Genomic DNA, 69521 nt, shown 5'->3' on the forward strand with positions numbered 1-69521 from the left:
AGTCGTTTAATAGCGGTCTAACTGATGACTAGTCTATTCTTGGGCTATGGTTAGGCGTCTATTAGATTTTCACTGGCAGCCCAAAATCAGCCTTGTTTTAGACTAGACCAATATTGCCTGTCTATTAGACGTATATATATATATATATATATATATGTAGTCGTTTAATAGCAGTCTAACTGATGACTAGTCTATTCTTGGGCTATGGTTAGATGTCTATTAGATTTTCACTGGCAGCCCAAAATCAGCCTTGTTTTAGCCTAGACCCATATTGCCTGTCTATTAGACGTATATATATGTAGTCGTTTAATAGCGGTCTAACTGATGACTAGTCTATTCTTGGGCTATGGTTAGGCGTCTGTTAGATTTTCACTGGCAGCCCAAAATCAGCCTTGTTTTAGCCTAGACCCATATTGCCTGTCTATTAGACGTATATATATGTAGTCGTTTAATAGCGGTCTAACTGATGACTAGTCTATTCTTGGGCTATGGTTAGGCGTCTATTAGATTTTCACTGGCAGCCCAAAATCAGCCTTGTTTTAGACTAGACCAATATTGCCTGTCTATTAGACGTATATATGTAGTCGTTTAATAGCGGCTAACTGATGACTAGTCTATTCTTGGGCTATGGTTAGACGTCTATTAGATTTTCACTGGCATCCCAAAATCAGCCTTGTTTTAGCCTAGACCCATATTGCCTGTCTGTTAGACGTATATATATGTTGTCGTTTAATATTGGTCTAACTGATGACTAGTCTATTCTTGGGCTATGGTTAGACGTCTATTAGATTTTCACTGGCAGCCCAAAATCAGCCTTGTTTTAACCTAGACCCATATTGCCTGTCTGTTAGACGTATATATATGTAGTCGTTTAATAGCGGTCTAACTGATGACTAGTCTATTCTTGGGCTATGGTTAGACGTCTATTAGACGTATAAATATAGTCTTCAATAGCTGTCTGATTGTCTATTCTTGGGCTATGGTTATACGTCTATTAGACGTATATATGTAGTCATTCAATAGCTGTCTATTCTTGGGCTATGTTTAGACGTCTATTAGATTTTCACTGACAGCCCAAAATTAGCCTCGATTTAGCCTAGACGTCTGGGCTCTGTTTAGACGGCTATAAGACAGGACTAGATCAAACGGACTGACACTGTACAGACAGGAAGAGGAGAATAAATAGGGGGAGAATAATTAAACGGCGTGTGAAACAGGTGAGGAAGAGGATAATGAGAGAGACAAACAGCTGAAGGGGAGAGAGTGACATAGACAACGCACGTGGAGTGTTGACAACAAAAACAAACACAGACAGAAAAAAACCCGACAGAGCCAGGATCTCGACAAACTGACTTCATTTGTGTTTCAGATTTGCCTGCTGAAGAGAAAAATGTGAAGATGAACTCAGTGAAGGAGGGAGAATATATCATGTTAGATTCTGGCCTAATAGTGGACAAATTTGATTTAATGATGTGGTATTTTAATGGCGATCTCCTTGCTTATGTCACTGGAGGTCCAGAAATTTGGAAATCTCGTTCGAGATTCAGTGACAGAATGCAGCTGGATTTTCAGACTGGATCTCTCAACATCACAAAAATTAAAGCCACAGACTCTGGACTCTAACTAGAGATCACCAACAGCAGCAGCATCAAGCCTTTCCTGAGCATCTACAGAAGCACAGTCAAGATATTTCATGTTACAGTCAGTGGTCAGTCGTCATTTAGCGATGTTCTTTCTTTCTTTCTTCTTTCTTTCTTTCTTTCTTTCTTTCTTTCTTTCTTTCTTTCTTTTTCTTTGCAAGAAATTGGTACTTTTTCCAGCAAAGATGTGTTACATTGACAAAAAGTGATATTTATATTGTTAGAAAAAAATTCTACTTAAACTAAATGCTGTTCTTTTGAACTTTTTATGCATAAGATAATTCTGAAAGCATCACAGGTTCTCCAAAACTATTAAGCATTTCAGCTGTTTCCAATATTGATAATAAATCAGCATATTAGAATGATAAAGAGACAGAGTGCAAAGAGACACAGAGTCTAAGAAAGTTTAAGAAACTATACAAGAAGACTCAAAAATAGCTCACATGATATGAATATTACATGACTTTTGTTAAATAAAAGGGGAAAAAAAATCTTCTAAATCTTGTACATCTAGAAAATTTACAACAATGCCTAACATATAATATATATTATATATAACGCCTCCTTAGGATGAATCGCTTGTATTCTCCAATTGTAAGTCGCTTTGGATAAATGTGTCTGCTAAATGAATAAATGTAAATGTATCTTAAACAAGCATGAGAAAATAATATAAAAATTAACATGAAAAATTAAATAAGTTACTTAAAGGAACACTCCGCTTTTTTTGGAAATAGGCTCATTCTCCAACTCCCCCCGAGTTAATAAGTTGATATTTACCATTTTGAAATCCATTCAGCCGTTCTCCTGTTCTGGCGATATCACTTTTAGCATAGCTTAGCTTAGATCATTGAATCCTATTAGACCAATAGCATCGCGTTCAAAAATGACCAACGAGTTTCCATATTTGTTGTATTTAAAACTTGACTCTTCTGTAGTTATATTGTGTACTAAGACCAGTGGAAATGCAAAGCTGCGAGTTTCTAGGCTGATAAGATTAGGAGCTACACTTCCATTCCGGCGTAATAGTCAAGGAAGTTTGCTGCCATAATATGGCCGAAGCAGGCAGAGTATTATCAGAAATGAGTTCCCAGCTAGTTTAGCATTTGCACATGTGCTGCGTGGTATTACTGCTCCTGCAGGGGGAGTTGGAGAATGAGCCTATTTCCAAAAATAGTGGAGTGTTCCTTTAAGTTAAGCATATTGTTCAGACATTATCTTTAAAGATTCATCAGATGTCATTTACCTTAAAACTGATGATTGAAGTAGAAAGGTCTAAATATCATTTAAGAAGGTAAAACTGATGATATGTTTCTTTCTAGATAGACTAATGACTGTCTGTCTTTAGGTGTTTCAGATTCAGGTTTGTTTTCATCTGCTGTGCTGTTGCTGTTGTTCTGCTGGTTGGAGTTGCTCTAATTTACTGTCACTGAAGAACACATGTGGATGAGCAAATTAAAATGTAAGTTTTACATAGAGCTGATACGATGAGGAGAATATGATATTTCCTTTTTTAATTTTAAGATTTAAAAATGTATTTATTTATTTCCCATTGAGATGTCCAGGTAACAGCTAAAACACCATTACCTCACTGGTCCAACTGTAGTAATTTTATGATTGATAAACAACTAATAATATTCAGATTTTAGAATCTGAGGTCAAAGTTGAATAAATCAGGGTTGGAGCTAAACTCTGCAGGACAGTGGCCCTTCAGGACAGAGTTTGACAAACCTTTGAATGAAGAAATTAATATCTTTTGGTACTCTTAGCTACCAACCTTTTTGTTAATGTTATTCATATTAAAACAGTTTTTGGCTAAGATAAATTGTGATATAATCTAAACTATGACGTGATTTAAACCATACTGCATTATAGTAAGAGCTGTTTGTTAAAATATTGAGTGTGGTAAAATATCAAGAACAGCTCTCAATATAATTCAGTATAGTTTACATCACCACCACCACAAATGAGTGTCCAAAATTACAATGAAAATATATCAACTCCCTTTAATAAATTTAAATTATAAAATTAATAAAAACTTTTTCATGGTTTGTTCTGTTTTCCTAAATCTGGCATTCAAAATATTTTTTGTCTTTTTAATGTTGAGAGAGACCTTCGACCCGACTACCGCCTTTCAAGAAAATCAATGGATGGATTGATGGATATTCTGCACAGGCACCAGGACCACGGCTGGGGATCTTATTTGGAAGTCCTAATATTTGTGTATTGGATTGCAAATGGCATGCCTTATAGAGTCACTGCCCGGGCGTCCACAGTGTGCCGTGTGGTGCACAGAGTTGCTCAGAAAATTATGGACATTGCAGGTAAAGTGATTTGCTATCCACATCATGATGAACTTGAAGAAGTTGGCCTGCAATTTGGACGCCTTGCTCGGCATACAGCATTTGACAAGGCTGTAGGGGCAATAGATGGATGCCATATTCGTATCAAGCCTCCAAATCGTAACAGAGAGGACTATTTTAATTACAAACAATTCTATTCTATCCAAATGCAAGCCATCTGTGACTCTCAGGGACGTTTCCTCAACATCTTTGTTGGTTTTCCTGGCTCTGTACATGATACCCGTGTACTAAAAAACAGCCCACTTTATGTTAATGCTGAGTACCCCCACCTGGCTTTTTTCTTCTTGGTGATGGCGGATATCCCTGCATACAGTCCCCCATAACTATCATCACACCCTACAAACTGACACTTCAAGGAAGGGTCGAGGAACGCTTCAATCACAGCCATTCACGTGTGCGTTCAAATATTGAACGAGCCTTTGGTACGATGAAGGCACGCTGGAGGGCAACACTCTTCAAAGCCTCAGAAGTAAAGGTTGGCTTCTGCACAGAGGTGGTCACTGCCTGTGCATTCTTACATAATGTCTGCCTTACCCATGGTGATGTCCTGGAACCAGAGCCAGCTTATGATGCCTTACCACAACCACCAACAGCAGATTCTGGACAGGAGACAAGTGGCAACTAGCTCCGGGCGAGACTCACTGCACATGTATCAGCACCCCTTAATGTTCAAGGGCACCTTTTAGAACATGACTACATAGTTTAATTCAAAGTACCTCATACCTCAACACACACATTGTTGTCATGAGTGTAGAAAGTTAAAACCTTAAAGGTTGTATCAGCGATTTCAGGCCCAAACATAAATGATCACATTCATCTAATCTTTCCTAACGATCTGCTAGCTGCCCGCCCCATAAGCAGGCCGTCAAAAAAACGCGTCTCTGTAGGCAGCCTAGGCTCTGAGATCTGCACACAAAACCAATTGCTTTCACCACCACTCAATACCCAAACAAATAGTGTTCCAACCAATCATGTTGTGAGGTTTTGTGCTCGTGCACAGCTGCCTATGACGGCTGCACGCGAATACCTCACAACACCAGCCCCTGTCGGTGATTGGTTGGAAGCCTGTTGGAGAATTTATTTCAACCTCAACCTCACTGACAGGTGTCTGGGCTCTCTACGCTACTGTGTCCAGATGAGAATAGATAGACTGGCCTGACTGAGGGTCTCTGGCCAATAGCTACAAGGATTCTGGGTAATAGCCTATAGCAAAGTGAGCTCTGATGCGCTCTTGCGAAAGGCGTGCATTAAGTGCGCAGATGATCACCCCTGGAAAACACCATTAGAGGATCGGGGCACCCTATACAGCCTTGCACCCCTTAGCGAGAACGTGCATTGAGGGGCACAAGGGTGGAAGTGCGTATATTGGGACAGGGCCCTTGTCTTGCGACCATAGGCAACGCGATGCAGACTCAATTTTGCCGCTAATTTAACTCCGCCCACGCTGGCTGGCCCAGTCGATCCTGCACTGAAGGACAGCAGCAATGGAACGGCGCGTGAATGTTTTTAATTTTTTCAGGCTAACATTTCGAAAATGTATGCGAAAGTAACACGCTCTTTCAGTGGCGCTGTTTCACCAACTACGACAAATACGGACGATACTACAGCAGATGTCATGCGAATAACGTGTAGCTGAGCATTTGTGTTGTTAAATGTAGTTTCGAAGCTAAAATGAGCAGGCATTTTTTAATTTTCCGTTTGTTTGGAATCAAGATCAGTTGAACACAAAATACTCAAAATATGCTTTAGTAAATGTCATTCATATAAAAGTTAGTTTGAATGAATTTAAAGTCTTTGCTATCTGGAAGTACCCACCAGTTTTTCAAACTCTTACACGGCGGTAACTTTTTAAACGCTGACCGTGGCTAGCTGTATCATTCAGATTGAATTCAGTGGACTGTGCACTTTATTGAATATGAATATGAAATGAATGCAGCATGGTAAAAAATCGCAATGTAAGCGCTTCTCCCCCTTTCATGTACTACTGTAAATGTACACTGTGTATTTTTTTAATAAGTACACAGAATTTGATGTTCCATCGTCACTATTCTTAATGTTATACGTTTTATAATTTTTTTTTAGCATTAACTTGCAATTAAAAAGCGCTGTGTTCGCTTCCTGCATGCCTTTGCTGGCCTGCATTTCTATTATGCATCTATAAGTGCATATGTTAGTCTTATAAGTAAAAGTTATTTATGTAATCCTTGTGTTCTCATGAAACATAGGCCTACATCTTGAGGCCTGTACTGATCGTTGATTATGAATATTGCATCTATCCTTGACAGTTACACTCCTAAGTAGTAATATGCTAAGTCAAAATAAATAATATACATTTACTTTCTATAAATTCAGCTAAAATCACATGGCAAAAATCACGGTTAAACTTGCCTGCTCAGCTTCCAGATCTTTGTATCAGTGGAACATAGGCTCTAGTTTCTGAATAAAATTCAAAGTATTAAAACATGTTTTTTTTTGGTTTCAGGTCATGTGGAAAGTCTGGAGATCTACAGCAGATAAGCACTGGCAATTCAGGTTAGGAACTTTTGTTATTATTATTATTATTAATAATAATAATAATAATAATAATAAATAGTATGCAATCATCATAAATATTTTCATTCCATACGATAATACAACAAACTCTGTATTTTCCTTTCATGCAGCTGTTTTCGCTTTTTCTTTCATTCTTTCTTTTTTAAACGGTTCTTTTTGAGTATAATTTTCAGTTCCTATGTGGCAAGGGGTGAATAAATTAACTCCAAAAGTGATCTGCACAAGAAAAAAAAAAAGAAAAAAAAAAAACATTTTGGAAGGATAGGGTTAGTGAAACTGGTTAATTTTAACCTTTGTGTAGGGCTGGTTATCGATTTTGATACTTTTTTAAGCACTGACCGAATTGCCTCGAAACCATTACGTGTCAAAAAATTGTTTGAAGTATTAAATATCTTGAATTTAATACTTCAACGTCAGTGAAACAGAATAAGCTTGCAGAATGCTTGATGTGCCCAAATAAAGTGCTGGTAATTGGCTATGTCAAGGCATCAAGGGGGTTAAGAGTTAAAAAATTCAGGAACCAGTATCGAAAGTCAAGGTATTGTTATTGATATTGAACGTTTTTGAATGTTTACATTAATTTTTGTGTTAACTGGGACCATTAAAACATGTCATTTGGACCTAGAGTTAAAAATAGAGTCATTCAGAATCATGGCTTTTCGTATTACTGCTATTGTAATGACACGCATATCTCCTTTTCATTCCAGCTAGGTGTTCTGATGCTTGCTGCTCGCACTTCTGCCTCCTGGACAACAATGCCTTGCTGGATGTTGAATGACCATCAACTCAACAAAGACAAGAAGCAAGCCAGACCTGCTGATGTTTTCAGCCAGCCCAATTGTATTACATTTTTGTAGGGAAGTTTAGGCTATATGTGCTGATCAGGAGATTGTGCTCGCCCCAGGGTGTCAGTAAAAACACGGCACATGATTCAGAAAAGTCTGTTTTACTGTTGTAGGTGTGTGGTCTGAAATATACAAATAAATTACATATTACAATAATATAATTACAGCATACATTATTTTATACAACAGATACAATCCTTAGTGAACTGCGATACCCAAATTGTCCGTTAAATGGCGCATTTGGCATGTAACACTACGAATTCTCTGTGTCCATTATGAAGTGTTGAGTCATCATCTGATAACAGGATTACGGGGAAAATATTATAATTCAGTATGTACACACTAATTAACTAGACCTTGTTACACCAATGCAATGATACATGCGAAATACAGCAAATAAGTAACTTGATATGTCTATTATATTTATGGTTCAAGCCATCATATGTGTAAAGTATAGTATGATTTTTTCTTTCAGACAAACACAACTGGAGTTATATCAATAAACATCCTGGCTCCTCCAGGTTTTATGCAGTGAATGGCTGCCATGAGTTTTCTCTCAAAAAAGTGCACCCTTCCATCATAAAAGTACTCAACTTGGCTCCGGTGGGTTAATAAAGGCCTTCTGAAGCAAAACATATCTTACACCTTACAAAGAAAAAATAACTAACATTCAGGTCAAACAGCCATACAGATTTGCCTTAAGCATAACTCGTAGGATGTAGCTTAGTATGTCATGACATAGCATTTTGCCGAGAGCAATTTTTTATTTATTTGTTTGTACATTGTAAAGTGCAAAACATGATTTGCTTTAGAAGTCCTTTATTACACCCCGGGAGTCAGTCAATCAATCAATAAATCAAGGCTGGGTGATATGGCCTAAAAATAAAATCCTAGATTTGATTTAGATTTAAATCAAACCCCAACACCCCCCACACACTGATTTAATTACTGAATCATATCATTCATTTGATTCATTTGAACGGATGGTTCATTCAGGAATAAAGTGAGTGACTGTCTTTATGAATGGGAAATTGAATAATTTCACTAGATTCTTTTAAAAACACACGTTCATTCATTAACCAAACACCGCTGTGTTTGAATGGAGATGAGTTTGAATAACTTATTTTTATTAAACTGTTGTATTAAATCAATATCTCATTTACAAATTCCCTTAAAATATTTCAAGAGTTCGCCCTTACATCTAATCTGCTTGAGCGAGCAATAAGCATATTTTGGCGTTCTGTACTGGGGAAGGGTTCCGGGACCGGAATACAGGCCGGACCCAGATAACTCCCCAAAATAAGCTGTTATGCATCAGACAGCCGTCATGAAGCGAAAATTTTTGGTTGCCCCCCCCAAAATATGCGTAAAATTTTATGAAAAGAAAAAGGAAGAGCACAATTTTTTTTTTTTTTTTTTTTTAATATTCGATCCGATGTGTCCAATGTGGCCCCCCGCTGCGACCAAAGGGAGCCGCGACTCTGCTGCACCGGGAGGGAGAGCCCACCCGTCGTCGAGTACGCAGCGCAACTCAAACGATGGATAAAGGGCTCACACTGCGAACGAAGGGAGCGACGACTCTGCTGCACCGGAAGGGGGGGGGGGGACTTCTCGCGCCAGCAAATTCCGAATAAGTGCCATGACTCTGGGTGGATAGGCATCGATTTGAAAGCAGAAGCGATGTCTACTTTAGCCAGCCATGCGCCACTACCTACATTTTTTATGATGGTTATCACTTGCTCTATATCATGTCAGCGCAGAGAATACTCTTCGTGAGTTATGAGACTGTTTATGCTAGAAAACGGGGAATTATGTGGAGCTGATAGATCGATTATCAAACGTTTTTTCCCAAGAATTTCCTCGTAGCCACTCCAATAGGGCTGATGCGAAAAATTGCGAAGGGGGAAGTATCAAAAGGACCAATCACAAAAACAGACTCGACTTCCTTTTTGATTAGATGGTCTACTGTATCAGGCTCAGCGAGCGCGGACTGGAGATTGTTACAGATAATGGTCTGGGAGAGTGGACATGAGTTTTTAGGGTTGAACCAGTGTTTGAGGCCGGAAGTAGATAGTGGGTGAAGTTTGAGTCTGGGTGATGGAAAAGCTTGGAGGAAAGACGAGAGATCTCGGCTTAGTTACTTAGTTCAGAAGTCGGCTTAGATGGAGCGGAACGAGGTACGTTGCTGGACGATTTAATTGGTGATGCTCTGGGCAGGGTATTATGCCGGGATTGATTTGGGGGCATGTGAGGGTTGAGTGAGCTACTGACCTGCAAACGGCGCAAGAAATATTTCGTCAGCTGAAAAACACTCGATTATGGAGATCGGGATCTAATGCACCCCAATAGGGGCACTGATTCCATTGTGCAATGCGCACGGCGCATTCGGCTGAAAACAATTTGTGATACATAAGGAAATTAGATCCCCCGTAAGACAGCGTGAGTTCTGCGATGATCGTAAGATAATCATTAAGTTCGCGCCGTCTATGGGGAAAAGCGGTGCAAACTATTTCTGTGTAACGGCCGAATGCGATGGTAAATTCGGAAAATGAGAGTATGCGGGATGTATTGGAAGCTGGATTTTTCAGAGTTACAGAAAAATCTCCGCAATCTATTTGCCGATGCATTTCTGAAGGAGGGAGTAATGAAAGAAGAGATGAGAGATCAACATCCGCACCTGCCAGGATCTGGGATTTGATGTAATTAGGTACGGGTGGTGGTTCCAGTACGGTGGCGTTTGATGGAATAGCTAACAGGACTGCTGTGAATAAAGAGTACTGAGATTTTGCTTGGAGAGAAGGGTTGGAAGAAAGAGAAGAAGCCGTAACCGTTTGCGGAGGCAGCCTCATGCACAGAATAGCCTCCGGTGCTTGGGGAAGCACGTAAGTGGAGGGAAAAGAGGGAGGAGGCAAGTAAGAATGCAATGTTGGCTGATAGTGCTCTGATCGGCCAACTGCGGTGGCAGCTGGCGGCCACTGATATGGAAAATGAGCAGAGGAAGAGTGATAGATAGGCAACTGAGCTTGAGCGGCTAGCGGAGGCAGCCTCACGCTAGCGTCAGCTGCCTGAGATGGAAAGAAGGGAGTAGGAAGGATAGGGTTTAGTTGTACCACTCCTGCGGGCAAAGTTGCTTGTAGTGCGGTGGCTGAAGGTGCCGCAGTGATTGGATGAGAAGAGGACGGAGGCGGTGCGGAGAGAAGAGCGTCTGAGTGTGGAGCGCGGCCCATGCTTGCTGACGGTTTGCTGCGTCTCGTCGTCCGAGGAGAGCTAGAATTTGACCTAGAAGAAAGAGAAGTGGAGTCATGATGATGCTTTGTCTTGCGGGATTTTACTACCTTCTTGGAGGAGGGTGAGGCGGTTTTTCCCATCGTGGCATAAAGATTGTGGAGTTGAGCTTTGCTCATTTTTCGGAAGAACTTAATTTCTGCATTCGCCAATGCTTGTCTTAACCCCGCAACTGTCCATTTCCCGATGGGAGGGATAGAAGGTGAAGCCGAGGTGTATGAAGACGTTGGTGACTGTGGTCTCGATGGTGGAGGTGAACGGCGTCTTCGTGGCTCAAGTGTGTGGGGAGACGGCTTCGTGGGCCTCCGCCCACGCACCGAGGCCTGGGGCTCAGCTGAGGAGCGAGGCCGCAGAGGAAGTACATTGGAGCCGGCAGAAACAGGTGTCTTCGTGTTGGTGGTTTGTGGTGGAGTGTCCTGCTCGTTGTCGGATGACGAAACTTAGGTATCGGACATTTTGGCTTTCAGAGGAGCTTGATGCCAAGAAACTGTCGAATTTTAAAAGCTGTCACGCAGTCTCATAAAGATCTATTATAATAAACGAAGCTCATACTGCACAGTCAGTCTCTTATTTACACTCTCTCTACACTATTTGTTTATGAAAGGATTCGTGAGATACAGTATGTCCCTGATATATTAGTCAAAGTTGCAAAAAACATGTAGGCTAGAAACCTTTGAAGTTCCCTGATGTATGCTGATCGGGTCAGTCGAACATGATGCTCCTATTTTTTCATATAGTTGCACGTTTGTTTGTTTTTTTGTTTTTTGGCCCTCGAAAGGCTGGTATTCGCACCATTGCGAAATTGGTTGAGAAGTTGAGAGAGGCCTAAAAGAAAATACATATTTTCTCTATGGCATAAAATTCATGTTTTAATGTCATTCAAATTTATGTTTTAATGTAATTAAAATTCAATGTTACACTGCTACATTATACAATTAAAAGTAATTGTAGCCCTACATAACTTAGAGACTAATAAAAACTGCCCCCCTTTCAAATGTTGAATTTTGCCCAATCTGGAAATAGGCTAATGATGGTTCCTATGACCGTTTAATTGGATTACTTTATTGAGAGTAAAATTACTTGTTAAATTCAGGTTCGCCAACAGGGGGGCACCTACGCTTTGCGCTAGTTATCAGTTGTAGAATGAGAAATAGTACTCAATACATATGTGCTCTTTGCTTAACGGGCGCCGCTCGCAATTTTGGGCCCTATGACAAAATATCAGGTTGGGCCCCCCCACCACACCAAAGCAAATCTGTGGGGGCCCCTAAAGGGCATGGTCCCTTAGAATTGTTGGTTAAAATTTCGTTCATGAAAGAAAGTCAGTTCGTTAGCACATTTCATAGAAGATTAAAACTGATTAAAAGGAGTATTAAAACATCTTCAGACAGTAATCCCTGATGGAGTTATGTGAAAATACACTGAATAATTATTCTCGTAATTGTTTATAGAGTTTATATTACTCACTGTATTGAGAGTAAAGGAGGCTGTGATGCTTAAATTATGTTATTGTAATACTTTTCCATTACGCTATGTGAGAGTGGGCACGGCAATCTACATGTTTCAAAACCTGTAGGGCCTGAACAATTATATTTTATTCCATCAATTCAACATAAAAATATTAAAAACAGTCCTGATCTATTAGAAGAAAACGTGTTAGTGTCCCAAGTGATTAACCAAAAAGTATGATCCTAATGTTAAGCCTGTGGCTGATCTATTTGCAGGCATGTCTTGAACTTGATATGAATCACAAGTGGATCTGGTACTTTAAACAGTTTAATATAAACATCTAATGCTGAGAGGCGCATATTCCACAGGATCCTCCTCCATGTGATTCTCCTCCACATGAGTTTCCTCTTTAACTTTCTGCAAAAATATCACAAAGCACAGGGTGAGCTCAATAACACTTTTTTTTCCATCACCAACCTATTTTTTTCTGTTCCAGTCTGATCTCATGGCAATTCGTACATAATTGAGGAGGTGAGGTTGAACGAATTTGTACAATTTTGGCTAAATTGTACATATTTAACGAGTTCCCCAATTCATATGAATTTGTATGAATGGCGTACACCTAACCCCGCCCCTAAACCTACCTGTCACTGAAATCATATTTAGCCACCTTACATACGAATAGTTGGTTGTCCAAGAAGGAAATAAAACGGCACTTTAAGTGTAGGGTCTAGTTTAAGCCTTCACTTTGAAATTATATGCATAATTTGCATAATTTGTATAAGTATATGTATATGTTTAAATATTTTTTATTTATCACGCAGTTAATGTTCTATTTAATGTATTTGATAGGAAATGAACAGCAACACATTAAGGTTCTGAAAGTGCTGTAATTGTTTGTGTGATCCCTTTGCTGATAAAAGGTTGTAAACAGACCCAAATTACCACTGCTGCATCGTTGCATTGTTTTCAGTTGCCAAATATGTTAATGTAATAAATGTATAAAATCGGTCACAGTCATTATCCCTGCACAATCTCACATCTGGCATCTTATTAACTTACTGCCATGCATTGTGTGCAAAATATTAGTTTGCCCTCCTCATGTTTTGTCAGTTTTCTCCACTGCTAAAGAAACTCTTAAGCCTCTTAAAAGACATTGTCCGTACTCCTAACAATTTTGGACCTTAACCCTCCTGTTATCCTTGGGGTCAATTTGACCCCATTCAATGTTTAACTTATGTACATATATAATTGACTTTTTTTTTTTTGCTTCAGATTGAATGACTTTTCCTAATTTAATGGGGAAAACTTGGTAAACATAAAATTAACATGATATTATTTTTTCAATGCCCTGTACACATTTTGTCACATCGGTGTTCTTTGGGGTCAATTTGACCCCAGGGTCTTTTAGCTGTATAAAACATAAGAAATATAAAAAATGTTATACCACTGTTATTCTTAACAAAAAAGCAAACATGAGCTACTGCGTGCATCCACAGCAGAATGCAAACAAACAAAGCTTCTTTAAAGCTGACATCTCAGTACGCAATCTCATAAAGCTCTTATAACACAATTGATATTATGCACAATTAGCCTTTCATGAATGTCTACACTTTGTGTGTTGTAATTCCTAAGCACGCAATATTCAGCACTGTGCAAAACTTTTGAGCAGTGAGTGGATTTTAACTTAAACACCACTGATTGGCGATGCGTTCCAGAAATCAGCAGATGGCTACATTCCTCACGCTGCAAACAAGCTTTAAATCGAAACTGCCTATTCTCACGCTTACTAATCATATTTATGTTGTTCTTGCAGCTTTTCTGCAATAGGTGAATAACAATTTTTTTGTTTTTAGATATTTTATGTTTAGATATTTCTATTTTGCGGGAGTCCCGCGAATCATTTTATTTTCCCGCATCCCGCACACACACGAGTCTCTACCCGCCCGCACCCGCACTTGCCCATCAAGTTTTGTCCCACGCCGCACTCTGTTGTGTTGGGTCCCGCAGGTCCCGCGGTACTCCCGCGGGACAGCAGGTCTCTACCCTACGGGCCCAGTTATTTAAATTGAAGATGAACTAGTTGGATTTTTTTAGGAGTAAATGTTAAAATTAAATATTATTATTTTTTATTATTATTTATTTATTTATTTTTTATAATAAAGGGAAAGATTTGGGAAGGTTATTTTGGAGATTTAGAAGGGTTTCTACTGAGCCCCTAAAAGGTCATATTGGTGGAAAAAAATGTAGGGGTGGGTGGAAAAAAATTGGGGTGGTAAAAAAAGAATCAGGGTGGGTAGAAAAAAATCTGGGTGGTGGAAAAAAAAAATTGCTGTGGGTAGAAAAAAAATTGGGGTGGTGGAAAAAAAAAAAAAAAATATATATATATATGGAAGCAGCTGGTTTTAGCTGGTCTCCCAGTTTGGTTTTAGTTGGTGTCCCAGCCTGGGAAAGTGGTTAAACCCCCCCGGTTGACCTTCTAAAACCAGCCAACCAGCCTAGGCATGTTTTTGCTGTTTTTTTTTTAGCGGGGGGTACGCGAGGACTAGAATTGAGAACCGCTGCATTAAACGATGATGGCTTTTCTAAATATATGTAATGGTGCTATGGTGTCTTGTATGTGATCTGTCTAATGGAACAATAAGACAATGTGACTCACAGAGACACACTAAAAATAAATTACCTTACCATTTTAGGTGCATCCTGTTTGTAGAAAGCAGGCTCTGCGTAAGTGACCTCTTCATCACCATTCTCATCTGTTTCACCAAAATTAGCAAATGCATAAACAAGAACATAACACAACTAGATCGGTTTCTTTGCAATGTCTTATTAATGCACTTGCCTTCTTGGTTTGTTTTTCTTTGTATCCTGTAAATCCAAAAGGTCCCAGTTACAGCTACAATTAACAGAGATCCAACAGATATCAGCACTATTAGAGAGACTGAGGCTGGGAGATGAGAAAGAGTGTAAAGGAGAGACATTAATGTAAGTTAATGTGAAGATGAACACTTTTATCAACACTGTTGTACCTGAACATGTGTGACAGAGTTTGCTGATGTCCAGATGTTGAGTCTGGTTGCTGATGGGATTGTTGAGCACACAGCTGTAGGTGTTTTTATCCTGATATTCCACCTCCAGAGGTAGAGAGAGACTGATGCTGAGATCAGACACACTGATGCTGGACAATAAACTGTTTCCTTTGTACCAGGAGAGAGTCACCCGATCCACATTCACCACCGAACACAACAACGAACAATTCTGCTTTGATGAAGAAGAACAAGCTAAAGTGTTACTGCTGATTACAGGAACAGGCAGATGAGCTGAAAACATGAGAGAATAAACAGAAATAAGTGTGAATCTAAACAATTATCTAATTCAGTGTGTTGAGTAAGTGTTTAGTTTGATGACAGACAATGTGTCTGATCTCAAAAGATATAATGAAATAGTTGATAAAAAAAGAATATGTGAATGTTTAAACAAATGTTCTCTACTCACCATAGACAGAAACACTGAATGTCTTCAATATAAATTTTTCTAGCCATATCTGTAGTTTATAGAGTCCAGCATGTTCACTTCTGGTGTTTGTGATTGTCAGAGATCCAGTTTGATTGTCCAGCTTCAGTCTGTCTCTGAATCGCCCATCAGGAACATCATCATATGTGGTGAAGATTTGGTTTTTCTTTTTAATTTTAGCTATCACAGAGTTTTCAGATTCAAATACCCACACTATGCTGTCATTTTCAGGTATTTGAGTCACACTGGTGGGTAGAAGCACAGAATCTCCCTCCATCACCGATACTGACTGTATTTCATTTGTTTTGGCCCCAAACATACCTGAAAAGCATACAGGAACCGATAAAAGCTCCCTATGGTTTCTAAAGCCTGAGATCAGCTCTAGATTAATTGTTTAAATATGAACCAAATATCATGCAAAGCAGCAGCAAAGACACAAAAGCGTTGAGTGAACGGTGAGATGGAAAGACAGATAAGCTTCTTTGAAATGAGACACTGAGATGAGTAGATAAAACAAGCTCACAGAATTTTACTTCTCAAACCTTTTGTCCAGTTATTTTTTTTACGAAATGTGTAGTCATCATTACTGCATTTTTTTTAAATATATATTTAAAAATATTTAAAATATGCCCAGGATTTGAAAGTGGTTCTCTTTAAGTTTTGGCTTTCTAAGCAAGAGAAATTTAGTTACAATAGACGGTCTGAAAATATTTTTTTAAACACTGTTATTTGACACCTGAAAATAATGCAATGTGAGCTGTAGCATCTGCTTTTTTTGCTCTGAAACTGAAAGAAAATGCACTATAAAAATGCTTTTATAACTTACCCATCAGAGTCCACCAGCACAAACAGAACAAAACAAACATATGATACATTTTTAAATGGTAAAGTGAAAAGTCTGATCTAAAACAATTGTCTGCTGCTGTCTGCTGAAAACGTTCAACCTTTTAATATGGTGTGCGAATCCTCCCCCAACAGAGTTTGACACCCATATGCTTTGTTCATATGCTTTGATTGTGTTATGAATAAAGTGTGTACAGGAATATATATATGAATGTTTATATGAACTGTTCATAATGGTGGGAAATGGATGGGTTCATTTTTTATAATTTACTTTTTTTCTTTATTTTTTTTTACTCATTTAATTTTTAAGGTGTACTCTCCTACTTTTAAATGCATGAAAATAAAAGAAAATTGTGTTAAATAAAGCTATCCGTTGTTATTATTATTATTATTATTATTTTAATGGCTGTATTTATTCAGTTTATTCAGTTGTTGAGTATGGAAGAACCAAAGTAAAAAAGTTTAAAGTGTGTGCATCTCACATAACTAGCCTTACTAAAGTTAAGCTTCTGCGTCAAACTGAAAGCTGTTGTGGTCGGTTTTCTTCGGAAATGTGGTTTGATGTGCTGGGTGGACAAACAGTTTGTGCATGAGACAACTGGTATTTAGAGCATGAAGTTTGTGGGTGAAGGGGCTCTCAGTTGTGCTCAGACACTTTAATCTACAAAAAACATTGCACCATGTTGAGAAAGTGTTGCTGACTATAAGATAAATAATAGAAGCACAACGATAATATTTAAGTCATATTTAATACTTTTAATATCAAATAATTTAATACTGTGTCCACAACATGAGAGCAGTTGGCAAACTCTCAGAAAGGGACTGTGAGAAATTTCCACCTGCTGTGCAAGAAAACCTCAGTGGTGTTCAACCTTAAATTATGATTGCTTTTTACTGTCTTGTATGCCATAATTCGAAGACTTCAACAGCAGCAACAAGGAGTGGTTTGCAATACAGATGTTGTCTTGCAACATAGTTGGTGTAATAGTCAGGGCACTGATAAGGGAGTCAGACATTTTAATGTCTATCCAACTCTGTGCCTGTGAGTAAAATCTCTGTCATTACTGTGGCACATTGTATCGTACATCTGTCTGGCACATTCCATCGGAATCCCAGTCAGGTAAAGTTGCAAAGCCATCAGTGTCCCAGATTGTAGAGAGTCAGGATCCTAACTAGTGCCCTGAATGAATGTACATAGTGAACACATTTTCACTTCAATACTTTCACTAGTTTATTCTGACACTGCACCTACTTTTAATTTATATTGGTGCTTAATTACACGAAAAGATATGCAAAACACGTTCTAATTCACAGGCTGATTGAGACTCAGCCAATGTGTAACTGTGGCATCTTCAATAGTCTGCATCAAAGTGAATGAAGGTACGACATCTCATCTCTATGAACCAAACATATGTGACCCTGGACCACAAAACCAATCTTAAGTAGCATGGGTATATTTGTAGCAATAGCCAAAAATACATTGTATGGGTCAAAATGATCGATTTTTCTTTTATGCCAAAAATCATTAGCATATTAAGTAAAGATCATGTTCCATGAAGATATTTTGTACATTTTCTACCTAGATTCCAGGTTTTCAAATAGTTGTATCTCAGACAAACATTGTCCTATTTTAACAAACAACATATCAATGGAAAGCTTATTTACTCAACTTTCAGATGATGTAAGAATCTCAATTTCGACAAATTTACACTTATGACTGGTTTTGTGGTCCAGGGTCACATATATAGTATCATTTGAAGGCTGAGAACTTCAGCTTTCTTGTACCATTTATGGTACATAAAATAAAATAAAATAAAATAAAATAAAATAAAATAAAATAAAATAAAATAAAATAAAATAAAGTTGTGAATTTGCCTTTGAAATTTAGATTATTATTATTTTTTTTTTTTTAAAGTGAGACCATTTTTTTTTTAAATCAATTTAATTCAATTTATTTGAGTAGGGTGCTATTTTAAATTCAGGTATGCCAAAATCAGTAAAAAAAAAAAAATCCAAAATATGCCACAGAGCTGAAGTGGTTAAATGAGTGCAACATTTTGAATAAAATGCAGACTCTACTCTTCTACTACACACTAAACAGCATTTACTTTTTTCTTCACAGAAATAGTACTTTCAGGAAACAGTATAAGTAGGTTTATTTATTTACACAACAGAGTACATGACAGACAATGGAGCACAGTGAAGGGTGGGGTATACATTTCCATTTTATGTTAAGATGAAAAAAAAAAACATTTTTGTTGCGTTTCTGGAACAACAACATTACAGACATCAAAATAACCTTTGAGAGTGAATGTTAAAAAATAAAATAAATAAATCAAAAGATATGATATAATCAGCAACAATAAAACAGAAAGAAGAAAAACACCCTGACAGAGAACAAATGTGACTGATGTGTCTGCAAAGGTATTGTGAATCCACTAGATGGCAGTGGAAGAGATGAGAAGTAAGAAAGAGAATTAAAGCGCTAAAAGGACCCTTGTGGGGTATATGCATTTGAAGTGGTAAATATAAGAGGAATATGTCCAAGTCATTTATATGTGCCAAACGTCCTGCTGCTAGCTGGTGGCGCTATGACTATAACTGAATATTGGCATGAAGATGTCTTCAGGCATGAGTATGTGTTTAGGCCAGGACTCTTATCAAACATTTGAAGTTAGGGACTGATCAAACAATTCTATGCCTGAGTTACAACAACTTCCTCTTTGATGGCAAAATATCAAACTTGGTCAGGCTACCATGTACGTCCCCTTCAACAAAAACTTGAAATATTTGCAATTTAAAATCAAAGGGCTTTAGATTAGACTGACTAAATTTGGTGTTTTTAATAAAATCTTTAGGAGGAATTTGTATTAAAAAAATAAAAATGCATGAAATGTCAAAAACAGCACAAAATTTGCAGAGAAAATACTTTTTGTTGATGTTTTTGTATGTATTGGGACATTACATGTGTCTACTTTGCTAAAGGTGTATAGTGGTGCTATAGAGCGATTTTGCAATATCTTATTCTAAAACACATATCAAATGTAAATTTTCACCAGTTTTGAAGCGTGTGCAAAGTTTCATTAATCTCTGCGTATGTTTAGTCCCTCAGTGGAGTAATTCCAATAAAGACCTCGCACCGCAGTACTTGGACCCTAAAAAGACAATACCGGACATAGTCTCAGATGAGCTCTAACATCAGTATATCTGATCTATCTTGTAGATCTGATCATCGTTTTATGGGGACGTTCTCGTACACTTTCTCCGTCTTTGATTTCTGCAAGGCAAGACAAATCAGTCAGGAACTTATTTAAGTGGAAGTTTAAAAAGTCAGACCGTAGTAGTTTGTTTAATTCAAGTGAAATTGAATTATAGACCAACCATTACATCAAGACCTTATACAATTTCTGCTTTCTACGACAGACCCACATCAACGCACAATCACGAATGATCTTACCGATTTTGGTGTTTTCGATTTACAAAGTTCTGAATCAGTTCTGTCTGACGTCCGAGTCTGAACTGCATTGACAAAAATCGCAGATGTGTTAAAATGACAAAGCTTTCAGTCTTAAATAGAAATAAGCCTTTGAAAAGATAATTATTTATACATATTAATATCTTGCTCGCCGAACCTGTTTCTCTGTGTCTCCTGCAGATGCAGCACATCATGACTGAAACCAAAATCAACAGAGTTCCAGCAGCAGAGATCAGCACTATGTTAAATAAGGATATCTGTGGTTCTGTAGTGGACAAAATGATCATTAGTGTGAGTGAATTTGTCCATCTGATCTACATCAAACTATCAAACATCAGCACTAACTGAGTAAATAATCACTCATGTCAGTGTTGTCATACCTGCACATGTGTGACAGAGTTGAGTGATGTTGAGATGTCTGGTCTGGTTGCTGATGGGATTGTTGAGCACACAGCTGTAGGTGTTGTTATCCATATATTCCACCTCCAGAGGTAGAGAGAGACTGATGCTGTGACCAGACACACTGATGCTGGACAATAAACTGCTTCCTTTGTAACAAGAGAGAGTCACATCACTCACATTCACCACTGAACACAACAATGAACAGTTTGATGAAGATGATGAAGAACATTGTGAAGAGTTACTGCTGATGACGGGAACAGGCAGATGAGCTAAAAACATAAGAGAATAAACAGAAATGTGGATAAATCTAATAAACATTAAATTGATTAGACTTTCAACTGCTGCTATACTTCAAATGCAAGTGAACTTTTATAAACGTATAAGCCTCCAAAGAATTGCCCCTGTTGAATTCCATAGCCTTAATTTCACCTTAAAGTTACTTTAAGAAAACAAGAATAGATGTATTTGAAGGACAGAACAATTTTTTTTCTCACCATAGACAGACACATTGAATGTTTTTGATGACAGCTTAGCTCCAGTTATCTTTAATTCATAGAGTCCAGCATGTTCAGTTGTGATATTTGTAATTGTCAAAGATCCAATTCGTTTGTCCAGCTTCAGTTTGTCTCTGAATCGTTCATCAGGACCCACATATTTGTATATAAGTTTTGTTGATTTTCGTCCTTTGATTTTAGCTATGAGATACTTTTCAGTTCCATAACTCCACGTGAAGTCTTCACCTTCATGTATTTCAGTAGCATCGGTGTGTAGAAGGACAGAATCTCCCACCATCACTGAAATGGTCGGTATTTTGTTTGATTTAGCCCCAAACACATCTGAAAAACATACAGGAACAGATGAAGGCTTCTGATGGGTTGCAAACAATCAGCTGCAATGTGTATCATTTTAAATGTGAGGCTGATGGCAAATTTTCTTGGTGGGGCGCCACATCCAGAAATATCAGCATGCATCCCAATATGATTTATCACGGTATTACAAAAGGAAAAGTATTAAGACATGAAACATTTTAAATAAAGAAAATAGTTAGCAGTTGATGTATACTGTGCAACAGCAAAATCGTTGTGAATGAATGAATAAATGAATAAACAAATATATGTTACATTTGTTTATACCAGGTAACATCCCTCCAGGAGTGCTGATGTCCTGTAAAGTTTAGCTCCAATCCTGAAAAAAAAAAAGCTTCCCAAAAGCTTCGTTAACCAACCATGGTCGAAAGTTCCGCCATTATTCTGTGTTTCCCAAAACTATAGTTCAAACAAACATTCGCAAACAGGGTCACAAACTTACCTGGTTGGAGCTACAGCTCTCAGCCTGTGGTTAGAAGCATAAAACATATGGGCTCAATAAATGACCCTCTTGGGAACAATAAGTAAGCTAACATGCAGTACAATCTATATCTATATATTCTATCTGACCAAAAATGCCCTTTAATCCATGTATTTTTGCGCGTCCTCTATTAGCGCCATTTTTGAATAGATCTCTGGAGTAGGTAAGAGGGAACCTGCGATAAATTAAACATCAAAAAAGGGAAACTATAGGGAACAAAAAAAATAGTAAATCTCTAAAATTCAGCTATATTGAACATGGCCCCCTATTTCACTTTATTCGATGTTTGATTCATCGCGGGTTCCCTCTTACATCATACTCTGGGGTTGCACACTAATCAAAAACAACACTTATAGAGAATGCACAAAAATACAAAATGAATTTATATTTAGATTGTACTGCATGTTCGCTTGCTTATTGTGTCCAAGAGCATAATTAATTGCGCCCATAGGTCTTACTAACAATAAACTATGCGTCTAACTACAGGTCCAGAGCTGTAGTTCCATCAATTTAAGTTTGCGATGCTGTTTGTGAATGTTCGTTTGAACTATAGTTTCGGGAAACTCGAAATCGTTGAACAATGTTGGTAACAAAGAAACTTGTGACCATAGTTGGTTAACGATGCTTTTGGGAAATGCACCCCAGAGCAGCAACCAACCGCTATCATTACACGTTCTGACACAGACAGAGATTGTCTTGCAATAGGAAGATGAGAGGGTCTGTTTGACTCCCTATTGGAGAAAGCATAACTGATCATTTGGATCCCGTGTCCCTTAATAACCAATCACATTACAGCCTTGACGTCACTAAATTTCAGTCAGATAAAAGTATATGCCAATTATCGGTTTGTAAATATTCAGAAGCGTGCACATCCAGGTTGAAGAAAACCTGGCAGAGATAGCTTTTACGACTAGAGAATTATCAGAATCAGATTCAGAAAGAGCTTTATTGCCAAGTATGCTTGCGCATACAAGGAATTTGTTTCAGTGTTATTAGCTTCCAGTACACATAGATGCACAGACAATAAAAATAAGAGAATAAGAAAAATTACACATGTGTAACCATAAATAGACCACACATAAAAATTGAAAATAATAATAATAATAATTTGTAAAACAATAAATTGACAAATAAATATGCACGTACAGTTGTGCTCTAGGTGATAGGATGAATGCAGGGATGTGTTAGGGTGGAGGTGGTAGCAGTAGATGTCAGATTATTCCACATATTTTTTGCACAGTGGGAGGAACATTTTAACTGTTCACAAGGTGGGTTGCCTGACTGTTCATGTGTCTGGTAGTCCTGATATTTGGGGCTCTGTTGTGCCGGCCGGATGGTAAGAACATTTTGCAGCTAAATGCACCAAAGTAAACAATGGCTCATTACTCCACAGAGAGAAGAGAGGGGTGGGGTGAGCAGAGCTTATTTGCATTTAAAGGAACATGCAATAGAATGAGTTCATTTTTTGCAGAGCTGATTTTGACAAGGTGAAAGGGTATTGCTTTACACTACTATTGAGCATTTTTCAACCAAAGTATATTGTAGACTTTTCAGACCCTAAAGATTCATATGAACTTCTGGAAAATATGACTTCGATGACCCCTTAAAAGTATAGTAGTCATAGCAGTTTTCATTCATAGTATGTCCGTTTAAACATCTGTGTTTCGCTTCAAATGGCATCTTTGACGAAATATTTCCATTCCAATTTTAAATATCAAAAAGCACAAAACTATATATTTTTCTCTTATTCTGCATGGATTTTACCTGTTTACCTCTACTTGTTAGTGTTTTTCTGCAACCACTATGCACGCATAGCTTCAAGTGACATATTATACCAAACAGTTATTCAGTGGGCTACGAGTAAAATTTGATAACAAATTGAAACCAAAATGTTATTCATACTGAGTCTGAGGGGAGGGGAAGTGAAGGTTTGCATAAACTGGTTGACAGCATGCCCAGGAGACTACAGGTTGCCATTGAGGCTAAGGGTGACCTGACAAAGTATTGGTAGTTGTGTACATTTTGCAATATTAGTTGTCTGAATAATTTTTGGTTGATTGTAATCGATTGCATACCTTTCTATCAAAGTTTTCTGACATTATCAAACTGAATTTGTTCTGACACAGTTTAACTCTTGTCATATTTTATTACCATTTTTTAAATCAGGGGTTTTCAAACTGGGGTCCGGAGAACCCCAGGGGGCCACAAGGAATTGGGTATTTATACACGAAACTTTTAAATTTTAGAATGGGGGTTGCACAATGATGATCATATTCAGGGGTCTGTGGCATCTAAAAGGTAGAAAACCCCTTTTTATAGTTTTAAACTATAGCGAATAAACTGTGATAGTGAAAGACATTTTGAAGGTGTCTGAATACATTTATATTAAATTTACATTTACATTTACATTTATTCATTTGGCTGACGCTTTTACCCAAAGCGACTTACAATTGGGGAGAACAGCAAGCGATTCATCCTAAGAGTCAGATCGAAGCGGGAAGTGCTCGAAAATACCATATATCAGGCATTGTTATATGAGTACATGCTATAAAGACAAGATCAACAAAGATTTTTTTATTATTATTATTATTATTGGGTCAGATAGATTTGAAAAAGATGGGTTTTTAGCAGTTGTTTGAAAACTGTTAAGGAGGCAGCATTCCGGATAGGTGTGGGAAGAATGTTCCACCAGGCAGGAACAGTAACCGAGAATGTTCTGGAAAGTGATTTCATGCCTCTCTGTGGTGGTACAATGAGGCGTCTTTCACTAGAGAATCTCAGACTTCTGGAAGGAGTGTAGATGTGTAGTAGTGAACGGAGGTAGGCAGGTGAAGAGCCGGTGACTGTCCTATATGCCAGCATCAGTGTCTTGAATTTGATGCTTGCATGCGTGTAACCGGTAGCCAGTGCAGGGATATAAAGAGAGGTGAGACATGGGCCTTTTTGGGCTCATTGAAGACCAGCCGTGCTGCTGCATTCTGAATCATTTGTAGAGGTCTGATTGTACATGCTGGAAGACCAGCTAAAAGAGCATTGCAGTAGTCCAGCCTAGAAATAACCAGGGCCTGGACGAGGAGTTGTGCAGCATGCTCTGTTAGGAAGGGCCTGATCTTTCTGATGTTGGACAGCGCAAACCTGCAAGATCGAGCAGTTTTAGCAATGTGGTCTTTGAAAGTTAATCAAAGATTACACCAAGATTTCTGGCTGAAGTCGATGGGGTAATTGTTGATGAACCTAACTGGATGGTGAAGTCATGCTGTAGAGTTGGAGTGGCAGGAAAGACAAGGAGCTCAGTCTTTGCCAGATTGAGCTGTAGATGGTGCTCCTTCATCCATGCAGAGATATCCGCCAGGCAGCCTGAGATCCGTGCAGCTACCGATGGATCATCTGGTTTGAAAGAAAGATAGAGTTGTGTGTCATCAGCATAGCAATGGTAGGAAAAGCCATGTGCCTGTATGATGGGACCCAAAGATGTAGTGTATATGGAGAAGAGGAGAGGTCCAAGAACTGATCCCTGAGGAACCCCAGTGACCAGTCGATGAGTTTTAGATACCTCACCTCCCCAGGCCACTCTGAAAGACCTACCAGAGAGGTAGGATTTGAACCAGCGAAGTGGTGTCCCTGTGATGCCCAGCGATGAGAGGGTCGACAGGAGGATCTGGTGATTCACCGTGTCAAAAGCTGCAGATAGGTCCAACAAAATAAGTACTGATGATTTGGAATCAGCTTTTGCAGTCCGCAAGGCTTCAGTGACAGACAGTAGCGCAGTCGCAGTTGAGTGACCACTCCTGAACCCTGACTGGTTAGCACCCAATAGGTTGTTCTGAGTGAGAAATAAAGATAGCTCGTTGAAGACAGCTGGTTCCAGTGTTTTTGCTATGAATGGAAGGAGGGAGACAGGTCTGTAGTTGTCAATGAGTGAAGTGTTAAGTGTTGTTTTTTTAGCAGAGGGGTTACCTGGGCCTGCTTAAATGTAGTGGGGAAAGTGCCTGTGAGAAGAGATGTGTTGATGTGTGTGAGCGCTGGTAGGATTGTGGGAGAGATTGCTTGGAGAAGGTGTGTGGGGATAGGATCTAAGGGACATGTCGTCAGATTGTTTGGAGAGGAAAAGTTTGGATACTTCTGCCTCAGAGTGGGGACAGAAGGAGAAGAGGGGAGTTTTGGTTGTGGGTGTGGTTGATTTTAGTTCCTGTAAGTGTGGAGCATCTACTGATAGATGTAGTTTTGTGTGTAAATAATGTGGCAAAATCATCAGGAGTTGTAGAAGTGATTGTAGGAGGTGGAGGGGGACAGAGCAGTGAATTAAAAGTTTTGAAAAAATTCTGTGCGTCCGCAGCATTGTTGATCTTAAATATGAAGATTTGGAAGTATGGACTTGAGTAGAGAAAGATGAAAGCAGAGACTGAAACATAGTCAAGGGTTTGAAGGAGTAGCCCGTGCTGGCCTGGAGGAGAGAGGGCATAAATCATCTAGGCAAGAAGTAAGTGTTGAACATAGGGTGTCAGTCGCTGCATTAGTTTCCATGGATGAGAAGTGGGTTGGAGAGGGAAGAGAGGAGGATACTATTGAAGAAAGGTGGGAGGGAGAAAGAGAGCGGTTTCGTCTAAAAGTGAAAAGTTGTCGGTTTTGATGCTCAGTTAAATTCAAGCAGGAAAAGTCGCAGGTCTTTACTCTCATCGGTCTTCACACGAGGAGGCTGAACGCTTCCGCTGACGCGTCAGCTGATGCTACACAGTTAAATACACAACCAACAATGCTTTACTGATAATAGCTAGGGACGCCTCCTCGGCTCAGTCAGCCGCAAATGTATCGCCCGCATGCAAAAAGGCTCAATCGAAACTTTGAAGCAACAGCTTCACACTTTTAATTGCTCAAGAAGGGAACAATATGAAATAACAAAAGCTTCCCTTGGCCATCTGCTCAGTTATTTATTTTAATGGGTGCAATAAAGACTACAATTTAAAGCAAAAAATAAAAATAAAAATAATTGCAAGGCAAATCACGGAAGAAAGAGTCCTTTTCTAACAACAGCTCTATGTAAATAAAAAACGCAGGTGTAAATAGATAGCAACGACAGAGTGCTTTTAACAGCAGCTCAGTCTTATTACTAACAAATAAGTAAATAAATAGAATGACAGACTGCTTTTAACAGCAGCTCAAAATAACTAATGCCTATTGAAAAAGTATTAAACTATCACTTACGCGCAGCCCTAAATGTTGGTTTGACTGTACAATTAATATAATTAATATTTAAAAAAATGATATTTAAATGTAAAAAAAAAGTTAACTAATCTCAAGTCTTGCAGTTACAATTAACCCAAAGCCATGTAGCCGTGATCTCTATTTACAGCTAACAGCCGTAACATTAGCACTAGCAACTTGCATTGAAAGTATCTACACAGGCACACAATAAACATTATTTACTTTCACTTTCTTGGCTTTCACTAATTGAAATAACTTACAAAAATGAAAATTTTCAGTAAATTGTATCGCCTATAGAGCCAAATGAAATATATATTTATAACTTACCAATCAGAAGCCACAGGTACAAACAGAAGAAAAGGAACATTTTCCTCAAGTGCTGCTGAAAACACAAAATCTGGTGTGTGAATCCTCCCACACCAGAGATTGAATGTCCTCATGCTGGGTTAAATTAATGTTAAAAGGGGGGGGGGGGGTGTTGGGGGGTGGGAGGTAAACCATTGACATCTCCCCTTACAAAGGTGTGATTCTAGCAGCTAAACATAGTGAAAATGAAAGCTGCTGCGATTTGTGCGTGAGAAACTTGCCATTTGTTTAATCTGTGTTTAGTTTGTGACGAGCTTCTTCCTGTCTGCTAGTTACTATGATTTCTATGACTCTGATTTCTGTTTCTGTTTGGCATAGGGGAGCGTGGGGGGAAAAACAAGCTGCGGTTGGTGGACAAAAAGTTTGTTTCATCTGTTTAGTTTGTAGGTGAAGAGCTTCTTCCTGTCTGCTAGTTACTATGATTTCTATGACTCTGATTTCTGTTTCTGTTTGGCATAGGGGAGCGTGGGGGGAAAAACAAGCTGCGGTTGGTGGACAAAAAGTTTGTTTCATCTGTTTAGTTTGTAGGTGAAGAGCTTCTTCCTGTGCTGCTAGCTGCTATGAAAACGTGATCTCATGAAAGTGCATTGACGTGATTTTCTGTTTGGTGTAGGGGAGGGGAAAAAACTTGCTGGGTTAATTGTAACACATGTGGTTTAAATATCCTATTGAAGAATTGCTGAATATTTACTGTATCATAGTAAAAGTACATTTCTGGCTGATGTATATTTTTTTCAAAGTTTTTAGTATTCATTTAAAATGAGACAAATTTGCAATTAGTTTAATCTCCAATCTGTTCGACTTTTCCAGTTTAGATTATTAATGCTTAGCAAACCAGCAAGGCACTAATCAGATTTAAATTCCAGTTGCGCAGAATGTTGTAAGTTGGAACTTTAACTTGAAACAGCTTGAGATTTGTTTTAAAAACAACTCGTTTTCATGATTCGCAATCGACTCTTTCTTTTGGAAGGCAGTAACTTTATACACGGAGCACTTTCAGATTTAAAACTTTGGTGTTGATAAAGCATGCTGAGTTTCATTTCAACTGATCAGAGTTATTCTCTGAACCAATTTTAGGAAGAATTAGATACATTTTGAGGGAGGAGTAGTGAAAAAATGAATAATGTACTTTTTTTTCAAATGGTCATTACTGCAGTGGGTTAAGTCATAATGTAAGCTATTAAATGTAATCAGCAGGAAGAGAGGAATCAGGTATGCTAAGTTTTCTTTTTCTAGAACAAGAGTTATTACCATTTCAGTGTTGAATTTTTGAACTGGTGGTGGTGCTATAGAGTTGGTTCTAAAGACCCCAGAGTTAGTCAGATCACTATTCATGGCCATCACTACAATTGTGCCAATTTTTATCATTTTCCTATGTTCCGTTCATAGGGTTGCCATAGACTCCCATTGGGGAAGAAGAAGAAGACTCTTTATTGGTGCAAAAGTGAGTATATTTATTTTGTACAACTTTTGCAGGCGCTTTTTATGACTTAATTATAAAAAAAAAAAAAAAATGTGTCATCTGTTATACGTACTACTGAACAGACAGAAAATGCACAAGTACTGAAAATAAAAAATTAAGCTCTGTAAATGTTTGCAGTTTTACAACACTCTAAGTGTGTCCCATCAGGTAATGAAAAGTTCTGCATACACTTGTGGTCTTCATGTGCACTTGGACCAAACTCAGATAAATCATATATGTAGTGAATTGGTTAAGTGCAAAGACTGCAGGTGTGAGTATTTGGACAGGACAGTTAAATCAGTTGTGAATGATTCATTGAGTTGAGTCAGTTCTTTGCATGATTTACCAAACAGGTAATGTATTGTTTCTTAAAACCTCTGCATTTAGAAGAAGTCACTCTGCTATGAGCGTCATAATCGTAGGCATGGAAACAAAATACTCTCAACCACGTGCCTTTAACACCTTCACCTACATACATGAACTGAAATTAACACCAAACTGTTGATGGAAAGGTTATGTGGCACAGGTCAAACCACATTAAGATAATAAATAATTAGTTTTGAGGCAATTGTTTGGCTTCAGTGGGTGACCAGTCTAAGGCTACAGGGTGATATGCCTTTTATATACATACATATAAATGTTCTTTTGGCTCGTATTAAGACACTATTAAAGACAAGAATGTTTTTAATAGTGAAGAAACATTAATCATTATTCATATACATTTGATAGTATCAGAGTATGACTTATTCATTTAAAATAGTTGTAATTTAAATAAATAATGTAATTCTAAGTTAATGTGTATGGGAGGAGGGGAAGTAAACTATTGCCATCTCCCCTTGCAAAGGTGTGATACTAGCAGCTAAACATAGTGAAAATGCAAGCTGCGGTTGGTGGACAAAAAGTTTGTTTCATCTGTTTAGTTTGTAGGTGAAGAGCTTCTTCCTGTCCTGCTAGCTGCTATGAAAACGTGATCTCATGAAAGTGCATTGACATGATTTTCTGTTTGGTGTAGGGGAGCATGAGGGGAAAAAACTTGCTGGGTTAGTTGTAACACATGTAGTTTAAATATCCTATTGAAGAATTGCTGAATATTTACTTTATCATAGTAAAAGTACATTTCTGGCTGAGGCGTTTTTTCATCTCAGTTTAGTTTTCATTTAAAATGAGTCAAATCTGCAATTATTATCTGTTAGACTTTTCCGGTTTAGATTATTAATGCTTTGCAAACCAGCTAAACACCAATCAGATTTAAATTCCAGTTGCGCAGATGGGGAATGTAGTTAATTGAGACTTTAACTTGAAACAGCTTGAGATTGGTTTTTAAACCAATTCATTTTCATGATTTGCAATTGACTCTTTCTTTTGAAAGACAGTAACTTTATAAATGGAGCACTTTTAGATTTAAAACTTTGGTGTTTGCTGAGTTTCATTTCAATTGATCAAAGTTATCCTCTGAACCCATTTTAGTAAGAATTGGATCAATTTTGAAGGAGAAGTAGCGAAAAATGTAAAACTGAAAAATTTACTCTTTTTTAAGTGGCCGCTACTTCAATGGGTTAAGTTATAATGTAAGCTATTAAATGTAATCAGCAGGAGGAGAGGAATCAGGTATGAGTTATAAGGTATAAGTTTAATTTTTCTCGAACAAGAGTTAATACCATTTCAATGCTGAATATTTGAACTGGTGGTGGTGCTATAGAGTTGGTTCCAGAGACCCCAGAGTTAGTCAGATTAATATTCATGGCCATCACTACAATTGTGCCAATTTTCATAATTTTCCTATGTTACGTTAATAGGGTTGCCATAGACTCCCAATGGGGAAGAAGAAGAAGCTTTATTGGTGCAAAAGTGAGTATATTTATTTGTACAACTTTGGCAGATGCTTTTAATGATTTTATTACAAGCACCAGGAATAATATGTGGACTACTGAACAGAGATTTAGAAGAAGATTTTAAAATGCACAAGTTCTGAAAATAAAAATTAAGCGCTGTACAATTTTGCAGTTTTACATCACTATAAGTGTGCCCCATCAGGTAATGCAAATTTCTGCATACACTTGTGGTCTTCATGTTCTCATGGGCCAAACTTTGCATGATTTCTCAAACAGGTAGCAATGTATTGTTTCTTAAAAACCTCTGCATTTAAAAGAAGTCACACTGTTATGAATGTCTTAATCGTAAGCATGAAAAACAAAACAAAAAAAAAACTCTCAACCACATGCCTTAACACCTTCACCTACATATTACCTGAACTGAAAGTAACACCAAACTGTTGATGAAAAAGTTATGTGGCACAGGTCAAACCACATTAACATAATAAATGTTAATTAAATTCGTTTTGAGGCTTTTCTTTTTATTTTGACAATTGTTTTTGTGCATTTTTTGAATATCGCACTTCATAATGATCCTGCTGTATGATCCTTTTTTTAATGGTTATTCTCACCAATCCCAAAACTCAGCCATAGACTCTCAATCTGTCAGTGTCTCTGGAGATTCCAGAAACCTTACAGTTTAAGATAATCTTCTAATGCTGATAGATGTGTACGTCACATGATCCTTCTCAAGTGTCTGGAAAAAAAGACAACATCACACATGACAGAATAATTAAAATTTGCTAAATGTGGCATCCCAAACATCGAGGTTAATTTTTTTGAACACCGGAGTTACACCCCTACTCTTTACAAGAAGTGTCAAGGGATTTTTTTGTCACTAAAGAGTGTCAGAACCCCAATAATGTCATATTTATCCCATGAAATATGAATAGTGTCATTTTAATGGGGCATTTGGACCAACACAGACCACAGGTTAGCTCCCCCTGCTGGCCTCCCATCCAGGTACTGAACAGACTCAACCCTGCTTGGCTTCAGTGGGTGACCAGGCTACAGGGTGATATAGCTTTTGAAGTGTAAATAATAATATATTAGTATTGGCCAGGTTTTGCACAATTAAATGGTTACTAAGAACAGCGGTTCTTAATTCTAGTCCTGCGACCTACTGCTCAGCCCATTTTGTTTGTTCTCTTATCCGACACCCTCGGTTCAGTTAATAGATTTCCTGATGTCTGAATTAGATGCATTAAATAAGGAAGACGTACAAAATGTGCAGAGCCGTAGGCCCCAGAGAAGAACTGTATTTTATTTATTTATTTATTTATTTTTTGATTGTGTGTCATGTGACTTCCAGTTTGCGTAAGTAATGTTGTCAGTCTTATTTAAGAAGTGTAAATGTTCAAATGAAACATTATATTATGTGTTTTTGAAAGATTTAGGAAAGCATATTGTAGATTTAAACAGGTTTGTGTTGAGAGTTTTTCTGTGGTTTCAGCTTTGTGCTTGGGCTGTTTGTGGCTCCATTATTAGCAAAAGTCATGCTAACGCTCATTCTGACATTGAGCAATAGACATGAAAACAATCTCTTTTTACTTGCTCATCCCATATGTTACATATATTGATAAACAAAATTATTTTTATTATGCTAACATGTGCTATTGCTGTAACAAACCCTGCCCATGTTCTTACATCCACTTGCCACCAGAGGTTGCCCACTCATTATATTGATTTTCACACTTCACCCTGGACTACACTTCCCATCTCCCATTGCGCAGACTGCACTTTCACCTGTATACAATCATGAACCATATAAATACGAGGCCATTACAATGATTCTGGGCCTAGTATTGTATAGCGTTCAACACTCCTTGTGTTAGCTACTTTACGGAGCCCTTCCGAGCTTCTAGTTTAATCGTTTCGAGTCTGTTTGTCTTATTTATTCTAGCTCTGGAATCATTGGCTCTTTGCCTCTACCCTGCCTATTGTATTGATTACTTAATCTATGAATCATATAGAATGTTCATTTGTTGATGATGAAGTGATTATTAATAAATGGTTTAGTTCTTCATGAGTTATATATTAACCTTTTCACACGTGAGTTTAAAATATTCTATCTAACCCCAAAGAGTGAGTTTTTTTTAGGCGACCGTTATTTTAGAATGTTGGCATTACTGTTTCCATGGCGACGCGTCATCTGACACACCGCAGCCACAACAGCACTGTAAGACACATGGATCGCTTTTATTTCGTTTTCCCTTTTTTATCATTAATATTTACAAGCATGCTCGCTATGAAATATCTGATATTCCGATTTCGAAATATGTGCAAGCAAATTTATTTAAAAGTCCAAACACTTTTATTATGACCGTGTTAGTTATTCTATACCGGGTGATGGGCGCCGCCATGTTTGTTTGAGCTGAATCCGAGCTGTGGGATTCACAACACGCAAATGCATCCTCTCCTCCCGAAAGACATTAAAGTAAGTCTCTGGTGAGCTGGGAGAAGAGGAGAGTGAACTTTAGAGTTACATACATAATCTGTATATGATATCAATAAAATATGTTGTCAGAATATATTTGTAGGATCATTATTGCCGCTTCCATAGACATCAGTGTGTATTTTACAAACTATAAATGCATGGTTTTGCTAGTACGTATGTGTATTTAAATATCTGAAACCTAAAATAAGCATTATATGGTTGAAAACACTTAATATTTGTGATAATATGACAAGCACTCAGCACGTCCGATCTGGCTCAGAGCCAGCCAAAGCGCCAAAACAGATTTGAATTCAGCAGCTGATCACGTGATGCGGCGAACGTTCGAATCACACCGGTGTGATCATACGCATAAGGGACCAGCCAAGACAAATCACACCGGTGTGATCGTACGTTCTAAAGGGTTAACTCATGATTATGTCTGCATTAGTTAAGCATGAATTAATGCATATTTGTGCACATGTATTGTAAAGTGTTACCAAATTTGTTTAACAAAACATAATTTGCTTTAATGGACTTGTTCTATAGTTTTGATGTTTAAACCTAAATTAACTGCTAAAATAAGTATTTAGATAGTTACAGTGATCATTATAAATATTACAGGATATGTGTCAGTGTTTCTTTAAATTACATTTATTGATGAACTTATGGCTTTTATAAACATCTGTTATGATGATGTTGTCTTCGTGAAGTAATGGGTACAGAGGAAAACACAAGAGTATCTAAATGTGACACTCTCAAATAAATAAATCATCCTACCTTATTAAGTGCATTTTGTTTGTGGAATGTTGGTTCAGCATAAGTGATTTCTTCATCAACAGTCTCATCTGTTTCAATAAAATTACCAGATACATTGAAGTAAATCTGGTTCATCATAACGTATGTTATTGGTGCTGTCAAAGTTCTAATGCATGTAATTAATTAAATATGATTAAGGCTGCAATTTGGAAAGGACAGAAAGGAAAGGGTGTAACAAGTGGCCAAGTACGGTGAATTTGTACTCTGCGTTTAACCCATCCAAGTGCACACACAGTAGTGAACACACACACACACACTGTGAACACACACCCAGAGCAGTGGGCAGCCATATTGCTGCAGGACCGGGGAGCAGTTCAGTGCCTTGATTAAGATGCGGAAGAGAGCGCTGGTCATTCACTTTCCCCAACCTACAATCCCTGCCGGACTTGAGACTCAAAACCGCAACCTTTAGGTTACAAGTCCGACTCTCTAACCGTTAGGCCACGACTGCCCCTAAATTTGTAAAAAAAAAACGACTTTTTGTAAAAACAGCATTAACAAGTTTCCAATTCGGCTTTGTTTGTTTGTTTTCCAAGTGAAGTGTGGAAAGAGTGTGATCCAGTGTCATTCTATAGGCTGAATAAGAGTTTCTGATAAGAGTGTAATCTACAGAAATAACCTAAGCTAATAAATAAATTTGGGTAGTTGTGGCCTAATGGTTAGAGAGTCGAACTTGTAACCCAAAGGTTGCAGGTTTGAGTCTCAGATCCGGTGGGGATTGTAGGTGGTAGGAGTGAATGTACAGCGCTCTCATCACCCTCCTCCCTTGAGCAAGGCACCGAATCCCCCAACTGCTCACCTGGCGCCACAGCAATATGGCTGCCCACTGCTTGAAGAAAAGGCAGTTTGAAGGCAGAAGGAAACACTTGCCTTCTTGGTTTGTTTTTCTTTGTTTCTTGTAGATCAAGAAGATCCAAATTACAGCGATGATCCATAGAGATCCAACAGCAGAAGCAGAAATTGGCATTTTATGAGATACAAAGTCTGGAGGATGAGAAGGAGAGGATAAACATTAATATAAGTAATGTAAGTAAATGTGTGCATGGACAATAATATCAGTGATGTCGTACCTGCACATGTGTGACAGAGTTTGCTGATGTCCAGATGTTGAGTCTGGTTACGGATGGGATTGTTGAGCACACAGCTGTAGGTGTTGTTATCCTGATATTCCACCTCCAGAGGTAGAGAGAGACTGATGCTGAGATCAGACACACTGATGCTGGACAATAAACTGTTTCCTTTGTACCAGGAGAGAGTCACATGACCCACATTCACCACTGAACACACCAGTGAACAATTCTGCTGTGATGAAGATGATGATGAAGAACAGTTTCTTCTTATGACAGGAATAGGCAGACGAGCTGGAAAACATGAGTGAATAAAGACAATTGTGGCTAAATATAAACATCAAGCTTAATTCTGTTTCAGTGTGTTGAGTAAGTGTTTAGTGTGATGAAAATAAGTAAGTATTTATGTGATCTCAAAATCTAAAACACTTGAACATTTTAATATGTAAATATTTGTTAAAATAAGAATATATAAATGACAGGACCAATTATCTCTATTCACCATAGACAGAAACATTGAATGTTTTGGTTGACATTGTCTGCCCAGTAATCTGTAGTTGATAGAGTCCAGCATGTTGAGTTGTGATGTTTGTGATGGTCAGAGATCCAGTTTGATTGTCCAGCTTCAGTCTGTCTCTGAATCTCCCATCAGGAACGTCATCAGATGTAGAGAAGATTTCAGCAGCCTTAGTGATTTCAGCTATCAGAGAGTTAATAGCTCCAAACTTCCATTGCATGTCTTCTTCTTCTTGTAATTCAGTAACACTAGTGTGTAAAATGACAGAATCTCCCTCCATCACTGACATCATATGCATTATATTTGTCTCAGAACCAAACAGACCTGGAAAACATGAACATTAGATGAAACAGGTTCACTGAATTTAAATCATTTAATGTGCAGGTTTCCCTTGCATTTTGAGTTTGTGAGTACATTTCCATGAGTTTTTTCAATGTTATTCATAAAAAAATGTATCAAAGTTGTATTAAGCAATATATTTCTTTATTTTTTTTGCTTACCAATCTGACAACACCAGCACAAACAGAAAACAAACATGTGAAACATCCTTCAATAGTTCAATAAAAAAGTGATCTGTTGGGGGTGTAGATGTGTAAGAGTGAGCTGAGGTAGGGTGCAGAGCCTGAACTTGATGCGAGATGCAACTGGAAGCAAATGCAGAGAGATTAGAAGGGGTGTGACACAGGCTAAACATTTTGCACTACACACACACACACACACACACACACACACACACACACACACACTCAATGTTTTTGTCTGGAACTGCCTAAGACATGTGATAGGAATTAAGTAAATGTCAGTTGTTTTAATGTCATTTACAATACGTGATGGTGAACACTCTCAACACCTCCCACACAACTTGTCAGTTGCCTATGGTTGGTCATGGAATCCCTGACAGCCTCCTGCAACGGAAACAGTTAGCCAAGCTCAGTACGTACTAGATGGCGCTAAATTCCCTTAAACGAAAGCAAAAGCAATTGAAGATGGCAAACTATGCAGCAGTGAGCAATGCAGCCAATCAGAGACATATCTGATGATTTCGAACAGTTAGAAACAGTTTGTCAGTATTCTTCTGCCATCCGCTATCTTCTTGTGCAAATAATGAACGGGAGATGAAAAGATGGTGCATTTTCCCAGAGTTTAATAAAACACCTTACACGTTGACACACTCGTCCACATACATGGGGATCGCACAAGGAAAAATGTACACAATCATGCATCCAACAATAAATGCAAGACAATCTAAGCCATAATTGTAAACAAGTTGTGTTCCAAGTTTGAAGTTGATATCTCAAAAAAATCAAGCTTTTAGTAAGATTATGTTTGGATGCAGTTATCAACTTTTCCCATTAGATTACAGCAAAGCTCCGCTGGTATGCGGCATACGATGGTTCACAATACAGTATAATCTCTCTCTCTCAAACATTACAGGTGCACACACACAAACACACACATTTTTTTTAGGACACACATGCAAACCACACTCTGACATCCATACCAACACATCCACACAATTATAGTGGCATAATTTATCCATCTGCCTCTATAATACAGCAAAAGCAGAAAACAAGAAAAAAAAAAAAAATGTGAGTATGCTTTAAAGGCCAAACTGAAAATGGAACTGGTCATGAAACTAACTAGTCATCTCTTCACTTTCTACAAGCAAGACTTCTCGCCATCTTCTAAAGTTTCTTGCTACAGCCTGGACAACTCATCACACATCACACTGATTCAAGTTTTATTGTAAATGTAGACTAAATGATGATTTTTACAAAAGGTGTTGATGACACATTTACATTTACATATAACAGCATCCTCAAAATGAACACACAGCCTTTTCAAAGCAGCAAAGTTTATTGAAGCACACCATTTTTTTCTGAAGGAAGATGGTACAAAAGAAGCTTCTCTTTAGTTTGTTCTCAGTGTGCGCTTTACTATGCCATGGTAAGACATTTTGTTACAATCTACAGTTTAATTTTGTATACTAATCAGTTTATATGAAAAATAATTATTTCTTTGTATTGAATTTGTAATTCAATGTAGTAAATAAGGACACATTTTTGCAGTATTAGACATGTTTATAGGGGTATGGGGTCAGAAAATTAAATTCAGCGGCATTAATTAAGAAAATATATTAATGCTATATATTATAAATATATTGAAAATGCTCAGGTCAGGTCACGTGGTATAAAATGTTATATTCTCTATGATGATGCTGTTGTGGCATACACTAAACACAATGCAATGTTTTGTTTTTTAAATAATAAGTGTCCGTGTGTGATTTTTGTAAATCAGTCGTATTGTGTTTTGAATAGCCTATCACTGTAAAAAAAAAAAAAAAACAGGTCTAAAACCTGACTGAATTGGAGACAAAATATTAATGATGAATATAACTGGATATTTGATTAAAAAAAAAATTTCTCAAAAACCTTTGCTACAGAAGAAATAATGGAACTTTATTATTTCCGTTTTATGGACGGTAATTGTTCAAATCAACATGATTTCGCAGTGAATCACAACTGCTGTCAAAGAAGCTTGTAATTCATAACGTAGGAACCCCATCTGTAGCCGCTATAAGGCCAGGGAATGTGTGAAATCATCCCAAGACTGTGCTGCCAAAACCCTTCACAAGTCTACCTTGCGGACGGAGGATTTAAGGTTACCACAAAAGTTTTTTTTTTTGTTTTTTTTTACACCTTAATATACTACTACAGTTATGAAACATGAAAAATAAAACAGAAATAAGTCACTTACCATGGTTGTGAATTGTTCTTCTTGCAGCTGCCGAATGTCGACCATTGAAGAACATTGCGTCTCTTTAGATTTGAAATTTAGAGCAATATGCTGTATGTTTGCATCAAACCACTGCATGACCCCAGAATGCATTGTGGTTTACAGCAATATGCTGTATTATAAGAAAAACAACCTGCTGCTGTAAAATATTGCTGTAATTTCAGAGAGAGTCTCTAAAGGGTGCGATCGGTTTATTATCCTGGAACCAGCATAATCACTGAGAAAACTAGATGGTTAATAAGCCTTTGGCCTTTATAACACAAATTTACAAATAATCCTCACACATTTACAGTGCATCATCATGCATTTGTATTAGGCAAGTCCAAATTAACTGAAAAAAGTATCGCCGTTAGTAACGGTAGTTTATTTATAGCGCCGTTATTCCCATCACTGCTAACTAGTCATCTCTTCACTTTCCACCAGCAAGACTTCTCGCCATCTTCTCAAGTTTCTTGCTACAGCCTGGACAACTCATCACACATCACACTGATTCAAGTTTTATTGTAAATGTAGACTAAATGATGATTTTTACAAAAGGTTTTGATGACACATTTACATTTACATATGACAGCATCCTCAAAATGAACACACAGCCTTTTCAAAGCAGCAAAGTTTATTGAAGCACACCATTTTTTTCTGAAGGAAGATGGTACAACAGAAGCTTCTCTTTAGTTTGTTCTCAGTGTGCGCTTTACTATGCCATGGTAAGACATTTTGTTACAATCTACAGTTTAATTTTGTATACTAATCAGTTTATATGAAAAATAATTATTTCTTTGTATTGAATTTGTAATTCAATGTAGTAAATAAGGACACATTTTTGCAGTATTAGACATGTTTATAGGGGTATGGTGTGACGGTGCAAACAGAGACGAGGAAGCAAATGCAGTGAAATGGATGTTTATTGAAGACAAACAAGATGAACAAACTGCAACGTGGTGAAATCTCTCGGCTGGGTGACACAGGGGCTTGATGGCGGTGATGACGTGGCGTGATGATCCCGTGAAGGTGAGTAAATCCAGGTGAACACTGACGAAATACAAATCCAACTGAGACGAAGACACGACCAACAATCCCGACACGAACCCAATCCAGAATGAACTATCGACAGGAGAGATGAGAACGAGGTGAGTATATATAGCCGGAGATGATGAGATGCACCTGTGGAGGACTGATTGGCAGCGTGCTGGGGAGCATGACGTAACACACACACACACAACACATAATCACGAGACAGAGAAAAACACAACAGATGCATGTACCGTGACAGTACCCCCTCTCCTAAGAACGTCCCCTGACGTTCCCAGCCTCCTGCACCTGTTGATTAAATTCATCAATAAGAGAGTGATCCAGTATGTCTCTGGCAGGCACCCAACTTCTCTCCTCCGGACCGTAACCTTCCCAGTCCACCAAGTACTGAAATCCGCGTCCCCTCCGTCTCGAGTCCAGAATGCGATTAACCGAATACGTGGGTTCCCCATCTACGAGCCGCGGCGGTGGGGGAACCGGGGCAGGCGGATTAATTCGTGCAAAAAAAACAGGTTTAATTTTGGAGACATGAAACACGGGATGAATTCTCCTGTACACTGGAGGGAGTTTAAGGCGGACTGCCACCGGACTAATGATCTTGGTGACAGCAAACGGGCCAATAAATTTGGGAGCAAGTTTATTCGAAACGGAACGCAGAGGAATGTTCTTGGTAGAAAGCCACACTTTGGAACCGACGACGTATACGGGAGGCTTAGACCGGTGGCGATCGGCTTTAGCCTTGGTGCGCTCTCTCACTTGGAGCAGAGTCTCACGGGCTCTAGTCCAAGTGCGATGACACCTCTGGACAAAGGCGTGGGCAGAGGGGACCGCGACTTCGGATTCCAGACTGGAAAAAACTGGTGGCTGGTACCCTATACTACCTTCAAATGGGGATAGGCCCGTAGATGATACTGGCAACGAATTGTGGGCGTACTCCACCATTGAGAGTTGTTGGCTCCAGGAGGAAGGGTTTCTAGTGACCATACATCGCAACGTTCTCTCCAAATCTTGGTTGGCTCTCTCAGTTTGACCATTGCTTTGAGGATGGAACCCCGAAGAGAGACTAACAGTGGCCCCCAGTAATTTACAAAACTCTTTCCAAAATTTGGATACAAATTGGGGTCCCCTGTCAGAGACCACGTCCGTCGGGAGGCCATGTAGCCGAAAGACGTGGTCAACGACAGCTACCGCTGTCTCCTTGGCTGAGGGTAATTTGGGCAAGGGGATAAAATGGGCCGCCTTCGAGAACCGGTCCACCACGGTCAAAACTACCGTGTTGCCCTGGGAGGGCGGGAGGGCGGTAACAAAATCTAGAGCGATGTGGGACCAGGGTCTCGAAGGGACCGGCAGCGGTTGAAGGAGCCCATCTGGAGGTCTGTTAGATGTCTTACCAGTGGCGCAAACTGAGCAAGCCAAAACAAAACTGCGAACGTCACGAGCCATAAGAGGCCACCAAAACCGTTGTTTGACCAAGCGTACGGTACGATTGACTCCTGGATGACACGCTACGTTAGAGCAATGACCCCACTGAATAACCTCAGACCGTAATTCCTCTGGCACAAATAAACGGTTCGGTGGGCAAGCGTCCGGAGGCGTTACCCCTTCTAAGGCTGTTTTAACCCTCGTTTCGACCTCCCAAATGAGAGTTGAAACGATAAGCGTCTCAGGAAAAATACTCTCGGGAGTGGACGGGCGATCGGCGTGGTCAAAAATGCGCGACAAAGAATCGGGTTTGATGTTTTTGGAACCCGGGCGGAACGAGAGAGTAAAATCAAAACGTCCGAAAAAAAGTGCCCACCGAGCCTGCCTAGAGTTCAATCTTTTAGCAGTCTTAATATATTCGAGGTTTTTGTGATCGGTCCATACAATAAAGGGTACCCCCGACCCTTCTAACCAATGACGCCATTCCTCTAAGGCCAACTTGACTGCCAACAACTCCCGGTTACCAATATCATAATTTGATTCCGCAGGTGACAGACGATGTGAATAAAACGCGCAAGGATGCATCTTGTCGTCTGTGGTCGAACGCTGTGAGAGAACCGCACCCACCCCCACCTCTGATGCGTCAACCTCCACCACGAACTGACGTGAAGGATCAGGGGTCACAAGGATGGGAGCCGAAACGAAGCGGCTTTTCAGTTTGGTAAACGCCGCCTCGGCTGCGTCAGACCACCTGAACGTCGTTCTGGGGGAGGTTAAGGCTGTCAGAGGCGCGGCTAGTTGGCTGTAATTGCGGACGAACCGTCGGTAAAAATTGGCAAACCCCAGAAACCTCTGTAGGGCCTTACGGGAATCTGGAGTTGGCCAATCCACCACAGCCTGAACCTTCGCTGGATCCACACGAACTCCCTCAGCCGACAAGATGTACCCTAGAAAAGGAACAGACTGTGCATGAAAGTCGCATTTCTCCGCCTTGACAAAAAGCCCATTCTCTAACAGCCTTTGGAGCACTCGTCTGACGTGCTGCACATGTTCCTGGAGAGAAGAGGAAAAAATCAATATGTCGTCCAGGTAGACATAAATGAACTGATCGACCATGTCTCGCAGCACATCATTAACGAGTGCCTGAAAGACCCCTGGGGAGTTGGACAAGCCGAAGGGCATGACCAAGTACTCAAAGTGCCCCCTGGGGGTATTAAAGGCGGTCTTCCACTCATCTCCCCTCCTGATGCGAACCAAATGATAAGCGTTTCTTAAGTCCAATTTAGTGAAGACTGACGCTCCCTGCAACCTCTCGAAGGCTGAAGATATCAACGGCAAAGGATAGGTATTCTTTACCGTGATATTATTCAGCCCCCGGTAATCAATACAAGGTCGCAGAGATCCGTCTTTCTTCCCCACAAAAAAGAACCCCGCCCCCGCTGGAGAAGAGGAGGGTCGAATGAACCCGGCTGCTAGAGAATCAGAAATGTATTTCTCCATAGCCTCTCTTTCAGGAGTAGAAAGTGAATATAATTTGCCCTTAGGCGGAGACGTACCTGGCAGTAAATCTATAGCACAGTCATAGGGACGATGAGGAGGGAGAGAATCAGCCCTAGACTTACTGAACACTTCCTTCAGGTCGAGGTACTCCGCGGGCACGTTACACAGATCTGTCGTCTTTTCCTGCAACACAACACCAGAAACAGACGAACAAGCAGACACAAGACAGGACTCATGACACTTAATGCTCCACTCAGACACAGACTTAAGCTGCCAATCAATCCTGGGGTTGTGTTTGATGAGCCAAGGGTGACCTAGAACAACGGGTGCATGAGGGGAGTCCAGTATGTAAAAGGAAATACTCTCACGGTGATTGCCTGACACCGTGAGAGTAACAGGTTCGGATATGGTGGTGATGGTGGGAAGAGTCTGACCGTTGAGGGCGTGGACGGTGATGGTACTACTGAGGGGAAGAAGTGGAACATGGTGAAGTACAGCAAACGAAAAATCCATAAAATTACCCTCCGCCCCCGAATCCAGTAGTGCAGTGCAACGGATGTCGTGAAGATGCCATGCAAGCCTAACCGGAAGGAGGGTGGAGGTAGATCTAGACGAGGGCTTGGTAGCGGAGACCCCACCCGACAGTAGCCTCACATTTACTGCCGGGCTTGCCCTTTTACCGGACAGCTGGCAGCAAAGTGCCCAGCTGCCCCACAGTACATACACAGTCCATGGGATCTCCGCCTCTCCCTCTCCTCCCGAGTAAGCCGAGCCCGACCCACCTGCATAGGCTCGTGATCGTCGAAGGGACTGACCGCGTCTCTGCCGCTGGCTCGAGATGGGAGTCCCTCCCCAGGGGGAAGCCGAGCGGGTAACCACCGCCGCTCGGCTCGGGAGAGTCGAGCGTCCACCCGCAGTGCCAGGTCGATCAAGGCGTTGAGGTCTGCGGGCAGGTCCAGGGCGTAGATCTCCTGCTGGACGCGGTCAGCCAGCCCATGCAGGAACATGTCCCACTGCGCCTCCTCGTTCCATCGGCACTCCGCCGCCAGGGTGCGAAACTCAATAGAATAGTCTGAAACGGACCTCTCCCCCTGCTTGAGGTCCGTTAATCTCCGCGCAGCCTCTCTTCCGGTGGCTGCGCGGTCGAACACCCTTTTCATCTCGGCGGCAAGTGCCGAGAACGAGGCACAACACGGATCCTGGTTTTCCCACACCGCCGTGCCCCAAAGGGCTGCCTTCCCCGTTAACAGGGTGAGCGCGAACGCCACCTTGCTCTCCTCACTAGGAAACGTGCGGGGCTGTAAAGAAAAATGCATCGTACACCTAGTGAGGAAAGCTCGGCAAAAGTTCGGCTCACCACTGTACAGCTCTGGTGGGGGAAGGCGGGGCTCCGGTTGGTGGGCAGCCCCAGATGGTCCAGGAAGGGGAACCGGAGCGGCCGGCATGGGCGGCGTGGGCGGCGCAGCGGGAAGTTGCATCTGCTGCATACGCTGGGTCAGGTCGGACACCTGTGTCACAAGAGCTCGAACGGCCGTTCCCGTGTCCGTTGAGCTCTTCTCCTGGGCTTCCAGCCGAGAGACACAAGACAGCAGACATTCCTCCAAAGTGAGACGAGTGGACCCTGCTGCTTCCATTCCTGGTCGATAGTTCTGTGACGGTGCAAACAGAGACGAGGAAGCAAATGCAGTGAAATGGATGTTTATTGAAGACAAACAAGATGAACAAACTGCAACGTGGTGAAATCTCTCGTCTGGGTGACACAGGGGCTTGATGGCGGTGATGACGTGGCGTGATGATCCCGTGAAGGTGAGTAAATCCAGGTGAACACTGACGAAATACAAACCAACAATCCCGACACGAACCCAATCCAGAATGAACTATCGACAGGAGAGATGAGAACGAGGTGAGTATATATAGCCGGAGATGATGAGATGCACCTGTGGAGGACTGATTGGCAGCGTGCTGGGGAGCATGACGTAACACACACACACACAACACATAATCACGAGACAGAGAAAAACACAACAGATGCATGTACCGTGACATATGGGGTCAGAAAATTAAATTCAGCGGCATTAATTAAGAAAATATATGCTTTATAACACAAATTTACAAATAATCCTCACACATTTACAGTGCATCATCATGCATTTGTATTAGGCAAGTCCAAATTAACGCGTTATCGCAAATTCTTTTTAACGGCACTAATTTCATTAACGTGCACGATTAATGCAGCGCACATTTTCTGTTTGACCCATTACCTAGCCCATGGTAAAATAAATGGATGCACAATGTTGCCAACCTAGCAAAAGTGTCTAGCAACAATACATAAACACATAATTGGACAAACCTAATATTGTTTCTGAGACTCTCTGGTTTTGCCGCAAGGCGCAAGGTCTTCCAGTGCGCACGAACTCCCTCTCTTTATATTTGCGTCTGCTCCGTTCAGCGCGGGGCAGAGGAGCAACGCATTCAGTTAAACCAGATATTATGTTGCTTCCAGTGCTTGAAGCGGGAACTTCTGTATTTTATCATTTTGCGTACTGGCACTTTTTCGCGCATAACACCACTTCTGACATACTGAATGAATGCAAGCGGAGTCGGTCCAGGTTAGGATTGCTGATGTAGCCCTGCTGAAAAAAAAACAGCTAATACCAGCCTAGGCTGGTTGGCTGGTCATAGCTGGTTTAAGCTGGAAGTAACTGGTTTAAGCTGGTCTCCCAGCTTGGCCAGGCTGGTTTTAGCTGGTGGTTACCCTGGCCAGGCTGGAAAAGTGGCCAAAACCCCTCTAAAACCAGCCTGCCTTCCAGCTATGACCAGCTAAAACCAGCCAACCAGCCTAGGTTGGTTTTAGCTGTTTTTTTTTTTTTTTTCACCAGAGAGGTTTGATTCTTAGAGCCACATACAGGTATGCACGCCAAAACTGCGGATTATATGCACGTCAAACACATGCATATCATATGCACGCCACAGTTAATTCCAGCTAATTAATAGCACGATAAAAAAAATGCTACTGGTACGCATTTTCATGAGAACAGGCTCTCAAGTCAGTAGCCGTCATTATAACCAAAACAACACCTTAAAAAAATGAAAAGTAGCACGTTTATGCGATTGTGATGACAACTCAGACACGTTCGGATCCATTTGCAGCTTTATTGGAGTGGACACAGATAGAGCAGCACAAATGATAGCGAACAGTATCCAAAGGGGCGAGACTTTAGAGAATAAATGGAAAAGAGGCTGGGGTCGGGGCTGGCTGCGAGGTATCAGAATCCTTTGAACAAGAAGAGTCGAGACAGGCGGCGAGCAATCGAAGTAAGATAAATAATCCAAGTAAGGGGCAACAGAGAGGAATCAAAAACTGTGAACAGTCCAGGGTCGCAACAAGAAATCCAAAACAATAACAGTAACGCTCAGAATTGAAGGCCATAGCAAATCAAGACTTGGCAACAACAGAGTGTGTGTGCGGCTCATATGGCGTCAGTAATAAGGTGCAGGTGTGCGTGTGTGTGGGCGTGATCAGTCCCAGGTATGAAGGAGTATGGAAAATGTTGTTCGAATGGGGGGATAGGGGGATGGGGGTGTCAGTATTCCGGGAAAAGTTCCCTCTGGTGGTGCTGAGGAGGCGGTATGGGAACCTCCTCTGTAACAGCGATCACATAATTTTAAACGGGTAAACTACTGGAAAGTCCAATGATCGTGAAAGCATTCAAACTGTAAGTTAAAAACAGCGATAATAATGCAAAGAATAGTGACTTATGTCCAGATGCCAGTAAATGATTCTTTTCAGCGATTGAATCATGATCATAATTCAGGATTTTTTTCAGTCATTATTTCCTATTACTTTGGTTATCTGACAACAGTTTTGTTGAGAACTTGGCTGTATCAAATTACAGTATGTAAACACTGAGAGGGAAACAAATGTAATAATAAATAATAAATGTACATTTTGCATGTTCAGAAGAAGTGAGCTGCCCTGTCCTGCAAAAAAATGTAAACAGGCTTTTGTAAGTAAATTGCTCAGTGCAAAGGAAGTAATGGGAACCTGGTATTTCTTTCATGTGTCTAATAGACATGAACAAGTTATTTGAAATACATCAATGACCTCTGAAACATGTCTAGTCTTCATGCTCTATGTTGAGTATTGTTTCACTAATAATAAATATACATTTGCTTAAAGCATCCATATGTTCCCATGCCAATGTTGATTAGAGTATTAAAAGGTTTTAAAAAGTATTAATTTAAGGTGCATTTAGAACAGATAAAAAATGTGACACAAGACACAAATGTGTGGACATAACAAAAATCAACTAAACAAACAATGTTACAGTGCACAGCCCTAGGATTTTCACGACCTGTGCTAAATTACATATGTCAGTGGGCTTCTAAGACGAGAGAAATCTGATGAGTGAAACTGTTGATCAGCTATACACGTTCCTGGGCTCACGGCCTCAAACCTAATCGCATGAATGACCTGACTGTGAATGAATTACCTCTAGTGACCTCTAGTGGCCACTTACACTATGTATGAATCAAATTGTATTTCATATGATCTTTATGAAGTGATTTTATACTTAACTGTTTGTTTCTTCTTCAGGTGTGTTTAATGTTGAAGAAATTCCAGTGTCTGTGATGGAGGGAGATTTAGTCACTCTGCACACTGGTGTTAAAACAAACCAACAAGACCGAATTCGATGGTATTTTAATGGCATTCGCTTAGCACAAATCACTGGAAATCTCCGCAAGACCTGTAAAGATGTTCAGTGTAATAAGAGATTCAGAGACAGACTGGAGCTGGGCAATCAGACTGGATCTCTGACCATCAAAAGCATAATGACCTCAGATGCAGGACTTTATAAACTGAAGATTTTAGACCGCCCCAGCAGCGAAAAGATCTTCAATGTTACTGTTCATGGTGAGGTATTTCTCAAATGTTTAATAGCCAGCAATATGTGTTTAAATCCCAACATTTATTTATTACAACATTTAATGATCACAGCAAATTATGTCTGCGCTATAAGAGAATGCAGTCGTTTATAATCCTATCTGGTAAAGCAGTACAAACATACGTGTAATATTCAATAAAGCTTTATTATTGAATATTTGATGCATTGATCCATATTTCCTGATATAGTTGAAAACAAAAGTGTTTTTACATTGTGACTTCTTTAAATATTCTGTTCTTAAAAAAAATTTATATGGATGATTTCCCTAAAAAAGGATCCTCCCTTTTAAGTTAAGTGTCGATTTCTGCTTACGGTGTTTTTCCTACAGATCAAAGGAAGACAGTACCAATGAAGGAGAAAAAATCAGTCACTTTATACACTGGTGCAGTAAATCCAGATGATTTGATGACATGGTATTTCAATGACATTCTCATCGCTGAAATCAATGGATATCCTAATGAGATCTGTACAGATGTTCAGTGTAAAGAGAGATTTAGAGACAGACTACAGCTGGACAATCAGACTGGATCTTTGACCATCACAAGCATCAGAACAACAGACACTGGACTTTATAAACTACACATCAACAGCAGCAGCAGCAGTATTATTAGAAGCTTCTTTTGTGAGTATGAATTAATCATTCAGTAACTCAGCAACAAAGTTATTTCTACTGGTCTTTTCAAGCCAGCGCTTCAGATTTACTAAGTGCAATACTTTACAGAAAAGCACATTTTTAAATAGAATACGCTCAAAAATTCTAAAAGTGAATGTGAGATGCACTTACAATACACAAATAAAATCAAAAGTTCTGAAAGTTCTGGAGTGAATATGCATTGTCTTATATGTTCAATCCACTTTAGCTATAAAGTAGTTACTTAGACGTGATTGTTAATTCTGTAACTTTTCATCACAAATGGCTGGGAAAGTCATGAAGATACTCAAAAAATGGTGAAAGTGTGAAATTAGTTTTTACTTCATGGTGACCATGTATCAAGTGAATCATTCATATTTACTCTCTCAGATTTGCTTATGATTTAAAGTGTATGTTTATATTACGTAATTACTGTCTCTCTCTTCTCACTACAGACTCACATGTAGAAACTCCATCACAGGATCTATTTTTACATATGAAAGCAGTATTTGTGAGTGCAGTCCTGCTGGTGCTGATCGTGGCTTTTGCTTTTAGTGTGATTTGCTGTCTCCACAGGAAGCATAAATGAAAAAAGCAAAAGTGTAAGTATTAGTATTGTGTCAAACTGAAAAAAAAACTGCTGTGAGTTTCTGTGATGACAAACTGCCAAAGCCAATTCCGCTTCAGTACATAAAATGAAACTGAAGGAGAGACAATATTGGTTAATCATGTGATTTCAGATTCTTCCTTTGTAAAGTTCAGTTCAAGTTCAAAGTTCAAGAGTTTTACATTCATATTACATAAGCTTTTTTTGTGTGTTGCTGCATACAATAAAAAAATTAGAACAAAAATTAAAAAAGAGTATAACTGACAAAGAAATATAAAGTAGATGGCACCGAAATAAAATTAATTTACAAATAAAATAAAAGTAATTACTGTACAAGTGTAACCTTTGACATTATTATGAACATGGAGATCATGGAGAATGTTAAGTTGAAAATCGAATATCACCATCAGATTTTTTTTTTATTTTTATTCACATCCACCCTTAAGGTTACAGACTCAGCTTTACGCAACTGGTGAGGAGAACCAACCAGAATCACTTCAGTTTTATCACTGTTTATACAGAGAACATTTTCAGACATCCAGTTTTTAATCTCAGTAAGACATTGAGAAAGAGAAGACACAGCCCCTTTGACATTGTCAGGTTTTGAATGTACTATATAGATCTGAGTATCATCTGCATAAAAGTGAAAGTTAAGACCAAGTGTTCTTAAAAGTTTAGCGAGTGGAAACATTTAAATACTAAAAAGTGATGGGCCCAAAACTGATCCCTGGGGAACACCGAATTTAACCACACCAACCTCAGATCTGCAGCCACCCATCACAACAAACTGCTTACGATCAGAAAGATAAGACTCAAACCACTTCAATGCAGAATCAGAAACTCCAAAAACAGCATCTAAACGGGTAATTAAAATAGAGTTATCTATAGTGTCAAAGGTGACACTAAGATCAGGACGAATCAATATAGATAGACAGCCAGAATCAGAATCCATTACAAGTCATTAGTGACCTTAACTAATGTTGTTTCAGTGCTGTGGAGTTGACGGAATCCAGATTGAAGTGGCTCAAATAAATCATTTAAGGAGAGATGAGAAAGCAATTGTAAAGCCACTGTTTGTTCTAAAATTTTAGCAAGAAGTGGAAGTTTAGAAATGGGACGAAAATTATTTAGGTTATCAAAGTGTGTATTGTTAGTTTTTGGTAAAAGGGTGACAGCCGCAGTTTTACGTACTGCTGGCACAACACCAGTGCACAGGAAGTCATTAATAATACTCAAGACAACAGGACATAAGGAATCAAAACATGATTTGAACAGACAAGAAGGTAGCTTTAATTTTTGAAACCATATTACAGAAAGACTGGGAGTCATGAATAATGAAATTAGAAAGAGGAATTCCAGAAAATACAGAAATGTTGAAGGAGGAAGCAGTTGAAGTATAGTGATAATGTGGCTGTGTACGTCATTAATTTTTGTCATAAAAAAAAAAAAAAAAAAAAACTATTACAAAGGTGGTTTGAAGCAGGAACATTCGAGAGGCTGGGCTTTTTAAGTAACCTATTGATAGAGTAAAACAGTTGTTTAGGGTTTCTCTGATTTCTGATAATAATCTGGGAGAAATGACGCCGAGTGACAAGACTTGTCTTAAAAGGACTTTGCTTATATTCAAGTAAGCGGTCTTTCCAGGCCTGGGGGTGAACAGATAAATCTGATTTACGCCACCTACGCTCCATTTAAGTTTCAACTAAAGTACTTCTTGGTGCTCTCCATGGTGCTGAAGGTATCTACGCTGCTCTGTGGAGAAAGATAGAAAGGGCAATAAAATATGACTGAGACAAGTCTTTACATTCCTCTAGTAAATCGACAGCGATACACCGCACAAAGGTCCTTTGGATGCTGAAACGGAAACAAGCAGTGTATGTAGGAACAGTTAGCAGTGATCGAGATGACTAGTTAGCCAAAATATGTGCCTTTTTACTGTAAAGGTTGTAAACTCAAAGATGGAAAGCCGTGTTTTCTGTCATTTGATCACAGACATGCTTTCTCTCCGTGACTGCGTGTACGTGAAATGTTTTATTGTTCTTCACTGAAAGTGTATAGGTGGCGCTATAGAGCCAGTTTACCATGCCTAATTCCGAAACCCATATCAGATGTACATTTTCACCAGTTTTGATGCGTCTGAGCAATACATAAATAAATTAATAAAAGTGTCTGTCCCTGCTTTTTTATTTTTGTTTATAAAAGGTACAAATGACCAAGGTACAGTGACCAAAACCAAAGTCGGTTCTTGTAGATTTTATAATTTTTTTGGGGACATTCTTGAATATGGTCTCTGTCTTTGATTTCTCCAAGAAAAGACAAATTAATCAGCAGTGGCAGATTAAAAAAGTGAGATCACAGTATTTTGTTGCTAGTATTTAAGTCATTACATCAAGACTTTATTCAATTTGTGTATAATATCTTCAAAGCTGAATCTGTCTTGCTTCTTTTTCTGATGCTTTTTACCTATATGATTAGAGAGTTGTTACTTGTTCTTATGTCTCTGGCTGCTAGTGGATTCACAGGGTAGGAATTTCATTGTAGAGTGTAACTGTTTCCTGTACATATAACAATAAACTCTTGTCTATTACTCTTCTCCGCATATAAAATGTGAGGGTTAAAGTTAGTTGTGCATATAATTTAAACTTTTTTTCAGTATGTTTTTTGTGTATGTGTATGTATATATGTAGTTTTGTTTTTGTTTGTTTTTTGGTGACAATTTGACAACCCTAACATCAATGAAGAAAAAAATAAGTTCACTGCAGCTAAAGTATGTCTAGTTACAAGCTCTATACCAGAGAGTTATGTGTTTGTAGTAAAACCATGTTTTTTTGAAAGTCAAGATTGTATAAGAAGATTAAAGATTGTAATCTTTGCTTTAATCTGTGATTGTTATCTTTTAACTGGAAGTGGATGACACCAAAATCTTTACATGATCTATGAGATTTGTTGTGTGTGGTGTGTCAAACAGACATTAGGATCCAGACCAATCATGATCATGGAATATGTGCACTGAATCTGTCTCCCTAAAGGTGTCAATTTAATACTGGGTCAGATCTGTGAAATGTTAAAGTTTGTGAAATATTTAACAGCTGAAATATGTGAGAGTTTATTAAATGTTTGAATCCGTAATCACAAACACCTATAGGAATAACATTGAACAATTTGTAGTGTAAAAACATTGTGTGTAGAATAGGACTGATCGTCATTAACATTATAGATAATATAAATAATAATAAATGGAAAAAATGAAAATAAGAAATACACACATGTAGGCTCTAGGGCTACCCATATTTTACCTCATTCATGTGCACCAATGGATGACACGAGGCTGATCGCGGAGGTCGAAACGCGCAAAGTGCTTTAACCGCCGTTAAAAGACGATGATGAAACGCAAACAGGGTGTAAATTTTGTTTTTCCATATCCATGCTCTGCCCTAAATTGGGCATTCCTCAACTCTATGCAAATCTCGAGCACAAAATGCTGGGCGGCAATTGCTATTAAAAGTAGGAAAGGAAAGAGTGTGTTTCCAAGTGTTTGCGGAACTGGTGGTTGTAATGAACTATTAATAATCTGTTTTAATGCACAAGTTAAATTGATTAGCTGTGCTGATAATATACAGTTCTGTTGACTTACCGTTTAAAAGTTGATCACACCGATCTCTACTGCTGCATCTCTACATCTCTTCTAGAACTGTACTTCCTGTATGTCTTGATTGACAGGAGTTCCGTCCATAAGCAGCGACTACGCCGGTCCACAAAATACCTAACTTTTCCATTTTGACGGATTTGTCGTTGTGTTTTCTGACTTGACGTTTTTTTGTTTTGTTTGTTTGTCGTTGTGATTTCCGTCTTGCTATTTTGTTTCCGGAGTTGTTATTGTGTTTTATGGTTTGCCATTTTGTTTTTAGATTTGATATTGAGTTTTCTAATTTGCAATTTTGATTCTGGATTTGTTATTTGGTTTTCAGATTTGTTTTTTGTGTGGAGATTTGTTGTTGTGTTTTGCACTTCTCGGCCACCGTACTTCTTCAATGATATGTGATTTCAGCTAAGTAATCCACCGAAAAATACCATAATACCTTAGCAACTATATATTTTGTCAGCTTGGAATTAGAAGGTTCTATCTGACATTTTTGTCAAAATTGAGTTATTCACATATTCGTATTCTGTGACAATTTATTTACATTATATAATGTTTCTTTTGTATGCTGTGTACATTTTGTGCCTTTTTTTTAAATTAAAGAGGGTTCTACCTGTAGAAATCTATGGAACCCAAAATCTTTGAAGCTCAGGATCTCAAAACTGCTCAGAATACAGACAGAACCTTACAATTTTAAGGTGACGATTTGCTGATTTATAAATCTCAAATAAAGCAATTATTTTTAAGGTTAGCTTAATATGACCCATTCAGACTTCACAACCCTCGCACTCAAGTGACATCGAGTTCTTTTAAATCAGATTATCTGTCTACATCTTCCTCTGACGCTCTAACTTAAATCTTTGATGTTGTTCTAGATAAATGTTACTCAAGAGCAAAAGCTATTCCAAAAAGAATTTGACATGTATGACATGAAAAAAATGTTTATTTTCGCTTTGATGTTGAGCTTCCATTTGAATGATTCAGACAGCTCTAAAATGTGTCATCAAGCGCAGAAGGATCTTTTCTTAGAAGGGAAGGATCTTAAAGGTGCCATAGAATGCATTGAGAGAGTATTTTAAATTGTTCTCTGATATCTACATAGAAGGTATATGGCATAGAAAAGGGCAAAAAATCACCAGAAATGGTTTTACAGGTCCATTTACAACCCTAGAATTTGTCCCTAGAATGAAACAGTCTGTTTTATTTGGAAGCTTCATGAATATTAATGAGCTCTGCTCTGATTGGATGTTTCACAGAGCTGCTCGTCTATAGATAGCAAATGAAAAAAAATAAATAAATAAATATATATATATCAGCAACACAAACAAGACATGTTTTGAGGTTTTAAGATTTATACAGTATGTTCACCTTTTTTTTTTTCTTTTTTTTTATAAAAGAAAAAAAAAAAAAAAAGTCCTGCTGATAATACAACCCGTAAGATTTTAATGCTATATGTGGTGATTATCTTGCCAGTCCCAAAACCTAACCATCAATTCTCAGTCTGTCTCTGGAGGTTCCTGCAGTGAAGGCAGTTGGATCTGGTGGCAGCCGTGGCCTAATAGTTAGAGAGTCGGACTTAACCCGAAGATTGCGGATTCAAGTCTCAGGTCCGGCAGGGATTGTTGGTGGGGTGAATAACCAGGCACCGAACCCCAACTCAGGCAACCTCCCTGGGTGCCGCAGTGATAGCAATATGTGTGTTCACTGCTGTGTGTTTGTGAATTTGGATGGGTTAAATGCAGAGCACAAATTCTGAGTATGGGTCATCATACTTGGCCTCACGTCACGTCCTTTCCTTTTCCTTACTTAGAAAAGATTCACGAACATCTTCTAATGCAAACTGGTGCATACACCACATGATCCTCATCTTTAACTGTCTGTAAAAAGTCACATCACACATGTACACACATTTTAAATTTTAAACATGTGACATCACAAAGATTGTTCAAGATTCAATGTGAAATCATGTTTTTTTTTTTTTTTTTTATATGGGCCAATAATTTGGCCTGGGACAGGCCTAGTCAGGAACTTGGGTTATTGTTTCATATTAAAAATAGTGACTATTTGCAGAATAGTGTTCCCATCACTATACTGGGGCATTAGGACCCACACGGGCCATAGCTGAAGTGTGAGTTTTTTTATTTATTTTTAGTTTGTTTTTTGTTTTTTGCACAATTGTATGGTTAGGGTCCTTGACTTTCTTAGAACAGACCTGTGACCCATTTCTTTATTTGTGTCATATGACTTCCTGACCGATTTACAGGAAAGATCTAACCTGTTTACCTAAGTATTATGTGGTCAGTGACATCAACTATTTAAGATGCTGAAGATGCTCCAGCTGGATTTTGAGGAGAGTAAATGTTAAAATAAAACATTATATTATGTGTTTTCAAAAGATTTCGGAAGGTTATATGGAAGCTTTAGAAGTGTTTCTGTTTGAGTTTTTGTGTGGTTTCAGTTGTGCTTGGTCTGTTGGTGGCACATTAGGAGCAACACTCATGTTAACGCTAGTACTGACAATAACCTTGTTTTACTTGCTTATTCCATATGTTACATATACTAAATAAAACAATTTTAGCATACTAACATACAACAATACTAAGATACTTACATACTTTCATACAAGAATGTACATTTATCGAAGGCACAATATGCACGATTTTTTTATTAAAATATCTAAAAACAAGTAGAAGAGTGTTATTTATTTTGCTGATTTGTGTACGTTATCCCAAATGTTTTATGTTTAAATCCAGAGAAATAAGCAATTTTAACTAGTTGTACAGACTATGTCATTGCGTCACCTGACAATGACATCATACACCCTCGATTTTCTGGTTTTATTTCATAGAAAACATAAAAAAGGGAAAATACACTTTAATACACTGATTATCAAAGTGGTATGCGGGCTCCCTCTAGTGGTATGCAGAGAAATCATTGAATTAAATATACATTAATGTTAAAACACTGTTCAAAAGTTTGCAAGGTGGCTAAATGATACCTGTGTATTTTTTTTTAATAAAGTAGGCCTACTGTACATTTTTTTACTGTACATCTTTACATTCAAGTACAGTACAGTTTTTTTATTACTTTTAGGTACAGTACGTTTTAATTTAATAATTAAAGTTTTTATTCATCTGTATGTAAGCACAGTGGTGAAAACTATGGTGAAAACTTAATAATCTGCCTTCAAGTTTATTTAACACAATATTATTTGCTTGAATGAACTTGTTATAGTTTTGATGTATAAATCTAAATTAATTAGTAAGTGTATTTATTTATTTACTTATTTTGTTGGTTACAATAATTATAATACAATGAGTATTATGAATATTATAGTATATGTGCCAGTGTTTATTGCATTGCGTGATGATCTGATAGCTTTTAAAAATATCTGCTATGGTGCTATTTTGTGTGTGTGTGTGTGTGTGTGTGTGTGTGTGTGTGTGTGTGTGTGTGTGTGTGTGTGTGTGTGTGTGTGTGTGTGTGTGGTGGATCATTATACAGACAAAAACACAAAGGCATCTAATAAATAAATAATCTTACCAATTTCGGTGCATCTCGTTTATAGAAAGTTGGTTCAGCGTAAGTAATCTCTTCATCAGCAGTCTCATCTGTTTCAACAAAATTACCAGATGCATTAAATAGCAAAAAAACACAATCTTAACTGGATCTGTTTCTTCACAATGTATGTTATATAGTACTGCGAAGCAACATAAATGCGTGTAATAAATATGTTTAAGGCTACAATTGTTAAAAACAGCACTGACATACTTCCAGTGTCTTTTATGCAATTTGAGAAAGAGTGAAACAAGCAAAGACTGTGATCCAGTGTCAATATACAAATGTGGCCATGTTGCCGATATGAGTGTAGTATACGGAAATTGCCAAGTCAGCCAATAACTACATTTCAGTTTCTTCCTATAAATTGAACATGAACATCTTGGATGACAAGGGGGTGAGTACGTTATCTGTAAATTTTTGTTCTAAAAGTGAACTACTACTTCAATTGAAAGCTGTTTGAAAGCACTAGGAAACACTTGCCTTCTTGATTTGTTTTTCTTTGTTTTCTGTGGATCCACAAGATCCCAATTACAACTACAATCAAGAGAGATCCAGCAGCAGCAGAAGAACTCAGCACTATCAGAGATGCTGAATCTGAAGGGCCTGAAGGAAAGTGTGCTGTGATGATTAAGAGAAACATTAAATATTAAACAAATTAAACACATAAAGTAAATGTGTACATAAACACTAAAATTATAACTGTTGTACCTGCACATGTGTGACAGAGATGATTGACGTCCAGATGTCTGGTCTGGTTGCTGATGGGATTGTTGAGCACACAGCTGTAGGTGTTGTTTTCCTGATATTCCACCTCCAGAGGTAGAGAGAGACTGATGCTGAGATCAGACACACTGATGCTGGACAATAAACGGTTTCCTTTGTACCAGGAGAGAGTCACATCACTCACGTTCACCACTGAACACACCAGTGAACAATTCTGTTGTGATGATGATGATGATGATGATGATGATGAACATTGTGAAGAGTTACTGCTGATGACAGGAACAGGCAGATGAGCTGAAAACATAAGAGTGAGCGTTTAGTCTGATAACAATCAGTAAGCTATTCTGTGATCTCAAAATATAAAATGATTAAACATTTTAATATGTAAATAGTTGGCAAATAAGATTATATAAAGGACAGGATTCATGATCTCTACTCACCATAGACAAAAACACTAAATGTTTTTGATGACAGCTTCTCTGCCGTACGCTGTAGTTTAAAGAGTCCTGCATGCTCAGTTGTGATGTTTGTGATGGTCAAAGATCCAGTCTGTTTGTCCAGCTGCAGTCTGTCTCTGAATCTCCCATCAGAAACATCAGTGTTGAAGATTCCAGCAAGTCTACTGATTTCAGCTATCAGAGAGTTTTCAGCTCCAAATCTCCACTGTATGTCGTCATCTTCACATATTTCAGTAATATTAGTTTGTAAAGTAACAGAATCTCCCTCCATCACTGACACCAATTCTCCGAACACACCTGGTGAGCATGGATATTAGAAGAACATGTTCACTGAATCTAAATAACAAACACCTGACTGGTCAAAACATTGATCTGTTTCGGAAAAAAATGGGTCTGTATTTGCAGACAGTGGGTGTCCGATCCTGCTCCTTGAGGGCCACTTTCCTGTAGAGCAGTGTTTCCCAATCTTTTTTGTGCCATCAGATTTAGGTATTTTCATCAGTTATTTTGGCTTTATATATCATTAGACCCTTGCACTTGCACTTGCACTCCACATAATAGAGATAGGAAGTTTTTTTTTTTGATAATTTTCCACGATACACCCAACAACTTGTTGGGGGAAACACTGCTGTAGAGTTTAGCTCCAAGCCCAGTTACATACACATGCACTAGCTAATCAAGGTCTTTAGCTTCCTTTACACCATGTCATGGTTTCCATAATTTTGAGATGACAACATGTGACATTTTACTTACAGCTGAATTATGTGTTATTGCAACACCATCAATGCCAAAACCTTCACATGCTCTGGAACTCGTAATTACAACTTGTAAACTCAGAATATTCTGAGAGGTATGACTTAGTGTTGTCCTCTTGGAATTATGTACTTAAACAGCCTGGTCTCATTGTTTATATGTAGGTATTTATACATAACAGTCAGAGGCACAAAACATAAATTCTGTAAATTTTTATTGATGCTAAAACATAGGTCTGTTGAGGCAAGTTGGAGCTAAACTCTGCAGAACAGTGGCCTTTCAGGACTGGTTTTGGACACCCCTGCACTTTTTGAGCAATATATTTTCATGATTTTTGTTATTCATAAAAAAAGAAAACATTTGCACATATATATTTTTTTATTGTTGGGTGATGCAGAATTTACATTAGTATGTCCAATATTTGAAATTTAGATAAAAAAATGGCCTGGAAATTCTGAGTCTCCATTAATGGAGTTGCATTTTCATTATTTTCCATTACCTTTTACCCCAACATTTATTACATTTCACACATCACAATAAAAAAAAATAAATAAATAAAAAAAAATAACTGCTGTATTGAGCAATAAAATGCTTTTTTAACTTACCAATCTGACACCACCAGTACATACAGAACAAAACAATGACTTGAAACATCCTCCGATAGTTCAATAAGAGTCTGATCTAATAACTATCCTCCCATCAACCTGTTAACCGAGTGTGTGAATCCTCCCCCAATTGAGTATGAAGACCCTCCTCATCTATTTTTACATATTTAACTTTGACTGTGTGTTTTTTTTAAGTAGGTGTTAAATATATAGGCGTAAAACAGTGGAATACTGTGTGATTATAACCTAAATATAATGGTAAAATTAATTGTAAATTGCTGTTTTAATGTTTTTGTAATCATTTAGTAAAAAAACAAAAAAAAGACTTCCTTAGTACTGTTTTTTAGTGTGGCATCAGCAGATGAGTCAAACTGAAACATGCAGTCGGTGTACTTAAAAGAAGTAGTCTGACCTGTTGAGTGCATAGTGATGGGAATTCGCACATATGTGGTTGAGGTTAAAATGCCTTGTCTTCCTGTTCTGCTACATATACAAATGAACATGCATTTCTAAAGAATTGACACGACTCTTTACTCTAAAAATTTTAAGAATTTTCTCAAGAATTTTAGTGTGTATTTTAGTATGACGATTCATTGACCCATTCATAAAGACTTCTAGCAAGACTGCCCTTTTTGTTATATTAATTTATATAATTTATTATTATTATTATTATTATTATTATTATTATTATTTGAATGGCAGCAGGGTACGGTATCATGTAAGTCTAAATAATGTTTGATATGTTAATGATTATTGTCAAGTTTAACAAAAAAAGTTTCATTTTATTGTCAAAATTGGCAGCCGTCCATCGAGAGTACTGCAGGATAACTGAGGTCGGAAGTACCTACAATAAAGGTCTGTCAGCACTGTGACAAAGCGTGACACGTAAGGCAAGACGGAAGGTTTCTTGTAAATGACCTGGTTTATACCAAACTGGTCTAGTAAATGCTTTCACTTTCACTATACTTTTCGCCACGTGATAATGTAGGAAAATGAAACCCCATAAGACTTACCAGTACTGCTCCAGGAAACGAATCAAAACTTTGAGAGTGTTGAAAACATTTCCATCTGGGGGTTAGTAAAAAAAAGAATGCAGCTGCACCGTCAGATGAAGCAGCCATTACACAATCCATACGTCTGTCAAATCGGTTTACCCATTAAAGTGTGTCAATAACAGCTAGTTGGAAATAATGTATTGTATTGTAATAGAAGAACACTGTACGTGTACACTGTACACTGTCTGTGACTTATACAGTTACATAAGCATTTTACCTGAATCTTCAGAAAACTTGTTTTGACTCTTTAACCCTTATGTGTTGTTAGGGACGTTTTCGTCCACTGAGGGGTGCTGTTGAGTCTTAATTTGGCCACAACTTTTTCTCTGTTAAAGCAAATGGAATGATTTTTGGTGACTAATCTTATTTTGCTACATATTTTGGGAAAATGCTTTGAAATTTTTCGAAAACTCAACCGTACACTGTGGGCAAATTTACTACCCTTTCGTTATGTTTCGTGGCTGAAAACAGCCACTACTGGCTACACTACACTACACGCACACTATGATATGCCGTTAAACTCCATAGAACTCTATGTAAAACTAAGCTTTTTTTTGCAAAGGCCTATCTAAAGGGTTAATGGGGCCAACTGATAATCAACAGTACAATTTACAAATTTGACCCCTTCCCAACAGGGAAAACCACAAACAATCAAGAATTCAGCATTATATGGTGTCATGGCTTTGCAATCAAAAAATTAGGTTATAATGGAAGTCAATGGGGCAAAAACAGCCACAAACAATAAATGAGGGAGAAAAAAAGAAAATCTGATGCTGCGCCAAAACTAACAATGCATGAAAGCCAATGTTCTTACTAATCTTTCACATGTCCAAGACTGTTAAAAAGGTAAAAAAAATCCAGGCCACAATTACCTTTTATATTGAAATTTAGTAATTTTGTGTTTTTTTTTTTTTTTTTTTTTTTTTTTTCAAAATCAGTGACATCATTTAGGAATTTGGCAATTAAAGAGTTAAAATCCTATAATAAACATTTAGTATTTTTGAGCAGGACTGAGGTTGATTAATAGATTTATGCAAAAAAAGTGAAAAAAAAATATTTATCTGATACATTTTTACAGCAGTTTAAAGTAGTGGCTGTTTTCAGCCAAGAAACATAATGAAAGCTTGTAAATTGAAACAATGCACAAGGGTTAAGCAATATCAAGAGCTGGAATCGCGCACTTAATCAAACAGTAAGTGAAGCTGCATTCGCGCAAAGTAGTAATTACTGTAATTCCGAGAAATGACAAAATTTTCGATTTCTGAATATTTTGATGTCTGTAGGCGGAGCATACATATTCATGAGTTTCATTAGTTTGCACGCTTCTTATATCAGCAGGTTTAATTTAATATATGAAGAGTTCAGATGCAAAAGCCTCGTAACAATTTCTGGGCTGAGGCTGGGATTTTAGCGACCGATTTTTGGGATTCTGCATCTGAACTCACAATGCTTATAATTAGTTAATTATTAAGAAACACTGATGACAACAGTAAACCTGCAACTGACTTGAAAAACACCAATATATCATGTATTGCTGCATTCGCATATATCTTAAAAAAAGAAAAAAAATGAGACATTGATCTCAGTTCATTGTGGTGTAGCTTGCGCAGTAAGTTACAATGATTTAAAACCGCGTCTGTTATTAGTTGTTATCATTTAAAAGCTTCAAATGAAATAAACTTGCTTCTGTGCTTCATATTTCATGTAGGCTATCCTAGCATGATTGTTCTTAAAACTATTTGGCTTATATTTACTAAATGAACAGGAATCGTAGACCACAGACGAGCGTGAAAGTGTTCCTTGAGGAATATAGTTGAACTTCACTCTGCTTTATAGTTTATCATCCTAACTTAACATCACACAAAGAATGTCTGCAATCGTGAAATCACAGTCAGGGATGACTGTACAAAACGTGCAAACTGATAAAAGCATTGTAATCTGATACATAATGCTAACAATTCGTGTTCTGTTTAGTGAACCATGTTGATAGTATGGAAAATTACAATTATGAATTCCACGCACATGTATGCTCCGCCTACTGCTTAATAACATCTCTTGACACCAGGGCTTCTCTGGCTATTGTGCAGCGTGGTCGAATCTAGCGTCACTATCATCTACATCTACATGACCGCATCAAAGCAAGGAACAGTTCACTTTTATTGCACTGAAGTTTTTTTTTTGTTTTTTGTTTTTTGGAAAAGTCGGTACAAATGAGGCTTCTCGTTGTTTTGGTATCAGCGTGTGTTTTACTACACCATGGTAAGAAGTTTTGTTACAATCTACACACTTTCAGTTTCATTATACTGCATGTATATAGTAATCAGTGCACGTGTATTGAAGTACAAGGACAGACACAGAAATCCAGTGGCATAATGTGGAATAAATGTGGTGATTAGTAAAATATAAGTTAAGCATCTCTATAAGTAAAATAGCAGCATTTGTGATGACTGAACACAAGATGTACCTTCAACAAAATAGTTGTTTTGGGGAAAAAAAGTGATTTTTGTGTTTCAGTTATGTTCATATACTATTTGTTTACATGTCTGTATTGTTTGGAATATGTATAAAACGAATTGCATTTATTTACCTATGATCTTTATGATTTACAAAAAAAAAAAAAAAATCATCACTTTAGAATTATAAGAAGCATCAAATAATGTAAATAACTCAGAATGAGAATATGTGAATAATTCAATTTTGACAAAAATGTCAGATAGAACCTTATAATTCTAAGGTGACGAATTATTGACTGAAAGCTCTCCATTTCCCATGTTGAGAAAAATCGAGAGTAAGACATTATAATGTAAAAAAAATAAAAAAAAATAAATAAATAAAAAGTGGCCAGAATTCCTCAATATAAATAAAAACAGTGACATACAATTCAGAATAGCCTATGACACAAACCTACAATAATTAAATGTTACATAATACAAATTATTAACCAATTTATTAACCACTTATTAACCAATGTCTTTTACTCAAATTACTTAAGAAAAACTAATATTTGTTCTTTTTTATTGCTAATGAGTGGAGAGAGAGTCTGCTGTACAGATGTGAATTTACTTTTCCTTTAGTCTGATGCTTTTGGTGTGAAAGGCCTGTTACATTTGACAAACATATATGTTTTTATAATAAAAACAAACAAGCAAGCCCTGGCCAGATTTAAAAAGTAGTGCAATGCAATGAGTAATGTAATGCATTACTTTCCATAAACAGTAACATAATTTTTGCAATATTGTAATGCATTACTTTTAAAAGTAACTTTTCTCAACACTGGCACCAATATACTAGAGGTGATTTATAATTAACTGTTTGTTTCTTCTTCAGGTGTGTTTGGTGTTGAAGAAATTGCATTGTTTGTGGTGCAGGGAGATTGTGTCACTCTACACTCTAGTGTTAAAACAAACCAACAAGACAGAATTCGATGGTATTTTAATGACATTCGCTTAGCACAAATCACTGGAAAATTCTGCAAGACCTGTACAGATGTTCAGTGTGATAAGAGATTCAGAAACAGGCTGGAGCTGGACAATCAGACTGGTTCTCTGACCATCAAAAGCATAATGACCTCAGATGCTGGATTTTATAAACTGAAGATTTTAGACCGCCCCAGCAGTGAAAAGATCTTCAATGTTACTGTTCATGGTGAGGTATTTAAAGATTATTTAAAAGCATGTGTGTTTAGATCACTTCACTAGTGTTTAGTATATAAAAACAAGACTAAATGTGGATTACAAAATAAAATCTATGCTAAAATGTCTCTTAATTTTTGTTTACAAAAAGGAGACGAAACAAAATGTTATAATGTTAAATTAATGTGCGCATGCCCAGTAGCCGTCACGTCACTTTCTCAAGCCACACTCGCGGAATATTTAGAGGACGACTACAAACAAAGTTAAGTCTGACACAGATGAAGGGACCGATGGCCAGCCACCCGGGGTTCATCTTTGGGAGAAAAAGAAGAAACGACACATGCATTTTATTTGCACTTTTTAGTAGTGATAGGAAAGGAAGCTTTTCGAAGAACAGAGGCTTTCCCATCAACTGTATTGTTCATTACTCGACGTTTTTCAACACGTTGCACACTAATTACATCTTGTGATCAAAGGTGGAAAAAGTTGCTTTTGCGTCACAGATGTCAAAGTGATTTTTGGACAGTTTCATAAAATAAATCAACTTGTGCTACGAAAACCATAAGAAAAAAAAATTATACTTTTACTTACACAAGGTTTAATCTGTAAATAAACTTTAAAAAAAGAAAAAATAGAGACTAAAATACGATTTTCATTGACTAAAACTAGACTAAATGTCATCAGTTTTCATCGACTAAAACTAGACGAAAATAGTCATAGATAATTCTGACTAAAATAAGACTAAGTTGACTAAAACTTGACTAGACTAAAAAGGGTATGAACGTGACTAAAACTATTTTTACGAATTATAATGACTGTCTGCTTCAATCCTCTACAGATTCACCTGGATACACTCCAGCATTGAATACAATTTTTCGTGATATGATGGTAGTATTTGTTTGTGTAGTGCTGGCGACGCTGATCCTGGCTGTTGGTGTAATTTGGTTCTGCAGGAAGCATAAACGAAAAAATCAAAAGTGTAAGTATTGCTGTGAAATAATGTGAGTTTCTGTTTCTTTCTGTGACAACATTCAGTTCAGTATGCAAAATGAAACTGAAGGAGAGACAGTATTAGTTAATCATGTGATTTCAGATTCTTCATTTGTAAAGTTCAGTTTTAGTACTACATTCATGTTTTGTAAGCATTTGCGGTGTTTCTGCATACAATTAAAACAAATATTGCAAAACAACATAAAAAGTGTATAACTGACAAAACATATAAAGTAGATGGCAATAAAATAAACTAATAGCATAAAAGAGCTTCACTTTATGAATTCAAAAACAGTTCAATTGTGTGCTGTATCAAGATGTTAATGGTGACAGAAACTATGGTTTCATTTAGAAAAAGAATTGTAACCATGTGACGTACTTGTGTTTTTTTATGCTTTGTGTTCATCTCAAATTCAGTGTTTGTGCAAAATCAAAAACTTCACTTAAGCACATTGATTTCACTTTTAGGTTTTACATTATTAGTATTATACAAATTATATTAATTCCTCATCTAATGATCTGAGTAGATTCATCACTGTTATAAAACACTCATTTGTGATTGGTCATTGCTGTGTACAGCCACTGCTCCTTTTATGATTATGGTTTTAATTTGATCTGTTTTCTGTATTTTCCTTTTTTGTGTATTTTATTTCAGATTCCATCACAGACAGAGGAAATACGTCAGAGGAGTGTGAAACACTTTAACACTAATCGCTTTCTAGAGCATTAAAGAAACACACTACTTTGTGTTTAAGAGACGCACAGTAATAAAAACATATTTGACCATCCAATTTCAAATTTAGCATTTCTGATTGTTTGTATGTTGTATATTTGTATCCTGGTGCCTTGCTTTTCTGCTGTATTAAATTAATATTGCTATAGGCGTATAAAATTTCACAGTATCATGTTTTCTAAATAAAAATGTTGATCTACCTCTGAAAAACGTTATTTTTATCAGACACTTTTTTGATTATGAACTCTCAGTGTTGTTTGATTTTACTGATTTCTTTTTTTTTACCCCCATATCAGCTTCAATATTTTGTTTTATTTAATTAAATAATTTAATTAAATAAATAATCTGAACAGTACATCTAAATAAAAACCATTTGAACACAACAGAAACATTTAAAACATCAACAGAAATTGCATGATTTCATAGTATGTTTCACAGAGAAAAAAAAAATATTAGAAAAAAGGCAAATCACAGCAGGTGTATGTCATTCATTTCTTTAAATGGTACATGGTCTCTCTGAGGTCTAATTTATTCTCCAACTCCCCCCAAGTTAATAAGTTGAGTTTTACCGTTTTGAAATCCGTTCAGCCGTTCTCCAGTTCTCGCAAAATCACTTTTAGCATAGCTTAGCATAGATCATTGAATCCTATTAGACCAATATAGCATCACGTTCAAAAATGACCAACGAGTTTCGTTATTTGTCCTATTTAAAACTTGACTCTTCTGTAGTAATATCGTGTACTAAGACCGCCAGAATGAGTTCCTAATCTTTGGGTTACAAACCCATCTCTCTCACCATTAGGCCATGGCTTCCCCATTAAGTTAAGCAGAAGTTTTATAGTAAAAACATAGAAACTTGTTGGTCATTTTTGCATGCGGTTCTATATTGGTCTTATGGGATTCAATGATCAATGAAAAGGAGGGGAGGGGGGGGGGTGAGCTGGAGTGTTACAAATAAAGTGGAGTGTTCCTTTGATCATACACACAAATGTTACCTTTAAGGAAGGAAGTTACTTAATAAACCATGGCAAACTATTGTTTGATTTCTTTACTCTAAACTCAGACAGTCAGTTTTTTTGTTTTGTTTTTTAATCAGGAGAGCAAAAAAAGATAATAAAAAAATAAAATTGTTTCTGTCCAAAATCCCAGAAGTGGCTATGATTAAAGGGATAGTTCACCCAAAAATGAAAATTTGATGTTTATCTGCTTACCCCCAATGCATCCAAGATGTAGGTCAGGGCTGTAGTACTCGAGTCCGGTCTTGGACTCGAGTCCGGTCTCGAGACCGTTTTTTTATGGTCTCGGACTTGTCTCGGACTCGCTGGTATTCAGACTCGGACTTGTCTCGGTCTCGGCCACTGGTCTTGCCAAATATGGCTTTTGGTCTCGACCGAGTCCAGGTGTCTTTATTATGTTCCCAGTAAGCACACATTTTAAACTGTTTATAAGTTACATTTTTTCATTTCACCCGCCCGAATTTAATTAAAATATTATTTTTCGTCACGTCATCTGCCCGAACGACCCATCACTACCAATAACCAATCACAAAAACAAAAAAACAAAACAAAAAAGTAATAACCAATCACACACTAGATTATATTTGCACGGCACGCTCTGCATCTGCGTGCCCTGCTAACGTTAATTTTCATTGATTCACACACACACTCTAACATGACATAAGCGGTGCAATTTACACTATTGACTTCTAAGGATTTTGATAAGAAACCACAAGAAACAGGTGAATAAAGGCTGACAATCAATGTTTAATGTTCAGATGTTATTATTTCAAGACATGTAAAGCATTTTAGCTGGTTTATGTGTGTCGTGTTCTATGAGAGCTGTGTGTGGAGGGACGGGAATGTTTTTCTGAATGTCTATATGTGTTTCATTTATTTGTCCACGTTGTTTTGAACTACTGTACCGCTGTGTGTTGCGATCAGGACCGTTCAAAGCATCGTCGCGATATGTTCATTGTCAAACTCCAAAATTAGACCATTTTTATTTTTTTTTAAAAACGTCATTACTTCATTTGAAAAAGTTAACACATGTATTTTAGTTTGTTGTGAATATTTTTTTTCATTTGATCAGATAACATTTTAAGCTGTCATATGGTCGTGTTACAACGTGCCCCTCAGATGTTACAATGTACCCCATCTATGGGGCATGTTGTCACGTTTCACTTCCTTTCTTTTGAGGTAAATAACGAAAAACGTATACACTGTAAATATGAAACAAAGCGATATATTTGTACTAGACAAATGTGAAAATAATGTGGATAAAAATTGTACTCTGAACCCCAAGTGGATTTACATAAACCGCGAAATTCAAAAAGTGTTAGGTTGTGCCCCGCTCTCCCCTACTGGTCACTTCTTTTCTACACTACTGTACATCTGCAGTGAAGCTATATTGTAATTTAGTTGCTTAAATGCTCAGTACTAGTACCGAGCATTGGTAATAGTAGTGGGTTGGTGTTTGTATATCAGTTCTAACACTGCTATTATGAGGTATCACCATATGTCATCATTCTGTTTTCTTTAGATTAATAGATTATATGATATCAAGTGGAATGTCTATACTTAAAAATCATGGGTGTTGTTACCCAGTCATTCATATTATCACAGCAATATTATGATTAAAGGTAATAGTTTGGATATAAACACTGATGTGATGTCTATGGTAGAAATTAAAACAGAGCACGTCATCTTTTGAAAGCAATTGGCGCTTCAAATAATGTTTGTGTCGATTGCATTGTTTCGCCACTAGATGGAAACAACTGTTAAAAAATGTATTTGTCAACGAATAGAGATTGATTCAAAAATGCAGATTCATCCAGTGATGTTTTTGTGAGCATGTCATTTATTCATTCAAACCACTTTTTCATAAATGTAATATAAAAAATCGGTGTGTTAAACATATTCTATTTTAAATATAAATATTATGTATTAAATTATTAAGAATTCATTAAAATGAATTAAACACTTTTAAATAGACTGAAGCAATTAATATTTTGTCTCACATTATTTTGCTTAGTTTAGAATTGCGAGGAAATTGTGATCTCTATTTAATCTTAAAAAAAAAACTAAAACTGAAACTAAACTATATAAAAACTAAATAGAAATGTGTTCACAAAATAGAAACTAAACTAAAACTAAAAAAAATGTTAATGAAACTAATAAAAACTAAACTAAATTTTACTGAAAATTTGAAAACTATACCAAAATAAAACAAATTTTAAAAAGCTAAACTAAATTAACCTCGGCTTCAACACTAGTCTTTTTTTTTTTTTCTCCGGTCTCGACTTGGTATCGGTCTTGGTCTCGACTTGGTCTTGGTCTTGACATGGTCTGTCTTGGTCTTGGTCTTGGTCTTGGTCTTGTCTTGGTCTCGATCCCTTCTGGTCTTGGTAGTGTCTTGGTCTCGGTTTAGGCGGTCTTGACTACAAGTCTAGTTGTGACACTGTTTTTGCTTTTAGATCAACAAATAATAACCCAAAATGATTGTCTTGATGATGTCATGCATACGGCTTTTTTTCCTGTCCTGGACTCGGTCTTGACTCGGACTCGAACTTTTTTGGACTCGGTCTTGTCTTGGACTCGAACCTCTTTGGACTCGGTCTTGACTTGGACTCGACTAGTCCTGGTCTTGGACTTGTCTTGGACTCGACAAAGGTGGTCTTGACTACAGCCCTAATGTAGGTTACTTTGTTTCCTCAGAAAAACACAAACGAAGATTTTTAACGAAAACCGGTGCAGTCTGCCAGCCTTATCATGTACGTGGATGGGCACCAAACCTTTAAAAGTAAACAAAAACATGCACAGAGAAATCCAAATTACACCCTGCGGCTCGTGATGATACATTGATGTCTTAAGACACGAAACGATCGATTTTTGTGAGAAACTGAACAGTATTTATATCATTTTTTACCTTTGATACACAGCCACGTCCATCTGTCATGAGCACGAGTTTGGCATCAGTCACGTCACATGAGCACGCGTTCTGGCGTAGAATACGCAAAAGCCGTAAGGGGAAATCAGTGAAAAGTCCCGGATGAGTTTGCGCAAACTAACGTAATCTTTTAGCTTTAAATCGGTTTAAACAATCAGGATACGCGCAAGTAATTACCATTTTGAATAGCCGCTATACCCACAATCTCTGTGCACTGTGTAAACAATAAGTGTCGTATACATGCGACAGATCGCTTCCGGCGTTTGCGTATTCTACGCCAGAAGCGCGTGCACATGTGACGTGACTGATGCCAAACTCGTGCACATTACAGATGGACGTGACTGTGTATCAAAGGTAAAAAATTATATAAATACTGTTCAGTTTCTCGCAAAAACCGATCGTTTCGTGTCTTAGGACATCAATGTATCATCACGAGCCGCAGGGTGTAATTTGGATTTGTCTGTGCATGTTTTTGTTTACTTTTAAAGGTTTGGTGCCATCCACGTACATGATAAGGCTGGCAGACTGCACCGGTTTTCGTTAAAAATCTTCGTTTGTGTTTTTCTGAGGAAACAAAGTAACCTACATCTTGGATGCATTGGGGGTAAGCAGATAAACATCAAATTTTCATTTTTGGGTGAACTATCCCTTTAACAGTTTGTTTCTTCTCCAAGTAATCAAACAGATGATGTGTCTGTGATGGAGGGAATTTTTTTCTCTCTACACTTTAGAGTTTACAAATAATCATGCGAGGCAAACATGCCAGAATTAAATGGTATTTTAATGACATTAAGATTAACTTCAAGTAAGATCTGTACTAATGCTCAGTGCGATGGTAGATTCAGAGACAGACTAAAGCTAAACAATCACACAGGCGATCTGACCATTACAAACATCACGACTACAGATGCAGGACATATAAACTACAGATCAGGGAAATTCAAAAGATCTTTAATGTGGCTGTTCAGGGTAGGTTGTTTTTAAACATACATTTTAAAACAGGTTATACATGCTTTAATAACATTAATATTACTGTTGATTTTAC

General features: G+C 38.0%; 2 protein-coding genes across 2 annotated transcripts; both read right to left on the reverse strand.

The window, feature by feature from the left end:
- Window positions 1-12459: 12459 nt before the first annotated feature.
- Window positions 12460-16520, reverse strand: LOC141338001 (SLAM family member 9-like). Its single transcript, XM_073843574.1, has 6 exons — window positions 16472-16520; window positions 15628-15966; window positions 15161-15452; window positions 14975-15084; window positions 14821-14888; window positions 12460-12549 (listed from the first exon to the last, which is right to left on the reverse strand). The coding sequence occupies exons 1-6, from the start codon at window positions 16518-16520 to the stop codon at window positions 12460-12462; spliced, it is 948 nt and encodes a 315-aa protein (XP_073699675.1).
- A 3197-nt stretch (window positions 16521-19717) lies between these two features.
- Window positions 19718-58170, reverse strand: LOC141338002 (uncharacterized). The gene is made up of 19 exons (XM_073843575.1): window positions 58122-58170; window positions 56746-57060; window positions 56291-56599; window positions 56049-56176; window positions 43925-44074; window positions 43628-43846; window positions 42719-42777; window positions 42566-42660; window positions 42362-42380; window positions 35951-35997; window positions 35436-35774; window positions 34937-35227; window positions 34737-34850; window positions 33828-33895; window positions 21674-21697; window positions 20344-20446; window positions 20121-20228; window positions 19946-20007; window positions 19718-19765 (listed from the first exon to the last, which is right to left on the reverse strand). The coding sequence occupies exons 1-19, from the start codon at window positions 58168-58170 to the stop codon at window positions 19718-19720; spliced, it is 2547 nt and encodes an 848-aa protein (XP_073699676.1).
- Window positions 58171-69521: the final 11351 nt, after the last annotated feature.

The sequence above is a fragment of the Garra rufa genome, chromosome 7 (assembly GCF_049309525.1).
Source record: "Garra rufa chromosome 7, GarRuf1.0, whole genome shotgun sequence".
Taxonomy (NCBI): domain Eukaryota; kingdom Metazoa; phylum Chordata; class Actinopteri; order Cypriniformes; family Cyprinidae; genus Garra; species Garra rufa.

Excerpts from the sequence above, each read along its gene's own strand:
- LOC141338001 (XM_073843574.1), bottom strand. The coding sequence starts at position 16,520 with ATGTATCATATGTTTGTTTTGTTCTGTTTGTGCTGGTGGACTCTGATG. Across the intron at positions 14,889-14,974 it reads AAGAAAAACAAACCAAGAAG|ATGAGAATGGTGATGAAGAG; the intron begins GCAAGTGCATTA and ends TTGGTGAAACAG. Across the intron at positions 12,550-14,820 it reads AACAGGATGCACCTAAAATG|AAAGTTAAAGAGGAAACTCA; the intron begins GTAAGGTAATTT and ends ATATTTTTGCAG.
- LOC141338002 (XM_073843575.1), bottom strand. The coding sequence starts at position 58,170 with ATGTTTCAAGTCATTGTTTTGTTCTGTATGTACTGGTGGTGTCAGATT. Across the intron at positions 44,075-56,048 it reads AAGAAGGCAAGTGTTTCCTA|TTCATTCTGGATTGGGTTCG; the intron begins GTGCTTTCAAAC and ends TCCTGTCGATAG. Across the intron at positions 42,661-42,718 it reads ACTGGATTCGGGGGCGGAGG|TAGTACCATCACCGTCCACG; the intron begins GTAATTTTATGG and ends TCTTCCCCTCAG.